General features: G+C 41.4%; 1 long non-coding RNA gene across 1 annotated transcript; it reads left to right on the top strand.

Moving 5' to 3' along the window:
* Positions 1-36,168: 36,168 nt before the first annotated feature.
* On the top strand, positions 36,169-42,986 carry LOC145722460 (uncharacterized). The gene is made up of 3 exons (XR_014146764.1): positions 36,169-36,992; positions 38,064-38,307; positions 42,895-42,986. It is a non-coding gene; the product is annotated as an uncharacterized LOC145722460 (long non-coding RNA).
* The last annotated feature ends 27,789 nt before the right edge of the window (positions 42,987-70,775 follow it).

The raw sequence follows: 70,775 nt of genomic DNA on the forward strand, positions 1-70,775 counted from the left end.
TCTTAGGTATGTGGTTGATCCATCTCTCCCCCTTAATATCCTTTTTTATTCTTAGGTTCTATTGCAGGCATATCTTTTCTGCCTTTTTCTTACATTTTAAAGATAGACTTGGCTTTGGAGGCCTGCTGCCCTGATATGCTGTCTACAACCATGTAAGAACAAAGTCTGCGAATTTGGGTCATCAGCAATTTTTGCTTTGTGGTCCTTCCTTCCTTCCTTCCTTCTTTCCTCAGCTTTGCAATCAGTTAAACCATCTATGAAATTGCAACGACCTAATGCAAAATTTAAGCATAACAAATTTTGGCTCAGAAATGATTTCTCAAAACCTCTTTTTGAGTCGTCACTTCAACACATATTCCTGTCAAACACAGTCCTCTTACTGATTCCTAATTTCCTTTGAAGCAGCCAGAGACAGTAGTTCCATCTTCACCAGAAGACATGCCATAAGGGACAATGACCGGGTGAGCATTGCTTGTTTGGTATTCTTGGGTTCAATCACTTCAGCTCATCAGGGAAATAAAACTGTCAGCACAACATCTCTGGGCACAGAGGACACGGGTAGGGGATGTAATTCAAAGGATCGCCTAAGGCTAAAGCCACTGTGTAAGCTTTAATTAACCGGGACAGCCAGGGGCAGGTGCTGTAGAAAAGAACATGATCATTATAAATGTTAATTTTTTTATGTGAATATTGAGAAACTCCTGGATGCATTGTTTCAGAATTAATTTTCTTATAAGTTATGAATGTCCTAGGACATCCCCTAAAGGAGAGCTGGAGAGAGCAACTCATTTAATTCAGTTTAGTTTTTAGAGGCTCTTCTTGTAGCCAAATATTTACGACTACAGTTGAGTTTTGCTTTCTTGTGTGGCTTTCTAGAGCCTAGCATAGCTTTGCTTTAAAGTGGAAATGGTTAATGATTACTACTAGGCTTTTTCAGAATAGTTTAAGTTCCTTGGGTGCATTTTTAGGCTGCAGGCTGGAGCAAGATGAACGGAACTTGCGATTGGGTTGGAGTTTCAATCAGTTATTGCAGGAAACACACAGGTATTTGTCAATCAAATAAATGTTTGCTTTTTTTTTTTTTTTTTTTTAAGTTGAGGTTATCCTGATCATTGGTTTTGGTTAAGTCAAAGTATTTTGCCTTATGCAAAATATTATATATATTCTAATATTTTATTTTCTTAAAAGTTGAATTTGTTTGCCTTCCTATTGTTAACACAGATATTTTTATTGTTCCTTACCACAAATCTTTAAATGGAAACAGGTAGGGCAAGCTACTTGTGTTTGCCCCATGGCTTAGAAACCTGGCTGATAAGACCATTTTTAGTTGAACCAGATTTTCAGGTAGGACAGAACTGCTAGAATTCAACAGAAGCCCTGGGCAAGGTTGAGGCCAACCCTGGGGGTGAATGGGATGGGGGAGAGCTCAGTGGTGCAGAGAGGCAAGTTTTCTTTAGAGCCACATGACTCCTTTTGCAAAATGAAGACAGTTAAAGAGATAGAGGATACCATAGGATATTAAGAGGATTAAATGGTATGATATGCAAATAGCAGCACGAAGAGTAAGTACTTGGCGGATAGTAAACCCTTAGTAGAAGTTGGCTTTTATTTTTTATGTCTCTCTTCCCTATTCCTTCTTGCACAAATAAATAAATAAATAATCAAGCAACAGGTGTACATTGCTGTCTTGCCTTCAGTGGTAAGACATGCTGGGGCCCACAAAGAAACATCAAAGTCTTCTCTGAAAGGATTCAAAGCCATTGGCAAGATGAATCATAAGCGATGACTTAGAAAATGCAGGACAGAAAGAAATTCTCGTCGGTTCTCAAATAAATATCGTACAGAATGTGCCGCAGAGAAATCCAGGAGGGGGAAAAGTGACTCTGGAGTCAAGTGGTCTGGAAGGAACCAATCATTTGGATGGGTCCAAAACGTGCTGGTGGAGGTGAAGGCGGGGAGAAGTGTTGGAGCACTGGGTACGGAGGGGCAATAAGACTCAAAGCACAGAGACAAAGTGTGTTTGAGGAACAGTAAATAACTTATTTTGTTGGCAGGAAAGTACTCTACTGGTGAGTATTTAGTGACAAAAAGGTGTGTTAGAGTCCTTTTAGGATGGATACTTGCGGGCATAAGTACATTTTTGTTAGAACTACTTTGTAAGTGAGATTGAAAGATATGACCACTAACATTTTAGTAGGGAGTGCATATTTGATGTTTCACTATGGTCAGAATATGGTCATTAATATAATCTACTCATAAATATAATCAAGACACTATAAATCCACAGGCATATGGTAAACTCTCCAGAGAACCCCTTTACACCTTCTGTCACTGGTTTTTAAATAGCATTCCAAGCTAATCAGATATTATACAGTATTTATCTGATATCATATAATAGTTATCCATCGTGATAGATTGCTCATTCTTGGCACTGGCCATTTTTGGCCCATGGGATGTACTTATTGACCTGGCAATAGAAAATATTCAGGGGCGCCTGGGTGGCTCAGTTGGTTAGGCGACTGCTTCGGCTCAGGTCATGATCCTGGAGTCCCTGGATCGAGTCCCACATCGGGCTCCCTGCTCGGCAGGGAGTCTGCTTCTCCCTCTGACCCTCCCCCCTCTCATGTGCTCTCTCTCTCATTCTCTCTCTCTCAAATAAATAAATAAAATCTTTAAAAAAAAAAGAAAATATTCAGTCTTGGATCAATATATAAGTACTTACATCATATTAAATTTAATTATCTATCAAAATGTATCTACTATTGCCATAGCTTATCACTTTTTGGGGGCTGCTGATGCTAAAATAGTATTGAACAACTTGAATAATTCATATATTCTTTACTTTGCCACTTTATTGAACTCCTCAAAGTACTTCAAATAATTTTCACCCGTAGTGTGGAATTATTTTATGTAGTTTGATGGTTATAAAAAGCATCTCGAGCAGCATATATAGTCCTAGTGGCAAAGTTGATGCTTTTGTAAGGTTAAAATATTTTCTTCATCAAGTAACCAACTAAGGTTACATCTAAGAGACATGTGCTTGATGACAAATGCTTTTTCTTTTTAGGTTTTGTGTGTGTGTGTGTGTGTGTGTGTGTGTGTGTGACCATGATCAAGAATTAGAGTAATAAAGGAAGGAAGGAGGAATATAATCCAGTGAAACTGTATTTAGGTGGTTCAGATATCCTGATGTGTAGGATTTTTTTTTTTTATTTTGTCAACATTTTATTATGAAAAGTTTTAAACATATAGTAAATTTGAAATAATTTTTTAAAAGATTTATTTATTTATTTATTTATTTATTTATTTATTTATTTGACAGAGAGAGAGAGAGAGAGAGCACAAGCAGGGGGAGCGGCAGGTAGAGGGAGAAAGAGAAGCAGGCTCCCCGCTGAGCAGAGAGCCTGAGGCAGAGCTCCCTCCCAGGACCCTGGGATCAGGACCTCAGCTGAAGGCAGACACTTAACCAACTGAGCCACCCAGGCACCCCACTTTGAACTAATTTTAAGTAACCGTCTGTACACCCACCACCTAGATTGTACCATTAACATTCTACTGTGTTTATTTTATCAGATATTTATCCATCCCTCTACCCTGCACATGTACAGAATTTAATTCTAATTCTGTAAGCGATGACCAAATCAACTCAGAGCTCCAGTTGTTTAGATTTGTGCTTGATGTGTTCCCGTTTCTATACCATGTACCATTACTTCCAAGCAAGACCAATGGGACAGATTAGAAGAGTCAGTTCATTTTATCAAAAAATCCTTCTTGGGCGCCTGGGTGGCTCAGTTGGTTGAGCGACTGCCTTCGGCTCGGGTCATGATCCCGGAGTCCCTGGATCGAGTCCCGCATCGGGCTCCCTGCTCGGCGGGGAGTCTGCTTCTCCCTCTGACCCTCCCGACCCTCCCCCCTCTCATGCTGTCTCTCTCGGTCTCTCTCTCAAATAAATAAATAAAATCTTTAAAAAAAAAAAAAAATCCTTCTTGAGCATGTTCCCAGCATGATTCTGTGGAGCTGTGCAGGCTCAGCTATGTAACAATCATCTGGGGAACTTGTTAATTTGATTTTCTCCTAGACTTCATTCCCCAAAATTCTTAATCAGTAAATCCAACATGAGCACTTGAAATCTGCATTTCTTTTGAGAAGCCTTTCGAAAGGCATCAAAAGTGATTTTGACATGTCGTTGGATTTGGAAACCATTGACCAAAGAACTATGTCTTACAGTCTTTGGAGAAGGCAAGACATTTTGGGAGAAAAGCCAGTAATACAATATGTAACCAAACATTAAATTCTGTGGTTTACATTCTAAATACTAGAGACTTTCAGGGAATGGAAAGACCAGTGAGGGCTAGGAAATTGGTCAAAGTTTCATGGATGACAAGAGGCCTAAGAGAATGAGAGGGAAGTACTGAGGAGATATGGAGTTAGTAGGTTTTGGAGGGTGTCAGATGCTAGACAGGTGGAAAATGTAAGTAAATTCCTGAAGAACTTTCAAAGAACAGTCTTGAAAGTCTGTAGTCCCTGTCTTACCAGCAAAGACACACTGATCATAACACACACTAGGGTATTTAGAACCCTTCTCATGGCAAATTATAGACATTGAATTCATCCATACTTTAGGACAAAGAGGGAGTTTTCTGGAAGGCTTGTATAGCTATAGGAAGGCAGGGATGTGGACACCAATGGATGCAAGGCACAAATCCCACCGGGGCTAGCTCTTCTCATTTCTCATTTCAGTTACTCTCTGTATTGGTGTCATTCATTCAGACTGGCTTCTTCCACATGGTGACCAATCAGCTTCCATCCGTTCCTTTGTCCAACCCTTGTCATCCACCCTTAGGCATTGGCACGGGGGCGGACACAGGGGTGGGTGCTGAAATTACAAAAACAAAAATAAAAAGCAGATTCCCTGCTAAAGACATGGCAGGGGGCAGAAGAGTTAAGGAGCTCTTTGTTAGGCTTGAGACAGTGCATCTGTAGATGTGGGCTGTAAGCAGTTCTGTGCCGAAGGAGAGGGCAGTGAGGGCAGGGGTAAGCTTTTAGCCTGTGTGAGGCGGGCTATGCATCATTTCTGTGCTATTTCAAAATTCTGTTCCCTTTCTATCCCTTTGTTTGGTGGAGTCTACTCAGTTCTGTCTAGGCTGCCTCTTTAGGATGCTGGTTCCTCGCCTCAGGAGCTCTTCCTAGGCTGTGTTCTGTCTGAGTAGCACCCGGCTTGCTAAAAGGCACTGGATCTCAAACAAGTCCTAACAGTTTCTGACAGGATCTTTCTTTTGAAGGAAAATATGAGAAAGCAAGGGGGATAAAAATGTCTTTGTTTTCACCAAAGCATAGTCAGGATGAATAATTAAGAAATTGATACCGAATTCAGCAGCATTATCTGTGCTGTTAGTCAAAAGAAGGTGGATGAGGGTGTGGGTGTGTTTGTGTTTCCAGACGACAGGTGGAAGTTCCCGAGTCTGTTTCTGTTCATGGTTCCATCCAACTGGATGATGAGGGCAAAACTCTCTTCTGGTTGAATAAGAGCTGTCTTTCCAAAATGACACACTTAGAACAGGTAAATGGCTACCCAATCGTATGATTTTAGAAAGAGATAGGGTTCTAAGTCCAAGATAACACCCTTAACCCTGTGTTTGATATCAAAATGCTTTTGTCAGAAAGCCAAAATATTTTCTTCCACCTCTATAAAAATACAGACACAAATATTTCTGGAAGAGTTAGGACACTGATACAAATTCATATCAAAATGTTAATAAATCATATCAAGTGCTTTCCTGATTCTTCTTGTTGGATGAGGCGTGTGCACATGGGTTGCACGTACGTGTTTGCGTTTGTGTGTGTAAATTAGGTGAGGGACCTCGAATTCTGCCTAATACACAATTTTGCCTAGAGCTGATTATGATATTAAGTTTTCATTCTACTCCATACCAGATGCAACTCATGTTTTTGAATGGGAATTCTGTCTGAAAAATAGTAACATAGAGTCAGACATTGGAGGCTCTCAGAATATTTATGGCTTTGACTGTTTTAACAGTTTGTTTGGATATTAGCATTCTATGAGGTTAGTTCTCTCAAACTTAATTCTTTTTAACCAGCACATATGACTTAACTTTTTTCTCTCAAATTTCTTGTTAAATAGCAGAGAAAAGTTCAACATTCCTTTCCCAATGTGGTATTTTTCACTAGAGTGTTATCTCCTTCAAATGACAACGTTTGGATGCAATTCAAATCAGATAAGGCCTGTTATTTATTTAAGGCCCTTTAAGAACATGGCCAGTTAGACACTTGAATAATAGGCACATCACTGAGGTTTCCTAGAAAGGGCTCAGTAATGGGGTTTTAGAGCTCCCATTACAAAGCATGGTGGGTTGCCTGTTTTTAAAAGAATGTTTATTTTTGGAAATCTGTGATTCTCTTGTTAGCTTCACACTCTTTTGCTTGTAGGTGTTTCAAAGAAATTTGAGCTCTTAGGCTATTTCTATAAAGCCACCTACTTTTTTTTTCCTCATAGATTGCTTGCAAGAAAGAATTATAATTAAAAATAGGTTTAATGAAACTGTACTCTGCATGATTCAACTAACTTCAAATCAAGAGTTCACCAAATTTCTATTAATGAATTACTTTGTTAATTTATTCGGTGAATATGCTTACTATGAGTCGAATACTACCGTCAATGCGATAGGTTAAGTTCTCTACTCTTATTTAACGATACACAAACAGGCAACACACACAAATGAACATCATAAAGCAGGCAAATGCCGGCTGAGAATTACCTCAAGGTGAAGGGCTGAGTAGTGACCACGTCAGCATCTTCCTTCAAGGTGCTAGAGATGGTCACTTTTGAGAGGGGCCACTTACTCGAGGTCTGTATGACTAGAAGGAGTTAGGCTCATGAAGACCCAGGGAAGAACATTCGAGGCAGAGAGAATGGACTCAAAGGCCCCAAGATGGGCGGGGGTTGGCATGTTGGAGAAAGAGAAACCAGGTCTATATGGCAAAAGCTTACACAGAGAGCTTCAGAGAAGTGGGCGGGGTCCAGAGAAGTGGGCGGGGTCCAGATCATGGACAGTTATGTAGGTCAGGGGAAGAAATTTAGGTTCTAAGTGCAATGAAAAGCCATTGGAGAGTTTTAAGCAAAGGAGTGGCATGATCTAGTTTAATTTTTCTTTAGAAAATGGATTATAGGAAACAAGAATGGAACTCAGGACATCAGTTATGAGGGAAGCATAGTAATCTAGGCTAGAGGCTTCAATGCAGAGTGCACATAGCCCAGACGGGTACAGGGTAATCTCAGGCTGGAGGAAGAAAATACTAGATGTGTGTGTGTGTGTGTACATATATATGCACATACACATGTATGTATATGTGTATATGTGTGCATTATATATGTGCATATATTACAGTTTTTTCTTTAAAACCTTCTATTTCTATATTATATAATGCATAATATATAAAGGCCACCATACATATATTATTCAGAAATAAATCAACATGCAGAATGGGTGTGTCTGTGTTCAAAAATATTTTCTTGGTACAGGTATGATCCAAAAGTTTTGAAGTCACTGGTCTAGGTGTCAGGTGATGATGACTTGGATTTGGTGGTATAGTGGAAATGGAGAGCAATAGATGATTTTGGGATAAGGTTTGAAGGGAAAAGTAACAAGACTTGGGTTGCCTGGTGGCTCAGTTGGTTGAGCATCTGGCTCTTGATTTCGGCTCAGGTCATGATCTCAGGGTTCTAAAACTGAGTCCTACGTCAGGCTCCATGCTCAGCACAGAGTCTGCTTGAGATTCTCTCTCTCCCTCTTCCCCCCCGCCCCATCCCCCGTCCCCTGCTCATGCGCTCTCTATCTCTAAAAAAAAAAAAAAAAAAAAACCAACCAACCAATCAACCAAACAAAAAACAAAATAAAAGAAACAAAAACCCCAAAACAAACCACACAAGATCTGTTAAATTGGGTTGTGCAGCAGAGTGGGGCCAGTTATGGCTCAAGACCCAGCCCAGCCCTCAGGGAGCCTTGTAGCACTGTGTTTGTTTTCTTGACTGGGGCCTGGGCATGTAATAATTTTCATGTTTTTGTTTATGTGCCACTTTCACACACAACATGGCTCCCATTTCCTCAAGACAAAATAAAAATCTCTTCATTTCATGGCCACCTCTGCACAACATTGGAGGCCACCGTTAGCTTTATAAGCTCTGGAGCTGTGTTTTATGCAGTTGTGCTCCAGGACAAAGAGTTCAGAAGTATACGTTGAAAAAGATGCTGTGTGTGTGTGTGTGTGTGTGTGTGTGTGTGGGCGTGCGCGCATGTGAGTGCGCACGGATCTTTAAGTGTCTTTTCTCATAGAGTGACTTTGTTTAGGTTTGTTCTCCTGCCCACCTCCCAGATGCGGGTCTTTACTTGAGACTATAGAACCAAAGGAATATTTTGAGATTAATCAACTGCTTTATGGCTGAAAGCTCAGGTGTCACGGATGAGAAGAAGACTTCCAGTGGGATCTGGAGCCCAGAACTGAGGTTCTCATTGGTTTTTACTGATGATGGTTATAAAAGAGTGTGACCCTCGGGTGTGGGGATTTCCACATGTCATCTGTTTTTGCCTTTTGTCAGGCTTGATGGAACATACAATACCTGTTCTCCTCTGAGTCCCACTCCCCAAATAACCCACCCATGTGAAAGGCATTTGTGAACTATATTAATCTTACTGAAAAATTTGTCCCCAGAAGATATTTGTCCTGTCCTGCGTCCACTCAGCATTTGAAGAAACTTTCCCTCACACAGCCCTGAACCTGGCTTTACCTCGCTCAGCCTTCTTTATCACACAAACTGTTTCCTTCTTTTTTTTTTTTTTTAAAGATTTTATTTTTATTTGCTAGAGAGAGAGAGTGCGCACATGTGGGAGAGTGAGCGGGAGCACAAGCAGGGGGAGGGGCAGGCAGAGGGAGAAGCTGGGCAGGGAGCCTGACCCGGGGCTCGATCCCAGGACTCTGGGCTCATGACCCGAGCCAAAGGCAGCTGCTTAACTGACTGAGCCACGCAGGCGTCCCCAAACTGTTCCCTTCTTTACCACACATCATGCTAATTAGTGTTCTTCAAATTATCTTCTGGGCAAACCAGATCCCTCACTGAGATGGAATCTGAGCACCAACTTCTCCAAAGATAAAACTCTCTCTGTGTTGTTATAAGGAGTTTGTGATAATTGTTACATGTTACCACTCATGTTGTTACTACGATAAAATGAATTCCAAATGACTGACCAACAAATGAACTGTTGGAATATAATCTGTATTTACATTAGAGGCTGTCTTTTTCCTTTAATGCAGGAATGTAGTCTTCAGTGAGTTGCTGAAAGCACAACGTACTCTATTTATCCTGGGATGAAGAACACAAAATTTTTCCCAAGAAACAGGAAAATTATCTTTTACAATATTATTCTAGTTTCTCATGGAAAACAAAGCACTAGGTGAGCTGTTAAAATCGGTTTTGTTATTCCAAAAAGGAGACTTACATTACAATAGGCTAGAACCATTTTTAATAGAGGCACAAAGCCATGCATTATTTTTTCACAAAAAGCACAAGAAAAACTACTCCACCATTTCTTTGCTGTTGTTTGCCTTGGGAGGAAACTGAGGCTCGGATTCTGTTCTTGGTCTTGAATATTGGGAAAGCAGTAGAGAAAAAACCTCTGCCCTCCAGCAACTGAAAAATCAACCTAAGAAAATTGAATATATATGCACAAAATGACTCAAGATGCTTGATGGTTAGAAGCCAAGCAGAACAACTCATCATTTCACCTGACAAACCCTGTTTGTGGGTAGCCAGATTATAAGAACCACAGCCGTATGCCAGGATTGGAGTTTGAGTAAAAAGATGAAATCATAGGTTGAAAATGTAAAATCTTCAGATAGCTGGGGGGCACTTCTCAGGCCTTCTACCTGCCTCATGCATTCTGCATACTCTTTTACCTGAAGAATTCCCCACCTATATTAGTTTTCTATTGCTGCTATTAAAAAATTACCACAAGGGCGCCTGGGCAGCTTAGTTGGTTAAGTGTCCAACTCTTGATTTTAGCTCAGGTCATGCTCTCGGGGTTGTGAGATCGAGCCCTGGGATGGGCTCTGTGCACAGTGTGGAGTCTGCTTAAGATTCTCTCCCTCTGCAACCCCCCACCCACTCATGAGCACACTCTCTCAAAAATAAAATAAAATAAAATGAAATAACCACAAACTCAGTGGCTTAAAATGCACAAATCTATTAGCTTATACTTCTGGAGATGGGAAATCCAAGTTTAGTCTGTCTGGAGTGAAATCAAGGTGACAGCAAGGCTGCATTCCTTCTGGAGTCTCTAGAATCTGTTTCCTTGCCTTTTTAACTTCTAGAAGCCGCCTGTGTTCTTAGCTCGAGGCATCATTCTCTAACTTGAAAGCCTGCGGCATAGAATCTCCAAATCTTTCTCTCTGTCCTCTGCTTCTTTCATCACATCTCCTTCTTTCATTCTCTGACCCTCAAGCCTTCCTCCCATGTAGGTTCTTCTGATTAGATAAGGCCCACCCAGATAGTCGGGGATAATTTTCCCATCTCAAGATCTTAGTCACATCGGCAAAGTCCCTTCTGCCACGTCAGGGGACACATTCTTGGGTTCTGGGGGTTAGAGTATGGACATCTTTGAGACCCATCACTCTTTGTACCGCATCAGCTTTCAGTTCAGAAACTGGACTTTTATCCAAAAGGTCACTTTCTAGGGTGAGAAGAGTGGGGCACTCACCTCAGTGGACAGATTTAAGGGAGCACCAAAAAAAAAAAAAAAAAATCAGTAACCAAAATAATATTGTAATGAAATATTTAAAAAAAATTAAAATTTCAAAAATCAATACCAAAGTTTTAAATAAAGACGTGGTTGGTGTTACAGACTTTTACGTTTTCCTTTGGCTCCAAAATGGCCCCACGTGACAGTATCCTTTGCTTACTTACCAAAAGGAGGCGATCCAGGCTACACAAATGAGATGAGCTGGTGCTGGTCTTGGATTTCGAAAGAATAACCGAAGGAAGATGGGGTCTGGCAGGCGGTTTTCCTGCTGGCGACCGAGGGAGCAGGGGCGGAAAGTGTGCCTAGCCTCAGAGGAGGGAACTGCTAGGCCGGGGCCCTGGCTTTGGGAAAATGCTAGTGGCCTTTGGGCCACTGGATGGTGTAACTTAGATTATGTGCCTGGTTACATAGCCAACCTATTAACCTATTCTCTGACTCAGCTGAAGATGCTGGGAGCTACCTATTATCCTTGGCTAAATAAATCCCTTTTTGACTGAAATAGCCAATTTGCTATTGTTAGCAACTAACAAGCTGAATAATATAATTGATCACAATAAGGACTATCTAATTTGGTTGGGGTAGCCAAATCAGGGTCACAGGCACGCACCAATGTTTGAAGAGCAGCATGGTAGTGCCTTCACCAAGGAAGTAAAGCATGGACACCTCATCTAAAAACCTGATTCTAATATTCTCCAGAATCTAAAAATAAAATCGTTACTTCTCAGTTCCCTACCTGGATACTTCCCTGGTTCCAAATTAGTAGCTTATTCAGGATTTTATTAGTAATAAAATCATATTGACTTTTTCTTTGCTCACTGAATAACAGATCAATTCCTGTTGGAATCATATGTAAGGGGCTAGAGGTCCTTTCTGATATGAGCCTTCTCTCCCTCTCTTTCTGCATTTTATACAGAGATAGAATTATGATTCCAGATTTCTAGGCCTTATCTTCGACTTCCTAACTTAGCTGATCTTTCTTTGGCAGGTCAAAGATGGTACTGTGACAGTTTACTTCAAATTTTCAGAGGGTACCTGGCTTGTGTAGCTACATTTTGTTCTTTCTAGATTCTTTCTTTGCTAAAAGATTTCTTTCTTTTTTTTTTTTTTAAAGATTTTATTTATTTGACAGGGAGAGACACAGTGAGAGAGGGAACACAAGCAGGGGGAGTGGGAGAGGGAGAAGCAGGCTTCCCACTGAGCGGGGAGCCGATGCGGGGCTCGATCCCAGGACTCTGGGACCATGACCTGAGCCGAAGGCAGACCCTTAACGACTGAGCCACCCAGGCGCCCCTGTTAAAAGATTTCTTATCCTTTTGTCCAAATCTGTTTAGTTGAATTGACCATATATTAGAATCAACTGTACATTCAGAAAATAATTCCTTTAATCTGGTAAGAGACTGAAGTGTTCTGGTTTAAGATGGCTGAGTAGAAGAATCCAGAACTCACCTCCTCCCACAGACACACTGAATCTATTGCTACATACAGAATCATTTCCTCTGAGGGGACAAACATGGGAAGAGACTCATTACTGATATCACCTCATAACTCTGTGTCTCGGGGAAAATAACATAAAAAAATAAGCAAATGTGGAGATTACTAATCAAGGTAATTGAGGTGAAGTAAGCTGTCAGCTACTTTTCTGAAAGTTTGGATAGCATGCTGTGACGTTTTGGCAAGTTTTAGAACGTGAAAACTAGCTGAGAAGAGCTGTCAGGCTCTGGCTGTTAGTAGGCCCGTCACTAGGACAGTGAAATCAAGTTTTCACAGGCAAAACCAAGGGTCATCTAGCACTCCTTCCAGGCTGACTTTTTCATTCCTTTATTTCTCCCCAACCCTTGAACCCTGAAATCACCATGGTTTAAGGTGGTTTATGACGGTTTGACAAATAGGACAATATAAGCCATGACCGTGCCCATTTGTGGAAAATACCCTTTCTTTGATCTCTTTTTTTTTTTTTTTAAAGATTTTATTTATTTATTTGACAGAGAGAGACACAGCGAGAGAGGGAACACAAGCAGGGAGTGGGAGAGGGAGAAGCAGGCTTCCCACCGAGCAGGGAGCCCGATGCGGGACTCGATCCCAGGACCCTGAGATCATGACCTGAGCCGAAGGCAGACGCTTAACGGCTGAGCCACCCAGGCGCCCCTCTTTGATCTCTTTTGAGGGAAACTCATCCATATTTGTTTACAGGGTACTGACAAAATGCCCAATATTTCCATAGGTATTTACCAGAGAGAAAAGAAAAAAAAACTGTAAAGCTTGCCTTCCAGGAACTTAAATTTTAATTGGAAAGTGGAAGTTTTTATTTAAGAAAAAATATGGAGTAAGATATGAGAATGTATGGAATCGAGTGCAAAACGATGGGGTACAAACTGAGCCTTACCTAATTTAAAGTTTTGGACATTTATTTAGATAAGTGGCGGCCAGAGGGACCCATTTGAGAGGGATTTCTTGCGAATGATTATGGTGTAGACTTCTTTCCCCTTTCCACAGAAGAAACTTTAAAATTTAGAATGAGAATTAAAGAATATGATATGAATTAAATTCATACTTAATTGAGATTATGAGTTAAAGAAGGCTGGAACTGTTAGCATAAGAGGTAGGAGGTTATCAGCTTGGACTGAGCCGAGAAAATAAAAACCACTTCAGATAGTTCCAGCACACAGGTATTTGATATGGGGAACTAGATTGTCAAATCGTTGGAAGGGCTGGAGGAGCCTAAACGGGGAGGGTGTTTTCGGAGATAAAGGGCTCTAGGGGGCTGCTGTCCACCCCAAGGCCCAAGCCCATCGGCCCCAAGGTGCCTGCAGGCGGTCTGTTGCTTTCACCTGGCCCAGGGGTCCTGCGGGGACCGCAGGCGTTGGTAGCTGCTCTCCCCAGAGGGGGAAAGGTTCCTGCTCTTCTTCTTCCTCCCTCTAATCTCACTTGAAACCTCCTTTGGCAGGACCTCCACTGGGACCCTGCTGGCAGAGGAATCTGTGCAATGTAGTTCCAGGCTTCTAGCTCCTGCTAGGAACCACCAGACACTATCTGGCTGACGAATGGCGTGACGCCAGTGCTGTTTTCGAGAGATTTCTCCAGGGCTGGCTGAAGTCCCATGTTCCCGACAATGCTTTTTCTTTTTTCTTTTTTTCTCTTCTCACTCACACGGTCTCCCTTTGGGTTTGGTTTTCCCTTGTCATTGGCATTTTCTGTCATATTAACATTATTTGCATGTTTTATAGGACTTAGTTTTCTCTCCCTAACTGAATTTTTAAAGATTGGGAGCACAACTTTATTTATTAACAACGAATTTGCTGTGGAGGGAACAAAATTCTCTTCGCGGTGTTGGTGACAGAGCAGTGAATAAGACATTTATACTCTGTTCTTAAGGAGCTGATAGTCCAGCAGGGGAGGCTGAGAATAAAGAAATAAACGCATATTTACTATTACTTGGTGACAAATGCTGTGAAGAAAAATAAAGTAGGGTACAGTGATAGAGACAGTGCGGATGGGAGGAGGCTTTTTTTTTTTTTTAAGATTTTATTTATTTATTTGAGAGAGAGTGAGAGAGAGAAGAGTGTGTGTGTGAGCACGAGTGGGCTGAGGGGCAGAGGGAGAAACAGGCTTCCCGCCGAGCAGGGAGCCCAACGTGGGGCTCGATCCCAGGACTCTGGGATCATGACCTGAGCCGAAGGCAGATGCTTAACCGACTGAGCCACCCAGGCACCCCATAGGGGAGGCTATTTTTACATGGTGGACAGGGACAGATTTTCTGATAAGGGGACCTGTGAGATATGAGAGAGGGAGCCAGGAACACATCCAGGGAGGGAGCTTTCCAGGCAGGAAACAGCAAACAGAGAACTGAGACAGGAACTAGCATGACAGGTTAGAGGAATGGCAAGGAGTCCAGGGAACTGGGGAAGAGAGAGTGCCACGAGGTGGCAAGAAACGTGATCAGCGTGGGGAAGGGAAAGGGAAAAAGATTGCATAAGACATATATCTTTTGTATTCCTCCCAGAGTTTGTTTCCTTCTGACAAGATAACATGTTTAACTCCGGTCTTCAAACCCAACACCCACCTCCTCAAACATGAGCTTTTTCCCTTTTGTCATTTCTTTCTCTTTTTTTCTCTCTGGATGTGAGCCTGTAGCAACATTTATTTTCCCTTTATTAAATTGCAAGGACCACTTTCCAGAATGAGGTAGATAGATCGGCTATTCCTGCAGGCAGGTTGCCTTAGCAACAGGGCAAATCTTACCCATTTCAGCAAAACCTTATCAATAAAGCAGTCTCATACGAGACTAATGTGCACATCATTAAATGCTGGCTATGCTTTTCCTCCGTTCCTTAAGCAGGGCACTTCTCAGATTGCTAATGAGGTGCATGCAGATTCACTAAATTTCTTCACAGGAGCAGACACTAGGAGAGCCTAATAATAGAATGATCCTTAGCAGTCACCGTGGATGACCCCAAGTCACCATATTGCTTTGACTTCCTCGTTCTACCACAGCGCATTCTGATCCCCCACAGACATAGGTGTGTAGGTACCAAGTTGAATAGCTGGCATCTATTTGGACTTACCAGTATCCATCACCTAGAAGCCTCACGCAATAACAAGGCAGTGTCTAGCAGGAAGAGAGTGTATCCAGTCTTGCCAACTGCTGTTTATGAATGAACACGTTTGTGGGTCCCTGAAGGGGCAAAAGAAAGTAAAAAAACAACCCATATACCTCAAACCTTTCAGGTTAAAACTTAAGACATCTAATGCCACTGAGGTACATTATACTATTTATGGTAAGAAGCAAGTATATAAACTAAGACCTTTTTGTTACAATAAATTGTATTTTTTGTTTTAAATATTTGTGAGAAATCTAAGAAGGAAGCTTTGTATTAGTTCAGAGAAACAATATATATATACATATACATACATACACACATGTGTACCTGAATCAATCAATCTATGTATCATCTATATCTGTTATCGTCTATATCTGTCTATTGATTGATTGGTTGATTCACTGATGGGAATAGGCTCACATGACCGTGGACCCTGGCAGTACCAAAATTGGTAGGGTAGATTTGTAGGCTGGAAATTCCGGTAAGAGTTGATGTTTTAGTCTTGAGTCTGAATTCTGCAGAGCATCAGGCCAGAAGCAGGCAAGCTCTCTATGTTACAGATTTAGGAGAATTCTTTCTTCTGATGAAATCTTGGTCTTTGCTCTTAAGGCCTCCAAGTGATTGGATGTGGCCTATCACTTTATGGAGAGTAAACTGCTTTGCTCAGAGTGTATTGATTTAAATGTTAATCACATCCATAAATACCTTCACAGCAACACGAGACTGGTGTTTGACCAAACAACAGGGCCCTGGAACCTACCCACATTGACACATAAGATTAACCGTCACAGGGCTCAAAACAAGAGATTTGATTTTGATAGCGCTGTTTTCTAAGGGTAATTTCATTTTTTAAAATGTGAGGGAGTAAAAAGGAAGTGAAACTAGGGTGTAGAAGAAATATGGGAGCTAAAATAAAAGTGATTCTAATAATTCTAGCAACTTCCTTATCCTTTTTTTTTTTTTTTTAAAGATTTTATTTATTTGAGACAGAGAGAATGAGAGAGAGAGAGCACATGAGAGGGGGGAGGGTCAGAGGGAGAAGCAGGCTCCTTGCTGAGCAGGGAGCCCGATGCAGAACTCGATCCAGGGACTCCAGGATCATGACCTGAGCTGAAGGCAGTCGCTTAACCAACTGAGCCACCCAGGCACCCCGCTTATCCTTTTTTTTAAATTTCCTTAATTATAGAATGTTTATATGGCAAAACCATAGGGATGCATATTCAGTAAGCTGATGAATCAGAATTTGCTTTATAATTATTTTATATGGTAGTATCAAGTTAAAAAATAATCTTGTACTTTGACAACAGAAAACTACACATCCTGGATAAAATTAAAATCTGTGTAATTTGAGGCTTTTTCAGCTAAGATAATTAATGCCTTTCATTAATGTGGTATGGTTTGATTAAAACAAGTAATAATTGGCTTGGACAATAAAAGTATAGAAAGGACTAATATCAATGAATTAACTCGTGCTGGGGTTCGTCACATAGGGATGTCTCTCTCCATGGCTGTGTGGTTAGAGCTCACGTGTATTTATGCAATCTTTTATGATGGTCAGTTTCTATCATTAGATAATCTTCTCTTGCAAAGCAGGACCCATGGCTTCCATGTCTTGGTGATGTGATCCCCCATCTGATATAGTCTGTGCTGATACTGTACCTATAATGATATTGTGAACCCATAAACTATTGCCACATTGAGACAGTTAGTTTTATGTCCAGGCTAGGGGACCCACTTCTTTAATTGAATACTGCTGTGAAAGTATTTTGTAGATGTGGTTGATATCTACAATCAATTGACTTTAAGGGGATGGCCGTTGATAATAGGGATGGATCTCATCCAATTAGTTGAAGGCCTTAAGAGCAAAAACTGAGTTTTCTTAGATGAAGAAGAAATTATGCCTTAAGACTGTAACATAAAAATCCTGTCTGAGTTTCCAGCCTGCCACCTGCCCTATGGATTTCAGACTTGCCAGTCTCTACAATTGTTTAAGCCAATTCCTTGAAATAAATCTCTCAAAAACCTTATATATACTGAATACATACATACATACATACCCACCCACCCACACACGTGCATATATACCCTACTGGTTCAGTTTCTCTGGAGAACCCTGAATAATACCCACACTAATATGGCTTTTGTTTGATTCATTCATGTGCATTGTTGAACTTGGAATGTACCTGGTAAAAAATTAGTGTCTATATGACATTGCTTAGTCTAACAGAAATAAGTCATTTAGGCCATGATGTTGTGGACCTATTTGTAGAGATCAAACAGCTATTTTCCTGGGGATGGCTAGTGACTTGTAAAACCTTTCACAAGTTGGCTTGAATGTAGGGTTTATTAAACTGGACAGTATCATCTTATAAACCTAATTTGTTGGGCTGTGGGACTCAACATTGAAAGTATTAATTGCCAAATATTCCTTTAAGTTGGGTATCTAGTAAAATAAATAGACTAATATAATGGCAATGCCTAAAATCATGACCAATTGCAAGTTACATGGATCCCTCTGCAAATGGAGACATCCATGAACAGGAGGATTGAGGACGTTTGTCGTGTCAGATGGATGACAAAACATGTGGTAAGGATCCCTGCATGAAATTTCAGTGCCTTACAAAAGAATGCCAGAATCTGAGCTTGGTTTAAAAACAAATATCAGGCAAGGGGTGTGGCTTTGTTTTCTGCAAAAAGACGCTAAGATAGAGAACAGCAGGAATGCTCAGGGTATGGACTAATAAGGAACCTTCTCCAAGTTGCCATCAACAGATCTGTTGGAGAAGGTGCTGGGTGTAGATGTATTCTTGGTACGATTCTAGAAATGCAGACACAAATACACGGTCTTCAGAAACTCAGCCTGAAGCCATGTTGTGACAGAGGGCAGAAAACTGGCAAGGGTTTCTTTTTCTTTTTTTTTTTTTTTTAAGATTTTATTTTTATTTATTAGAGAGAGAGAGAACATGAGCAGAGGGAGGGGCAGAGGGAGAAACAGACTCCCCGCTAAGCAGGGAGCCCAACTTAGGGCTCAATCCCAGGACCCTGGGATCATGACCTGAGCCAAAAGCAGATGCTTAACTGACTGAGCCACCCAGGCTCCCCACTGGCAAGCATTTCTTAAAATAGAGAATTTTCTGCACGTGTGTTAAAACATGTGGTTTTACAAATTATCATGAGTGCTACCAAACCCACAGTTTTATTACTCATAAAATGTTCTTCTGCTTTCTCAAGTTAACCAATGAGATCTGGGAAGTCTGACATAGAATTATCTCTTAGAAGTTGGGCAAGCCAGGTCAAGCAAGTCCAGGCTCAGAGGCGATGGTTTTGGGTGATTGGAATCAAGCATAGCATGATTACATACTGAATACATACATACATACATACCCACCCTCTCTGCTCTTTTGTCAAGTCCAGCGACTTTTCATCTGCCCTCCTTCTCCAGCGCTCCTGCTGAAGTTACCTCTCAAATACCTTGCTTCCTGACTTACCACCCCCTGACCAGTTTTTCTTCCTCTATTCTGCTGATTCTCCTTTTTCTCCCCCTCTAGCTTGCTCAAATGCTTTCTTCTTTAAAGAATGCCATTTAAGAGGCCGCTAAATGTCTCAGCACCGAAATTAAGTCATTTCAGGGGATAATTTTTTCATCACTGGGAAAAAAATATCCTAGTCCTGACTTTTTGTATTTTCCCCTCTCTTTCCAGCTTGCCCTTTGTGAAGAAGACGGTTAATAAAAAAAAAAAAAAAAGATTTATTGATTTATTTGAGAGAGAGAGAGAGAAAGCAAGAGAGCGTGCACATGTGAGCAGGGAAAGGGGCAGAGGGAGAGAATATTCAAGCAGACTCCCACTGAGCATGGAGCCCTTTGCGGGGCTCTTTCCCATGGCCCATGATATCAGAACATGGGCTGAAACCGAGAGTCGGATGGCTCAACCAACTGAGCCACCCAGGCGTCCCAAGAAGAGGCTATATCTAAATCATAACAAAGCATGGAATTATGTTAAGAATTCTCCAAAATTAGCCAAAGGAAAGGTTTTTTGGTTGTGTCATGGCCCCCTCGCTCAGAAGAGTCTGGAAGACCTCTGTCTACTCCTGTGAGAGATAGATGGCAAACCCCACTCAGAAGAGCTTCCTCTAGGATGGAGCCAGGGACGTGGACCCCTGAGCCCAGACTGGCAACACATGTGGGGATCCACTGGGCCTTGTGAGATCAGAAGAGTAGGAAGAGTGGGGGAGACTTGGGCCCCCCGTGCAGAGACTGAAGGTGTCTTTGAGAAAAGAACAGAAATGCTTTTGCACCTCCTTCAAGTTCACATGTTTGAGAACAGCCAGTTTTTGTCTTGGGAGAGGACTGAGCCACCCTACTCTTCTCACCCTTGGGATTGTGTATCTGTTCTGTGTGATGTGCTTGAGATGTAGTAGTGGTTGTTACCATCTCTCTTCTGTCATTTTACCAAAAATGTCTCCCTTCATATTTCTCGCTGCCTTCCAGAGGTATAACTCTGATACCTGCATGTCTGAAGAATCCAACCTGCCCCAAACCCTGCGTGCCCTTCCCACATGTGTCTCATGCTCCTGATTCTCGAAGACATCATGAGTCTCCCAGTCAGGAGGCTTGGCACTTTGGAGTTCTCCTTGGCTCTTCTTCATGTCTGGTAACTCATAGGTGGTAGGCTTCATGTTCTGTAACTTGTTGGCCTGTGGTTTGCATCATGTAGCTATCCTCCTTTCTCCATGGATTCTATGAATGCTCTATCCCCAAGGCTTATTTACCTTGTGGGACAGCCTTTGAATTGGCTTCTTCCTCTTTCCTCTCTATTCCAAGCTGAATATTTCAGCTAGACTTGTTTTCTTTTTTTTTTTTAAAAAATCCTCTTATCTTGCCATTGCTGTTCAAAAACTCCGAGGTTATATCCCTTCACTTGGTCTCCAGAGCCCTTAGGTCATTCTTCAAGCATTCTTATTTCTCCAGAAGAATGTCTTCACTCACATTAGAATGGTCCTGTGGCCACAGGGACAAAGCCTGCTTCTTCTTACCTGGCTGACTTTCTCTTCATCTTTATCTACGCCTGTTAGCAAGGATGGTTTCAGTTCTCATGGTCCTCTCTCAGTACTTGGAAGCCCAGCAAGCATCACTTCCTTTGCATTGTTTGGCTCCTGTCACTTCTTGGCTGCTGGCACACCCTTCATGTTTCCCCTCTAGTGCTCGCTATCGACTATGGATGCTGGGCGTCATGGTAGGCACTGGGCACATGGCAGTCGAAGAACACAATCTACCTCCTCATGAAAGCAAGGGTCCAAAAGGCCATCTCTGATGACTACACAAACCTGGAAGCAGGGCACCACTTTTCCTTGTAGCCACCAAAGAAAGCCCTTCACAAAGCATTAGTGAGCAATGTAGATGTTACCAAAGATTCCCAGGGAGACAGCAGGAGAGGGTGTCAACGACACAGCCAGTGATCCCAATACATTTTGGTAAAAGGACTGAAGCTAATATCATTTCCTGTCTCTGTTAAGCAATCCTGGGACCAAGCACATTTTCCCGTCCTTGTCTTATTTGGAGTTAGGTAAACTTTCCTGTCTGTATGTAGAACAACACTGATGACAATTCAACAAAAACAAAACAAGCGAAACAAAACAAAACAAAGCAAAACACAATGACAGAAATCTTCACTACTCATTCCAGAGAACACTTGTTCCTGGAAGACAAGACTGCGAGTCACCAAGTAGCCCACTCTCTGGGGCTCTCTTTGAAATCCCCACCTCACTGTCCCCATCAAGCCACAGCTCATATGTTACAAGCTCTGGCCTATCCCCACCAGTTTCCCACCTTGCAAGACCTGTCTGAAGATGACCTGGGTCTCAGAACACCATATATATGTTTTCCCAATTTCCCCATTTTGAGACACTGCTAAGCTCTGTCCAGTGTTGTTCTGTCAAGTACTGTTATTCTAGAAAGTTAATAAATTAAACTTTGCTTGAACAACAGGTTTTTCTGGTGGCTTTCTGGGAAATCCATGAGGTATTTTTCTGCCTCTCTCTCTCAGAGTCTGCCATCTTCCAGGCTTCTGATCCCTCATCATGTGGCTTCTCACTGAACCTCTAGCCCAACTTCCTCCTTCATAGGCAAGGAAATTTAGGTCAGCCTGACTGACAGACCCATAGGCCTTTGGAGGGCCAACCATCAGGTAGACCAACCGAAGCATTTACCTGACCAGGTGGGTTTCTATCTGCAGAAATTAAATGATTATCTCCATGACAGTAAATAGCGTAACTCTACCTCGAGTTTGGATGGTGTGGAAACCTCTGTGGATTTTTATTAGTTTTTTTTTTTTTTTCATTTCTTTCCTTTCAACCTATCTCAGGAGGCTGAAACAGCTGCCCAGCAGCTGCTCAAGAAATAGTTTGAAAGTACAGAATCAGCACATGGCAGGAAGAAACATTCACAACTCTGACTCTGCCATACGTCCTCTCTTCTAAGGACAGGAGAGTTTGGTTTTCGTGTGGATATAGATTTACATGAGGATTACTTTCCTCTCCAACTAACTTCTCCCAACACCATGGTGTGTCAACATCTCTGATTTCAAAAAGAAAAAAAAAAAAGAAAGAAAGAATATGAGGAAATCCAGAAATTCTTTGGGATTAACCAGTGTTTCTGTGAACCTTTTGGAAGCATGGTGGAATTTTTTTAGAGCACAAGTGTGCTTTTAAAAGTTCCCTATAAATATAATTTTTAACGACTGTATAACATTCCATTATGGTCACATTCAGTAATTTTCTTTACTGCTTCCTTATGATGGACATTTAGGTTGTTTACAATGTTTTAAGATTTTGAACATTCTTAAGAACAAATCCTTGTCTGCATTCCATATTGTTTCCTTTCAGGGTAAATTTCTGGTTGTGGAATGACTGGATCAAAAACTATGGCTCTTTCAGTGTCTTTAACTAGACATTGTACATGGGTCTCCCTTTGGAAATGTGAGATGTATGTCCCTTGTGAGAAGTTTTAATGCATGGCAGAGAAAAAATATGCTGAGTTAGTCGTGGGCACTAACCGAACTTTTGAATATCAGTACCCGCCTCCGCCTTTGCTTTTAAACAAGTAGACCCAGTGGACGGCAGTCAGGGTCTGTCTGTTTAGGGAGAAACCTTTATCATTTCAAATGCAAGATTCAGGAAATGCCACACTTCCCATTTCCTGCCAGAGCTGCAGGGACTCTGGACTTCCTGGAGAACATGGAGGCCAAGGTGCTGAGCCCCTTCCTGGTCTCAGATGAGGCGTTCGTTCTCACTTGGAAGCATCATCCTCCCTCGGAATTACTTTCTGTGTGTTCTTTTTACTAGAACACATTGTACTTTTGAAAAACCAGTCCCTCTTTTGTGTTCTTCCCTTATGCTGTGTTGAGAGTGGTGCATTTTGCTAAATTGTCTAACCAAGCAGAGCAATTATGCCCAAGGAGACAGGAGGCTGACTGCCTTGCCAAATGAATGGTTTTCATGGGAACAGCGGTGAACACACTGGACTCAGAAAGGAAACTTGCCAGTGACCTTGTTTGGTGCTGGCCCTCCTGTCTGGTTTTCTAGAACTTGTTTATATTGCTGATGCTCTAATAAACAGCCCTTTTCATGGGGTAAATCCTTGAAATAGTTTTATTCCCAACATGGATCCCTATGCCAGTCAGATGCTGGCTGAGTGATTGCTGTTCTCTGGGAAATTAGCTCAGAAATCAGCAAGCCCCTGGTCTTTTACCTCCTATGTGAGGTTTACTTCCAACCACTCAGTCTTTAGATATTCATCAATTGGCCAAGTGAGTCAGATCTTGTTTTGGGGCCTGGGGATAGAGTGATGGATGAGACAGACAAGGTCCCATTTCTCATGGAGCTTATATTCTAGCGGGTAGAGTCAGACAACAAACAGATAAATAAATACAAAATGTGTCAGATGCTGATAAGGAACGCAGAGAATTAGAATAGCCTGCTGCGATGGTGAATTTCTCTTCCTGTTTGGATGATCCAGGAAGGCATACCTGAGCTCAATTCTGAATAATAGCTCAGATTGGCCTGTTTAGGAGAAGGTCGGAACATGTCAGGCTGAGGAAGAAATAAGTATAAATCCCCAAGGCAAGCAAAAGATTGGTGGATTTAACAAACAAAACCAGAAGGAAGGCCACATGGGAAGGACTTAATGAGTAAGGGGGGTGTGGTATGCGATAAGGTTTGATAATTTGTCAGGGACCAATCACAGGGGGCTTTGAAAGCCAGAATGAGGTGACAGGGTTTTTTTTTTTTTTTATTCTAAGTGTGATAGGAAGCCAATCGAGAATTTTAAGCAAGGAGTGACATATTGTGATTTACATTCTTAAAAACCCTCTGTGCTGGGTGAGTGTTAACTGTCATGTAGGAACAACAGAGGAGGCCACAAGGCTACTTAGGAACCCATTGCACAGGGGATCCAGGAGGGACATGAGAATGGATTGAGCTAGAAAGGCAGCAGTGAAGATGGAGAGCAGTGGCGGAATTGGGACGCGCACTTGCACATTTTTCCTAACAACAGCCAATTCTCCAATACCAAATGGGTGTCCAAAAATTCAGTTCAAATCTACCCAGGGTTAGCACAGACCCTACAGGTTAGAGACTCAGTTCCACAAGACTGCCCTACTTCAGACACCAGCAGCTTGTGGGGTCTCTAGGTGCCCTCACTTTTGTCTGGCTGACTACAACCTTGGGGGTACCCATGGCATATCCTCTGTTTTGATAATTTGCTAGAAGGACTCAGGGAAGTACTATACTTACTATCAGAGCTATCATAAAGGATACAACGGACAGCGAGGTGGAGAGGTACATAATGTGAGGTCTAGAAGAGTCTGAAGTATGGGAGCTTCTGACCCCATGGAGTCAAGATGCACCACCTTCCTGGCATATGTTCACCAACGCAGAAGCTTCTTTAGCCTCATTGTTGCAGAGTTTTTATTTATCCAAGTTTCATTGCATAGGAATGATTGATTAAATAATTGACTGTTGGTGATTGAACTCAATCTCCAGCCCTGCTCCTTTCCCTGGAGGTGGTGAAAGTTCTTATCCTCTGATCAATGCTTGGTTCCTTTGGGGACCAGTCTCCATCTTGAACTACTATCTAGGGGCCCTGCCAATAGTCCTCTCAACAGCATAAACCCAGGTATAGTTGAAAGGGGCTCATTATGAATAACAAAAGACACTCCTATTCCTCAGGAGATTCCTCAGGAGGTTTTAGGAACTCTACCAGGAAAGGGGACAAAGATCAAATATATATTTTTTATTATACCCCAGAACTGGAGGCAGATTTTATAGACTTGGATGGAGGGAATGGAGAAAAGAAAGCCTGGGTGTATTAGCTAGGGTACTCTAGAGAAGCAGAACTAATAATTATCTATCTATCTATCTATCTATTTATCTATCAATCATCTATCTATTTATCTATCTATCATCTATCTATTTATCTATTATCTATCTATCTATCATCTATCTATTATCTATTTATCATCTATCTATCTATTTATCTATTATCTATTTATCTATTTATCTATCTATTATCTATCTATTTATCTATTATCTATCTATTTATCTATTATCTATCTATCTATTTATCTATTATCTACCTATCTATCTATCATCTATCTATTTATCTATTATCTATCTATCATCTATCTATCTATTTATCTATCTATTATCTATCTATCTATCATCTATCTATCTATCTATCATCTATCACCTATCTACAAAGAAATGGCTCATGCAATTATGGAGGCTGGGAAGTCAAAAATCTACACTATGGGTTGGAGGCTCAGGACCCAGTGGCTCCAATATCGCAGTGCCAGTACAAAGACAGTCTACTGTCTTTTTCTCTTGTTTGGAGAGACCACTCTTTTTTCCATTCAGGCCTTCAACTGATTGGATGAGGCCCACCTATGTTATAGAGGTCAATCTACTTTACCCAAAGTTCATCAGTGTAAATGTTAATCTCATCCAAAGACACTCTGCAAGTTGACCCATAAAATTAACCATCACAGTGGGTAACGCCTAGTTTTCTTGCTTATGTATCACCAAATTGTACTGGTGTCTTGGCTTTTTCAATAAAGATGCAGACATGTGACATAATTTGAATTTTATGATTTCCAAAGCTAGTTTGGATCACTCCACAAGATTTCATTTGCTCTTCATTTGCTTATTTTGGGTGGCAGTGGGGACTTAGTGGGAAGAGGAGGAGAGTTAGAATGACTAGTTGATACATTTTGAAATTTCAAATTGACTAGTAATCTCTGGCCCACTGTGTAAGAGAAAGAATGAAGACCATATGTGCATGCGCTGTGTGGGCAAACACCTGTCGCGCTATGAACCTGTCACAGTTCTAGGGGTCATGGAGCAGCTTCCATTCAGCAGCTTCCTTACCAATATGTGATTTCAGGTTAACAGACACAATGTGGGCAAAATTTTGCAGCAAGATGGAGTAGCCCCCCTGCTGGGTCCAGCACAGGTGAACTGGCTACTGATGAGAGGAGGTCTTCACAGGTTGAGGGTGGGAAGGATAGCAGCATTGTCCTAGGGTACAGACCATGCTCTCCAAGTGAGGACTGTAGGGTCTGCAGAAGGTGGGTCACTCAGCTCCCGTAAGACCTCTAGGACTCAGACAAAGCCTCTTGTATCCTTTCCTCCTGCTCATGTGGTCCCTCACGTCCCACCCTTTCATTAGAGATCCCCAAATCATTTCTTTTCTTTAGGTTCCCCCATTTCCCTAGCCTAGAGTTGTATTCTGGTCTTTGGAAAGAAATCCTTTCTTTTTCAGGCACGTACATGCTGGGATTTCCTTCTTTCCTCTTGCACTGCCCTTAGCATAAATTTTGAAGTGCCTTGGCTTCAGTTTTGAAATCAGGTTTTGGGAAACCAAAAGTTCTGAGCTTTTGAACTCATGCAGACAGAACTGTTTGAAATGGAGTGGGGTGCAGGAAGGTGTCAAGAGTTTTGGAAAGGAAGGGAAAAAACACTGGAGGAAAAGGAAAAAATCATTTAATATCTCAAAAGTGTTAGCCTGACCAATAAGGATCAGGATCTCCAGCCAATAGTGTTCTTTTAGGTAATCCACAAAAGTCTGCTTTCCCATCAGTTTCCAAAAAGATAGCTCTTTTACTCTTTCAGTCAATTTTTGGTAAGTAATATTTTTTTTCATAGAGAGTTGAAAGGCTAGCCAGACATCTGAGAAGGCTGAAAAATGACTGAAGTAATTTATAGACACAGAGAAGCTGTTAAAAAGAAGTATAAACCATAACCTCCATTTAAAAATTTTCCTCTACTATTGGCCACCCTGTCCTCTTTATAGACTTCTCTTGGAGGCTTCATCTCATTTTTCTGTTGTTCTCTGTCCTTGCCTGGAAGTGGATAGTCTCCAAAGTGGAATGTATACACGGGGCTGGGTGCAGAGAAGCTAGCTGATCTATTTGGGTGTAGAAAGAAAATATGAGGATTTATACTTTAAAAAAATCTTGTGTTTTACATTATTCTATTTTTTTGATGTTATGATAGCACCCTGCTGACTTATATATAATATAGAAATAATCACAGTTGCATAATAAAAATATTTAGAACTGTTGTGCTAGAAATCTTGCAGGTCCTCATTTTCTTTTCTAAGCCTGATTTTTCTAAATTATTGGTCTTCAAAGCTGAGGTTCCTTGTAAAAAGTGCTGATTCCTGTTTGTCCTCCACCCCCAGTTATGTTTCAGTTGGTCTTGAGTGGGGCCCAAGAATCTAAATTTTAAGGGAAGTTTCCCAAATGGTGCTTGAACAGATGTTTGGAAAAGACCTTAAAGTTTTAATTTCCAATTGCTCATGGCATCTCTTGGTAAAACATGAGACAGCACGAGTTACCTGCAGATTTTGACTGAGGCAATTTGTTGCAGACTGTGACTCTTCATATACGTCTTCTAAATTGCAGCAATGGCTGACTGTGTGTTCTTGACCCTTGTCCTAGATTCCAGGAGAGGAAAAGGACTGTTGAAGATATTTTACTGTCATCTTTCCAATTCTTGCCTTTACGTGTCCTTCCATTGCTCCCTGTGTTGTGAGTGAGCAGTCGTATCTCTACATTTGTCCCCTCTAATTTTAAACAATGTGACAATGTCCTCCAATAATGCTTCTAATGGTCTGCTTTTCCTCCCCCAAGGAGTGGTCTTCCATGAGTGGCAGACGCCTTTGACATGAACACCTTAGTACTAACATGGAGATATGCTTTCCGCAACCCTGGCCAGGGACATGCCCACGAATGAACTAAAGATGTGACCTTTTAAATATCACTTCTCTTAAGGTCTCACATTGTGGAACGAATGCTGGGAAAATGTCATGTCAACTGGTAAACAGCCTCGCCAGTACAATTTACTCTATTTGCAACACTGGGGGGAAAAACGTTTGTTTTAGCTATAAATTATTTCCTCTTTCCACAGAGCCTAGCAAAGGAAACACAAGAAGAAGAGGTGAAGGAGGGTCAGTTGTGCCATGGATAAGTAATAATTTTACCTAGTGATAGTCAAACCGGGCATGCATACCTCGTACGGCAGAAGCTGACTTTCCAAGGGTAGAGTAGAATCCTGGAGGGTTTTTGAATGTATTCAGATTCTGGATCCTCAACTTCCATATTTATCTTTCTTGGAAAGTAATCAGCTTCAGAGCACGCCCTTGAAGGTGCTCAATGACTCGTCTTCCCACTTCTCCTCTCACATCTCATTTCTGCTGCTTATAAAGAACAGCGTGGCCCTCTCCTATGATAGCTCTTATTATGCAAGCTTGTTCGCGGTGAAAACACCTTGGGAAGGCCAAACAGACTGGACAACTCAAAATGCCATATTGGTGTCAGAGAAGTCCCTTTTAATCCAGACTCCAAAACCTCGTCTAGCCCTCTTACTAAAAAAAATGTATTTCCAAAAAATTTTACTTTTTATTGCTTATTAATGACCAAAACTTACACGTGCTATGTTGTCTTGATCTTGTGTAGGCTAATAAATAATATTATTGGTTCCTGAAACCTCTGCCCCCCCCAATTTTAACCTAAGTGACTTATACTACATAAATTTAAACTTATCTACCTATGTTTGACCACTTATGATTGAGTGATCAATAACATTCAAATAAAAAATATATCACCTAATGGTAAATTATGTGGGCAAATAAAATGAAAATATGGTTTCAAAGAGAAAAGAAGTCATGTATAATTTGTGATTTTTACAAAAGAGTTTATTCGTGGGGCACCTGGGTGGCTCAGTTGGTTAGGTGTCTGCCTTTGGCTCAGGTCATGATCCTGGGGTCGAGCCCCGTGTCTGGTTCCCTGCTCAGTGGGGGGCCTGCTTCTCCCTCTCCCTCTGCAGCTCACCCTGATTGTGCTCTCTCTCTCTCTGTCAAATGGGTGAATAAAATCTTAAAAAAAAAGCTTATTAATGTATTTTAAAAATGGATAACGGTTTAGAGCACCTTGCTCTGTTATTTAACAGTTTAGTTTCAAAATCTCAAAATTTAAATAGGATGCCAGAAATTCTATCCTTTGCAAGCATTTAAGCCAGCAATAAAAAAAAAAATGGGGGATGTCAACTTAAAATGTGTTACATAATCAAAAGTTTGAGGGTCTAACCCCTCTCTGACAACTTTTATAGCTGCTGTTGGGGGTGTTGTATAATAGGCCTATTTTTCCTTCCAATTATTTCTCTGGTTTTAGTTTATTGGTATGTTTAAAATTGTCCTCATGAAATTTTTCATTCTACAGGATGGGGGAACTTGAACTCTTAAATGCTGATGGAAAAGAGCTAGGAAAGAGGAAGGGTTGGAAGATACAGATGAGAGGAGGAACCAGTGAGGAACCAAGGCCCTGGGGCAGGGAGGCGTGGGAGGAATCGGATACACAGGTACATTACATGAGAAGAGGTGTGCCCCTTTCTTTGCCTCTTATGGGAAGGAAGGGAGAATAACTATGGAGATAGCTAAGTTTGATGGTGATGGTGATGGGGCAGGGGGCGGGGGTGGTGGAGTACTGTTTAGCTGATAAAGGCCAGTTGCCTCAATTTTCTTGCTGAAGGAAGAAGTACTTATTTTGAGGGTGAAGAAGGCAAATGTGTAGTTGGCATGTGACATGGTAAGGCAAACGTTGGGCATGTGACACGGTAAGCTGTGGATGGAACAGCCTCTACCCAGAGCATCAGGTTGCACCCTTACTACGGCAAATTTTTATGTGAATCAAGAAGTGGACTTACTCTTTTACAAATAATTTTTTAAATTAAATTTTGCTTGTAGGAAAGACCCCTGCTGATTTGTAGTTCTCCCCAAGCTGCTGATCTGTAACCATTCTCATAGCCATAACCACTCTCAACCATAGTTGATTGTCTCAGGATTTAGAGAACTTCACTGTTTTTACCTTCTTCTTTCTGTTCCAATGAGCAGAAGAAAACCTACAGAGTGTCAGGCATGTCCGGTGTATATTCTTCACTGTGAATCAACCCAAAACCTTGTCAGGAGCTTTCTGGATCCCAGGACCCTCAGGGCTGTCTTGGTGTCAATCGGTCTGAATTGTAGAACACGAGGGACCTTGGGGGTAACTGAATGGGAATTAGTGTGAGGACGCAGCAGGACAGGCACGGGGCTGAAGAACCCATAGGCCGGGCCCAGGTCCACACTTTTTGTCTCAGAGAAAGAGAGCTAGCTGGTGCAGCCAGCCCCAGACATTTGCTCCTGCCTGCCCGCCTCTTACACATGACCCTTTTCCTTTCTTACTTCTTTTATATTTTCTAGACTTGGGGATGGATCTGATCAACTTTTTTTTTTTTTTTTTTTAAACATTAGACCACATGGATGCAAATCAAAAGCCAGAGATTCCTGAATTCAGGAAATGTAACTTAATTTATTTTTCTGTAATAGAATTTAATTCTTATTACAAGCCTTCATTCCATCAGGCAGCCAAACCTTAAGTTTATTTGGGATAACCCCCTTTAGCCACTTCCCACGTTCTGTATGGGGTCCAGCCTCATTTCCAAGGGGCTTTTAGAACATGTTTCTTCCCAGTGGGAGTGAGAGGGGGTCTGGCTGTCCTCATCATCAACCCACACCACCCTCTGCTGGGGATACTCATTCCTGCCTGCGTTTTGGTCATTGGTTCGTTCAGATTATACTTGTTCTGGGTCCTCTGGCTCTCACTCTGCATCCCTGCCAAACATGGTGGAAAAATCGATGCCTTCCTCCAGCAGGCTGCCTGGACCTACCTCCTGTCTGTGTAACCCCTATTTTTCTGACCCTCCCTCACCGTGGTGACCCACCAGTCAGACAAATCTGGGGTCCCCTGCTTTCCCAGGACCCATGTGCACACTTCCAGGAAGCGGGTCTAGCCCCAGCTTGTGTGCTCAGTTCTGGGATAGGAAAGACAACAGGGCAAGACTTCCCACTCCTTCTGAGGCACCCACCAACTTCACGCTCTCCTGCTCCTTCTGAGTCTTTCTTCTTCTTGCCTGAGCAAATTTCATCCTAGGGACAGAAAAAAAAGTCTTTCTGCCTGAGTACTGCTTTAAAAACTGAGGCTATCCTATCAGCCTGCTTCTGTCCTTCTGTCCTTTATCCTGTTATCCAGTTTTATTTTTCTCAGTGTTTCCCTCTGCTGGTCCTTTAGAAAACGTTTGTTTGTTTTTTGACTTTTCCCCACTAGAATATAAAGGGCCACGAAAGTAAAGACTATTTTCAGCACATAGGACAGTGGCACGCAGATGGTGCTCAATAAAAATTTATTGGAAAAATACTGGATAAATAAATGAATGAAGTTGACCCTTGTGTCCTTTTGAGATACTCCTTTCTTGCAGCAGTGAAAGTAGAGTTCCATTGCCTGAGCTGGGGGTGTGGCAGGGTGGGGAAGGGGAAGGAGGGCTATCAGGCCACAGATCCCAGGGGAAAAAAAACCAAAAACCCAAACTTGGATAATATCTCTAAACGTTGTTTCATTATATATATATATACATACAAGATGATAGCCCTACTGCTTAGGTTATTATGAGGATGGAGTTGGTGTTTTCCTCAAGGTGGAAGAGTCTCCCTGGTTCCTTTCGGGTAGGTAGATTTCATTTCCTGATGTGCTTGACAGGAAGTACTTGGCAGAGATTTAGAATGTAGCACAGCCATTCATCTTGGGATAGCTCAGTAGAGATTTTTGCTCCCAGTCGTATTCATGTGTTCTAGCCTGAGTTACTGTTTACATTCCTTTTGGAAACTCTTGACATAGCGGGTTGCAAAATCACTGCGGAATGCAATAAAATATAAAAATGAAGACTCGAGTGGGAAATGGATTTGAAGTTCATGGAGTTGTTCTTTTTTCCCAGCAAATATATTATTAAGGAAAACACATGCATAGATAGATTTATTTTTCCAGAAATAATACTTGTTCTAAGCAACTTTATTCTAAATAGAACGGTAGCTCCTTTATTTTTTTTCTTCTGCTAACTCTGCATTGAGTATTAAAGAACATAAATATTTTGAAAAGATTTACTGATTCATTCAAGTATCTTCAGTTGAGATAAAAAGACATCAAAGGCATACATTGGGGGAAACCAGCGAGAATCCCTAAAGTCATAAGTCTTAGTGAAAATTCTCCCGGGTTAGAGAGGAGAAGGATTTGGTGTTCTCTTTGAGAGTAAGCTTTCTCGTAGATCAGAAGCACCACCAAGATTAAGATTTTAAGTCATATGTTTATTCTTAACACTAAATGATTACTTTTCACATCACAAATTTCTGTCTTTGCAGTCATTTAAAAAGATAGGCAATAGTGGACCCATGAGTCACAAGTTAGATATTGGGGGTTGAAAATGTAGCTTGTCTTTTGCAGATTCTGGGGGTGTTTGAAGAAATATTTCTAAGAAAAACTATGTGCTTTCCACATAATTCAAGTTTTAATCAAGTCTCTCCTTTCTGGTAACTCCTGGTTCAGATGTTTCTCATTTTATGCCGTACTGTTCCCTGAAGAAGTAACTAAACTAGATCATCTTTTAAATGTACTGAAAGCACCAGCTGCAATAAATCACGAAAGGTGATCTCTTCTCCACACTGAATCACAACCTCTAATGTAGCTGACTTTTAAATTTGAATTCCCTGAGGCATGACTTAAAGCTTGGCCCTCAGCCAGACTGCCATTAGGCGATTTGTGCAGGTGATTCCAGTACACTCAGTGTAATTGGCCCCAGGCTTGCATCTGGTCCCAGCGAAAGGACAAGACATATTTTTATGTCATTTTATGGACCAAAAAGACATACTATGGACATTTTATTGTAATATCCCCTTTACCTGTTATTGCTTATGTGCACATAAGAAAAATAATAATACAGGTTTAATTAAATTGGAGAGGAGAACACATTTCTACCCTTTTTTGTATTTTTCCCATTATAGGGAAATCTCAAATAAGGGATCATTTGGTCACGTGTCCACACGAATCATGCCACTTCGACTATACCTTAGATGCCTGGAGATCATATTGTTGCCTCCTTTCCATGTTTGCTGCCAAATGGGGCCATTTGTCAATGAGATGTTCTAGGAGCTTGTAGAAGGGAGACGTTGTAGGGGCTCTGTGCTTTGATTTTTGTTTTATGATTCTGTGGCTCATAAAAGAATGCAGACTCGCCCAAAAGTTCAGCTCACCATAGGAGCTGAGTAGGCAGTACCACTATTAGTACCTGATGACTCCTGTTTTCTGTTCTCCTGGAATTTGAGAGGAAAGATTTCCCAACAAGAGTTAACCTTTGTGGGGCGCCTGGGTGGCTCAGTCGGTTAAGCGTCTGCCTTCGGCTCAGGTCATGATCCTGGGGTCCTGGGATCGAGCCCCGCATCGGGCTCCCTGCTCCACGGGGAGCCTGCTTCTCCCTCTGCCTCTGCCTCTCTCTCTCTCTATCTCTCATGAATAAATAAATAAAATCTTAAAAAAAAAAAAAAAGAGTTAACCTTTGAAATCAGTTGAGTGGCATTCAAATCCTATTATACAAAGAATTCTTTACAAAGACAAGATAGCGCTTAGGATCCTCTAATCTAGTGAAAGCAGTCTTTCAGTGGAGAGGTTGAGCCCATTGGAAGCTTGGGTAGAAGGAGAGTCACGAGCAGACAGGGTGTTTCCCATCCAAGCACTACCTAGGGAAAGCGAGTTTTAGCCAAGAAACCTCAAGGGCTAAGGACCCCAAGTGATGCCACTGCCCCCATTCTAGAGGCAGTAGCCCAAATAACATTACCTTTCCTATTAACCTTTATTCCCTGTGTTCTGAGTCCAAATTCACTAGGGTCACTTGCTGAAGACTGTTCTTTCTCTTATATGTTTGTCTGCCCGGCATTTCTCAGCGTAGGCAGCCAGTGGACGTCGACATGTATCAACAGAATGTTGCTCCTCTTGCATAGTCGGTTGCTTGTGGATATGCCCCTGAAAGACAACAGGTCTCATATCCAGCTTTCTTATTCTTTCAGTCAACCGGTATTCATCGCACACCCACTACGGACTAATGCCAGGTGCAAGTCCTCTTGGGACAGAGCAGGGGATGCCTCGGTGGCTCAATGCCAGTTTTTGCACGGAACCATCTGCAAGCCCTTGCCTTGCTCCCTTCCACGTTAGACTCTTTCTCAGAGTTCGACGTGGCACTCTTGCTGCCAGATGCTCATTCAAGCTTTGAAAGGATTTGGTAATTTTCGTTTGTTTCCTGGGTGGCAAGATGAGGGGCAAAATTGAGCTTTGCTTTGCAGGTGAAGCTTTTGAAAACCTCGAGTTGCAAATCGTTCTCTATTGTCACTTTCAGGGCTGTACCTTCTGGGATGGGTGGCTCCTGGGTTTCCAGAAAGGCTTTTTAGCGCACAGCAGATTTTGACGAATGGTTATATAAGATCTTGGGGCCATTTTGGAGCTGGAAGGAGCCTGAGAGATTATCTGGTATAGCAGCACTTCTGTTTACCAAAGAGCATAAGTCACTTGGCCCAAAACTTGGCTCCGATTCTGCAAAAACAATTTTATTTGCCTTCTGTGACTTGGGGCAATTTTTTCACAGTTTCTAAGAGTGTGCTCTCTTGATCTGGGTGCTTCTAACACTGATTGTGATACTCCTCAAATTATTAAGATGCAGACCAGGCAAACTCAACTTTGCTCAAATTATACTAGAAAGTTCATAATATAATTTTAAAGAAGCAGAGAATGTTTTAGGATGCCATTGGTCTAGTTCTGACGAATACTACAAATCAATGGGGCAGCCGCCTCTAGCAGGAAGGCCTGCCTCTGTTGTTTCTTTGCCCCTGTGTCTCTGGTTGTTTGATAGCATCAGGTTGCTATTCCCTGTTACTTGTGTTACTCACCTTTGTTGCAGTCTAGTCATGACTGAGAGCCTCCGAGAGATAGTGGTGGTAGGCAGGCTCCTCAGATGGCCCGCAAGGGATCACCACCTCCTAGTCTCATGGTCTTGTGTTATTCTCTCACCTCGAGCCTGGGCTGTGCCTCGTGATCTGCTTCTAACCAACAGACACGGCAAAAGTGAGAAGATGCTCCTTCTAAGGTTATGTCACCAAGGATTGTGACTTCCATGTTGCTAGAAACTCTCTTTATTGCCTTCTTGGCTTGAACGCATTGATGAAGTAAGCTGCCATGATGGGAAGGCCAGCATGACAAGGAAGTGAGGATGGCCTCCAATGAATAGCGCCAAGGAACTGAGATCCTACCTTCAACTGCCCGTAAGGAACCAAATCCTGGAAACAATCACAGGGGCTTGGAAGCAGATGTGTTTTTTTCCATTCGAGCCATAAGATGGCCAAAGCTCAGTGTATGCCTTGATAGCAGCCCATGAGAGACCCTGAAATGAAGGGACGCAGTGAAGCCATGCCTGGATCCCTGGCTCACAGAGGCTGTGAGGCGATAACTGTGTGTTGTTTTAAGTTGCTATGTTTTGGGGGTAATTTTTTTACAGCAACGGATAACTGATACAATAGCAAAAGGGGGTAAGACAAACTCCTAAACATACATTTATTTTAAAAGCATTGCTGGCCATGCGAATTTTTGCATTATGCATGACCTTATCTTAGCAATTGCAACATGAGGAGCGTTTTGAATGAAAATGCATTCAGGCACGAACGTGCAAAACTCCTCTGCTCCTTTTAAATCCACCGGGACAAGGAAGGTGCATTTGTGACTTAATGTAAAATTTGAATTACACCAGACTTTTCAGATTCAGGCAATTGTGAAATGCGGAGAGAAGAGGAAATAACACATGCCATCATGGTATTCATAATTACATAATTACAGAAATCATAATAGCAACTATTTACTTGTTACCTAGCCCTTGACATGTGCTAGGTAATGTGTTAAGTGATTGTGAACCTCATTCATGGAATTCTCTTACCAGGTTATCCCAATTTTTCAGTTGAGGAAAAGGATGTTCTGATGTTTTTCCAATGAGTAACTCACAGCAGCAATGACATTGGATGGAACCCATTGTGTCTTGCTGGAAAGCCTGTGTTCGTTCATAGTTTTCAAGCTTAAAAAATTATCTAAAGTGACACCCATTCCTCTCCTCTGCTTTGTTCAACCAGTGGTAGCAGGTCATTAGCAATGCTACTTTGTTTTGTAAAACACAAAAACTAAAACAGAAAACAGAAAACCCCCCAAAAAACAAAACCCAAACTTCCTGACTCTAAAAGCCACTATTTTCCCAAGAGTATGTTTGCAACAAATCATATTCTGCCTTGTGATGTTTTTTATGCTTGTCCTGTCATCTTAATTTTATTATTGTTTGACATTTTTATCCCCCAAATATTTGTTCTAGTCACAGATAAGTTCCTTGAGGACAGGAATACTCCTTTATGCTTCGATGTCCCCAGCCATGTCTGGTACTGGACTGTGCAAATAATAAAAGTCCAGTAAATCTCCGTTGATGGATTTGAGTTACTCTGAACTACATACAGTGATCACCTGAGAGACGATTTCTCTCTAGGACAGACTGTCAGCTTTGCAGAAGGGGCCAAAGTTGTCAGGAAAGAGTCTTGGCTTGAGTTGTGCTGAGAATCAGAAGTTACCACAAGATCAGCTGGACGAATCACCTCAGGGGCAGCCTTGCCCTGGGCCCCTCCTGAGAGGGTTGGCAGGTAAATTGGGGTAACCAACCATCCTGGTTTCCCCAGGACTGAGGGGTTTCCCAGCACTGTCAGTGCTAAGACCAGGAAAATCCTAGACAAACTGGGAAGAGTTGGTCATTACAACAGGAATGTTGTTCTGGTGAGAATATTTGTGTACCACGGACCCCCCATTCATCTGTTAAAGCCTTAATCCCCAGTGTGACTAGATTTGGAATAAGGAATTAGTTCAGGTTAAATGAGGTCTTAAGAGCTCACACACCAGGCTATTTAATGTGTTGGCCTGATCCAATAGGATAGCATTCTTATAAGAGGAGATACCAGAGCTCGCTTACTTTCTCTCTCTCTCTCTGCCATGTGAGGACACAATGAAAAGGAAGCCGTTTGTAAACCAGGAAGAGGGCTCTCACCAGAACACCACCATGCTAACACTCTGAGCCAGGACTTCCAGCTTCCAGAACTGTGAGAAATATATCTCTGTTGTTTAAGCTCCCCAGTCCATGGCATTCTGTTATGGCAGCCCAGGCAGACTAACACACATGTACATTTGGTGGCAAGGGGTGCTATTTTCACTACAGTTACTTTTCTATGAATTTAAATCCAACCAACCAACCAGTCAACCAAATTCTATGTATCTTAGAAGTATACAGGAGCCTATTATTTCATAAATAATATGTTTCTTACCAGAAACGTTAGTTAGATTTACATAGTCAGTGTAAGGATGAAAGATCTACCAGTATTTTGAAAGCCATTATCATCATTATTTATCTGTGATGTGCAGACAGAGCCCCTGGGTCTTTTCCATGTTACAGATCTTCTTGGAAGTCCTGGAGAGTTTTGCCCACGGAGCAGCTAGATGGGGTGCAGAGAATAAAACCAGGGAATTAGCATGATCTACAGGTTCAGGAGAACTGTATCAAAAGCTCACACACCAGGCTATTTAATTTGTTGGCCTGATGGTTAGAAAGATACCTGCCGGGAGAGGGTGGTTTTGAAGAATCAAATGGAGAGAAATACAAATGTGTATAATTCACACTATTATTTCTTGGCTGCATTCACACATGGGTGGAAAGTTTTTCCTACCTCAAAGCTGGCATCTATCTTTTGCCACTTTTTCTGAGCTAGTACCCTGGCAGCTGAAAGTTGGTGGAGAAAATCACACAATTGAGAGCTTGACTAGTTTTTTACTTTCAAGTTATTTTAAACTTCCAGTTGGCATTGCCTGGTAGTTCTACTGTGTTGCTTTAGGAGGTGATCTTTCCTATTCACAGAGGTTCATCTTTCCTACCTTCCTCTCGATCTCAAGCCATGCCCGCTCCTCCTTCAGCAGATGACCTTGCCTCATTCTTCAAAGAGATTTAAAAAAAGGTGCCATTGGACCTAATCCAGGAACAAGTCACCGCCAATGATAACAATCCACTTTGACCTGCACCATCTCTTCCTCTCCTGCTCAGCTACGATGAAAGAAATGTTCCTCTTCCTCCAGAACCAATCAGTTCACCTGAGCTCAATATGCTTCTTTGTTTTCTGCAGGCAGCTCCTGAATTGGCCTCCAAGGATTCCCATCTCTGGGTATTCACACCCTTGTGCAGTCTCCTCACTGGGTTTAGCAACTTGCCTCTACTGAGCAGAATATGGCAAAAGTGATGGGTTGTCTCTTCCAAGATTACAAGATTACAAGAAAGGCTGTGACTTCTATCTTGGCCCCATTTCCTTTCACTTGTTGTCATTGGGACCCTGTCTCTCCATGTCTGGACCCCATTGGCGTTATTCTTAGGTGAGTTCTTTACTGTGATGTTGACCAGCACCTCCCAATTTCCATTGTCTTTGTAGACAGAGTAACAGACAATATAGTTTGCAGAATGTGAAGACATATTTGGTCTCTGAATTAAAATCTTTCATCGCATTTGAAAAACACAAAGTTAGAAATCTTAGTATGCTTTTTTTCTATACCCAGCTATTAGTTATATATGACCTTCTCCTCCATACTTTGTTCTCAGTTTGGGTTTTTCAACTTTACTCCAGTTCAATACGCCAACCTGATTGACATAGATGAGAAATTGATTAGACACAACCCATTTCTTTGGGAGAGAGAAAGATACTATTATTTTAGAAGAAGATACATCATTTTCTTGATGACCTAACATAGTATAGACCCGACAGAAGAACAGGAGGAAAGAATTGGTGCTCCACGAAGCTGTCCACACTCTAATCACTTTTGGCTTGACTAGACTTTGTGGGCAGCCTGACTCTGGGCGAACATGGCATTGTGCAGCCCAAAGCTGAAGTAGTTTAAAATTTTGCCCATTAAGAAGGAAAGAGCTTCCTAAAGAAATCAGAGGTGTTTCTCAGGTGCTAGGTCCACAAATGTGTTTCTGATCTGTGGGGGGCACGGGCCCATAACAGGTGCTATGGGCTCCATCACAAAACATCGTGTGAGTATTGGTTTATGTGAGGTCCTGAATGCAAATGGAGAGATCAGAGGATGGTAGAGAGTCAGCTCTATCTAGGCAGGAAACGCCTGTGGTGTTATCCGCCCTGGATCTCTAGCAGGTACATGGCATATAAGAAGCACTTAATATATATGTATTAACTGACTTGAGTAACTAGGTTGTATGTAGCACATCTAGACATTGTGGTAAAAGTTAAAAAAAGAAAAGCTACCTGAATAACTAGCTGCTTGTTGAATTTAATCCTTGTACCCTGAAAAGACTCAGTAAGTGTTCTTTTGTATAATCAACTGATATTCAATTAACTTGTAATAACTGCCTTAATAATTCTAGAGCGGTAATTTGAATCTCCTGAAAAATCGTCCAGCATTTTTCTTTGTAGTCTGTTCTGGGGGAATGAGTCACAAGTATTAATTAGTAAGTGGGGATTCATTTTTTCTTTCTTTTTTTTAATGCAATGGTAAACATGTTGCACTAATATTAAATAATTACTGAGTTTTTGATAATTTAGAAGTTATTAATAATTGTTGGGCCAAGTGAAGATTTTATTCAGCTGTGCAAGCACATGGCAAAAGAAAACTTGCTTAAGTTGTTGAATCTCTGCTTCTACTGGAAAGCTGTTTAAAAATGAAACTGGAGAACGTGTAATTACCCCAATGGAATGATTACGGGACATCGAAAAACTGGTTGCCCTAGGTGGTTAACTGCATGATTAAGGAACAATAATGGCATGGAGAACGTGAACCTTGTCCAGTAGTGATCTCAATTTGCATTTTGGTTCAGCAAAACACAGTAGGTTAACTGAATACCAAAGAGCAGTGAACTGCCTAAGATTTGCATCTTTACATGGTGATTGAGAATTCAAGAAATTAGAATATAATATTTATAACACTATATGGACAAAATATCCCCTCAACTTCCTATACTTGAGAGGGTAGAAAGACAGAAAGGGCCATATTCTTCACTTATGCAACTGATAACTATTAATTTCCTAAGAATTTTCCAGTGATTGTTTGCTTTAAAATGTAAAATGGTGCCAGAAGCTTCAGCATGTGTTAGTCACACTGTAATTTTGGTTTATTTCTTTTCTTTTTTTTTTTTTTAAGATTTTATTTATTTATTTGACAGAGAGAGACAGAGCGAGAGAGGGAACACAAGCAGGGGGAATGGGAGTGGGAGAAGCAGGCTTCCCGCAGAGCAGGGAGCCTGATGCGGGGCTCGATCCCAGGACTCTGGGATCATGACCCGAGCCGAAGGCAGACGCTCAACGACTGAGCCACCCAGGCGCCCCTGGTTTATTTCTTTCTAGACTTTTTTCCAATGCATATTTTTTAGAATAGTTATAATCATGTTGTTCCTGAAATTTACCCTCACTTTTTAAAACCTAGTTGTTACAAATGTTACTGATGTCCATAATAGCAAGAAATCTGGAAACAAAGTAAATATTCATCATAATTGATGGACACATGGGACTCTTAAATGTATTAGTTATGAAAATGATAGCATTCAGTTAACAATCCCCAGATAATAGTCTACCTGGACTCTTCCCATTTTTAAAATTTTCGCTGTTACAAATGAGACAAATGTTGTAATGCATTTTTTTTTTCAGGATTTTGACCATTTTCTTAGGAAAAAATTCTACAGGGAAATTACTGGGTGAAAATTTATAAACCTTGGGGTGCCTGGGTGGCTCAGTTGGTTAAGCATCTGTCTGTCTTCCATCTCAGATCATGATCTCAGGGTTCTAGGATCAAGACCCATGTAGGGCTCCCTGCTCAGCGGCGAGTCTTCTTCTCCCTCTCCCTCTGTGATCTCTCTCGCTCTCTCTCTCAAATAAATAAATAAAATCTTAAAAAAAAAGAAAATTTATAAACCTCTAATAGCTTTGAAAACAAATATTATTTGGAACCTATTTGTTTTCAAGTGTCACTAATTAGTTTAGAAATAAAAGGGGGATTTATTAGATGCAAACTATTGCATATATAGAACAACAGGAAGGAAAGAGAAGTGCTTCTGGATGGCTAGAACCAGGGACTTACATGCCCTTGGGGTTTTCTCTGACTCTGGGGTTCAGCTGTCAGCCTCATTTCTTGCATTCAGAGGTTTGCTTTTATTTTTCCTCTAGGGGTAACACAGCCTCCTCAAACTTCTGTATTTCCACCAGTAAGAAGGGACAGGATTGAATTCCAATAGGAAGGTTCTGGGGAACTGCCTTCATCCCAGCCTGGCTTGGGCAGGGGGCTGCTACTGAGCCGTCCACACAGGCGCAGTGGGCAAGATCCCGCAACACAGACAAAGTTTCAGAGTCCCAGGTTTTTTGTTTTTTTTTGTTTTTTTAATTAGGTCCGTTCACAGAGAATGCAGAACTTAGGTGAGCCAGGTATCTTTGTTATTTACACCCATATATATGATAAAATTGCTTTATCAGTTGGCAGTCCCATAAACACTATATAAAGGTACCAGTTTGACAACACCTTCACCAGGATGGGCTATTGGCATCGTCATTATTATTATTATTTTAAAATATTTTCATTCTGGTTCAAGAAGGTGGACCTAATGTACATGTATGTAAGTCCTTGTTCTCCCCAGTTTCACTGGAATAACATTAAATAAATACAATAGCAGTAAATCCATAAGAACTCTGCAGGGGATAAAGAGCCCTAAGTTGGTCGGTGACTTTGATAGATTTTTGGAAGACACAAAGATCATTTTGATGGATGAGAGAGAGCAGAGGATGGTACAGTCCACAATATATCCAGAGAAGGCCACAGTGGAGGTAAAAATTGTTCTTACTGATACGGCCTCACAGAAGCTTCGTGCCTAGAGTCTATAAATATGAAGAGGAAAGGGGAAAGCAAAGCTATTGCAGAGACGTTGTAGTGAAGGACGTGATGCCAGGGGCCTTCAACCACCCTTGCTCAGGGCAATTCCACCCCTAAGCGTGTAGCTTGACTGCACAGAAGCAGCAGGTGGTGCCCAGATAAAGCCAGCAGATAGTTCTCCCAAAAAACTAGTGGAGGATGTTCAGTGGGCACTCCTCCTAGTGGAGAGTTGACATGCAAGACTGAAGCTTTTCTCATTTAGATGTGTCTCATTCAGATAATCATGATCTATGAATAACAAAGAACCTAAGAACTTAGTGGCTTAAAACAACATTTTATTTTTTCTCAGGAATATGTGGGTTGGAGGGCTCTGCTGGGTGGTTTCCTCCTTGATGTGGTATTGTCTGGGTTACTCATTTAATTACATTTTGTTGGGAGTGAAGCATCCAAGATGGATTCCCTTATATATCTGGTGCTTCAAATTGAGTGTTTGCAATGTCTGTGGGCTCACTGGGACTCTCTCTTTATTATACAGTCTCTCATCATTCTGTAGCCTAACCCAAGATTCTTTATGAGGGCAGCTATGATGGATTCTATCATGGTAGCTGGACAGGAGATGTGAGGTCCCTTAAATCACACAGCATCCCTTTGACCCTATTCCATTAGTCAAAACAAGTCACAAGGCTAGGCCAGGTTGAAGGAGAGGAAAAAAGAGACCATTTGATGGGAAGAATGGCAAGATCCTGTGTGATTGTTAATTTTATGTGTCAACTTGATTGGACCAAGGGGTACCAGACATTTGGCCAAACATTACTCTAGGTATATCTGTGAGGATGTTTCTGATTAAGATTAACATTTGAATTGGTCAATTGAGTAAAACAGGTTGCTCTCCTTAATGTAGGTGGGTCTCATCTAATCAGTTGAAGGCCTCAATAGACTAAAAAGGATGAATAAAAGGAAACTCCTCCTTCCTGACTATTGAGCTGGATTGGTCTTTTCTGGCCTTTGGGTTCAGACTGAAATATCAGCTCGTCCTGAGTCTTGAGCCTGCTGGATTTTCGATTCGAACCCATAGCTTTTGCTCTTCTGCAGCTCAAGACTTTGGACTTGGACCAGAACTACACATCAGCTCTTCTGGGTCTCTGGCTTGCCAACCGCAGATCTTGAGACTTCACAACCTTCAAATTGTGTGAGCCAATTTCTTATAATAAATTTCTCTCTCTCTCTCTCTCTCTCTCACACACACACACACACACACACACACTATTGGTTCTATTGGTTCTGTTTCTGTGCAGAACTCTGACTAATTCAGCATTCATGGACATAGAAAATAGAGATTGTTGGTGTTTTTGTGGCCATTCTATCACAAAGATGGTGGGTGGTCATGCTTGCACTCTAAAGAGTGTTTTTCCATTGCTACTTCTTGGCCATCTGCATAGACCGTAGATTCAGCACTGCCCATCAGGGGAGAAGACTGACGGGGAAACAGAACTACATAGTCTCATATTGTCAGGCTATATTTCTATGTATAAACAGGAAACAAAGAATCTGAGACATTTAAGGAAAATTACCAGCATGAAAGAAAAGAGTCAAGATGAAAATACAGTGATCAATTTTGGAGGAAAAAGAGATAATTCAGTGAATGAAATAGAACTTTATAAAGATTACAATTAGTGTCTATCAGTTTTCTAACACTTCTATAGCAAATTATCACAAACTTAGTGGCTTACAATGACACAAATTAATTACCATGCAGCTCTGGAATTCGTAAGTCTGGAATGGTTCTCATTGGGCTAAAATCAAGGTGTTGGCAGGGTTCATTCTTTTCTGAAAGTTCTGGGGGAGAATCTGTTTCCTTGCTTTTCCAGCTTCTGGAAGCTGTCCATATCTCTTGGTTCATGGCCCCTTCCTCTACCTTCAAAGCCAGTAATAGCCAGTTGAGCCTTTATCATATTGCAATCTGTTTTTGACCTTCCCACCTCCCTCTTCCCCATTTAAGGACTTTTGTGATGACATTGGGCCCACCTGAATAATTCAGGATGGTCTTCCTAAAGTCAGGTGACTAGTAACATTAATTTCACCTGCAACAGTGATTTCCTCTTGCCAAGTAACCTAAAATATTCACAAATTGTGAGGATTAGGACATGGACATCTTTGGGTGGGTGAGGGGTATTATTCTACTTACCACAGACCTGGAAAATTATGAGAAGAAACATAATTCGATGAAAATAAGAAGTAGACTTTTTTTTTTTAATTTGGTAGCATTTATATGTGGACAGAGTCTCAAACATATTAAGGGCTCAATACACAATTATTTGTTGGATGTTTGGAGGGTGGCGATAGAAGACAGTTATACTGGACCCTGTGAAGTTTTCAGGTCTTGGTAACATGGATACATATTTTAAAGTATGTGTAGAAGTATTTTTGGAGCCATGATGTGAGTAGGGAAAGGCTATGGAGCAAGACCTTGCTTTCAAATATTTGCTTACAAAATGATATTTTATAAGGAGAAATGCAGAAGATACCCCAGGAAATTGAAGTATGTGAGTGATACTGATTAGGAAGGTGGTAGAACATCTAGAACCATAACTTGCCTTACTTGTGGTCTGGGTCAGAAGTGCCTTATTCAGTTACCTACATTAACTAGTGATGGTGAGTGCAGAGAGGAGGGTTCTCCTTCTACTTTGTTAATAGGTGTGGATGAAGAGCTGGGTTGAAGGAAGCAGGTTCAAGGTCCCAAATAGGCAACTGGACTGTAAGGTTAGCAAAGGCTAGAATGCTCATGGAAATTATCATAAAAGGTTTTTCTAAGTATGTTGCACGGTACAGACAATAGGGTGGACTATCTGCAGAAGGGTTTTTTTTTTTTTTTTTCCTCTATATTGCTTCAACATAAAAACTATTTTTCCCTCTGGTCTAAGCGGGATGCTATGTTAATTGTTGACACAGTGACTTTACAGAGGATGTCTGCTTTATTTCTTTTAAAAAATTCCATGAACTTGGAGATAAATTATTTTTATTTAGTGTTCTTTATATATGTGTAAACAAAATGTTCTACTGAATCTAAACAACTAGAGCTTTAAATTTTGAATAACTGTGAGAAAATTGACTACCAGAGATTCAAGGGAAAATCCGTGCAAACTGTAATCTGGATTCCTTCTCCCAAAGCTGATAAGTCATTCGATGGAGATTCTCTCAGGATCTGGGGCAGAAAACCACACTTAGAAACCCAGTAGAAGGGTTTTTGTTTGGTTCAGAATGAATAATGTTGACGTGCGATAGCAGATCCCTTTTTGAAATATATCTCAAGAAAAAGAGCTTCAGTTTCATGAGCAGGAAGTTGCAGTATATTTTGTGTCATGAAAAATCCTATATGACAGGGTCCAGGGCCCTCTAACATTCTAGGACACAAGAAAACTTTTTAAGTCTTAATAAGGTAAACAAATAACAGCATTCTGTTACTTTCTGTTCAAGTTTGAAGGATCACATTTCAGGCCGTGTATTATATACAGCGTTTTAAGTATGGTTTTATATTAGGCTTCATGAATATTGGAGGAAATAAGGCTTGACGTTCTGCTTCATATTCATGCATATCAATACATATATATTTTTGTAGTCAACTTTTTATTTTGGAATAGTTTGGGGTTTACAGAGAAGTTACAAAGACAGTATAGTCTTTTTTTTTTTTTTTAAAGATTTTATTTATTTGACAGAGAGAGACACAGCAAGAGAGGGAACACAAGCAGGGGGAGTGGGAGAGGGAGAAGCAGGCTTTCTGCCGAGCAGGGAGCCCGATGTGGGGCTCGATCCCAGGACCCCGGGATCATGACCTGAGCCGAAGGCAGACGCTTAACCACTGAGCCACCCAGGCGCCCCGACAGTATAGTCTTGTATATCCTCCCCCCAACTTCAACTTCCCCTTCTATTATCTCACACACTATGGCACATTTGTTAAACTAAGTAAGGAGCGTTGCTATGTTCCTATTAACCAAATTCCAACCTATTTTGAGATTCCTCCAGTCTCTGTAATGTCCCCTTTCTGCTCCAGGATCTCGGCCAGGACACCCTGTTGTACTTGGTTGTCATGTCTCCTTTGTCTCCTCTGTTCTGTGATGGGTTTCTCAATCTTTTCTTGTCTTTCATTAGCTTGACAGTTTTGAGAGTGTCGGTCAGTTATTTTAAAGAATGTTCCTCAATTTGGGTTTGTCTGATGTTTTCTCATGATTAGACTAGGTTATAGACTTGGGGGCAGAAAACCACAGTGAGGAAATACCCTTCTCCTCACAAAGTATCAGAGTTACATGGTGCCCACGTGATTTGTCATTGGGGATGTTAACTTGATCATTTGGTTAAGATCATGCTTGCCAGGTTTCTACTCTGTAAAGTTACTATTTTCTCCTTTCTTTGGAAATGAGTCACTAAGTTCAGCCCATACTCGGCAGAGTGGAGGGATTAAGCTCCACCTCCTGGAGGAGAGTATATTTACATATATTCTTTGGGATTCAAAATCGTATTTTGATAATGTTTTTAATCAAAGGATTTTACCCTCAGTGGACCTGTGTTTTGTATGTGTGAAGAAAGGGAATACTATACACAAACGCTTCCTTATTTGTCTCTGTCCTGAGTGAATAGCGTGTGTCAGATGCTATGTTGACGCTCTCGAATCTTTTGTCTAAGATGTCCAACCATATTGACCTATGCAGGATTAGGGCGGAAGCGAGTAGAGGGAGATTTGCACATTCTTTTGAGTGTGTTTTCCTCTTTAGATGAAATGAAGCTGAATTCTAAATATGGAATATAATAAACTCATTGATTTTAGATCAAAGTTTGCATATGGCACAGTCCACATGGCTGCACATAAGTCTCAGTTCCAACTGTGTCTCCACACACTCAGTGGCTGGCTGACAAATAGGTTTCTAGCAGGATTTACATCACTGCCTCCTGTCTTGGACCTTAGCATCTATCCCTAAAGCAGACGTTAGGGATTGATTTCTATCCTTCCAAAATTCATCTGTTGAAACCCTAACCCCCAGAACTTCAGCATGGGACCTCATTTAGAAACAGTCTTTACAGGTTTGTAATTAGTAAGATGGAGTCATGAGGGTAGGCCCTAATCTTATATGACCGGTGTCCCTGTGAAAAAGCGGGCAATTTGGTCACAGAGACACAAACATAGAGAGAATGCCATGTGAAGGTTAAGGCAGAGATTGGGGCAATGCTTCTACCAGCCAAACAACACCAAAGATGGCCAGCAAATACCAGAAGTGAGGCAAGAGGTATAGAACAGATTCTTTCTCACAGCCTTAGAAGAACCAACCCCACCAACACCTTGACCTTGAAATTTCAGGCTCCAGACCTGTGAAACAATACATTTCCATTGTTTTAAGCCACCCAGTTGGTGGTGCTTTGTTACAGCACCCCTAGCAAAAGAATAGAATAGATCATTGAAGTTGGATTGAACGACCCAGCTTTTGTGGCTCAGAGCCTGGTTGGTTAGAAAGTTTTGTCTTGGTCACAGACTCCAGAAGGAATCTGAAACTTCTCCTTTTTACTATAAGCCCTTCACAATTAGACACTGGTACTAAATGTTCATTTAAGATGGTTTCATGGTGTGGATCATGTTGACATAATTCTGACGATATATAAGGAAGGTATTTCTTCGCCTTCCAAAATCTTCAAGGCCTGCTAGCTTCCCATCTACTGGTCCTGTTGCTATGACAAACCAATGCCAGATTTGGTAGTCAAATTCCTGTGCACTTCATAATGGCTGAACTCGTAGCTGAAGCATTCAGCTCTGCCTTCTGGTCTGGTCATAGCTGAGGTCAGCTGCACTTTTTTTTTTTCTTTTCTTTTCTGGCAAAGCAACATTACCTTTCCAGGTAGTGTGAAATGTGGTTGCTTATTTAGCAATTGAATTGAAAGGGTTTGTGCATTTTGCCTATGAATCAAGCTCCTGCCTTTCCCTGGCTCAGCCTTGTGCTGCATTAACCATGGCTCAGTGGACTACCCACAGCCCCAGAAGGGTGAGGGTGTGGACAATTCCATACAGCTGTGCCTGGCACCTAGCAGGTTATGGCAAATGTTTCTCAACTCATTCAGGGACCAGAATGTTTTCACTTTCCGAGAAAGAATTCCTTATGTGAAGGCCTGAGTGGTGGAGAAAAGAGGTGGTAGGTGGTTATAGTCATTAAAGTTATTTGAAAATTAACTCCTAGAAAGGCATTATCCTCTATTAGTCCTGCTCCAGAATCGTTCAGCTTATTTCTTAGGCATGCTGATGATAATCTAGGGAAACAGAACTATCATTATGTCTATGTAGCTTTTAAAGGAACTGAAATGTGGAAATGAACAAACAGCTCATAGGTGAACCCCACCCCTCCCCACTCTACAGTTTAATTCCAGTGTAATTGAAACTAACATTTCCCTAGGAGGGTATCTGCACATTTGAATAGGCCAGTGAAAACTTGGCACTTTTGTCTGTTTCCAACAAACTGTTGTCAAACACAGTTTTGGTCATTGAGGGTTGTGGAGGGTGAAGCAGGCCCTGGACTGTTCCTCTTTTAAACGAAGACATAGGATGGGGTGGGGCAGGAGAAGATGGCATTCCTTAACCAGGTAGCTGAACACAGTCTGGTCGAAGTGAGAGACCATCAGAGAATGGACTCTGTGTACATCACTGTTTGATCAAGTGTTACCGGTTAGGGGACCAGATGCAACTTTCAGGGTTGTGTCGCCTAGATTTGGAGGAATTCATTTCTTATATTTCATATTAGTTTTTTCATCTTTAGAGCAAAAATTCTAATTCATCCCCACGTGTGCCTATTTCATTTCTTTCTGCAGTTAGTATATTTTTAAGGAAAGAGCCTCCAGCTCCGATTTCTCCAACTGTCAATTCCTTATCTCTTCTTTGGAAATTACTACAGTTTGGATCATCTGGAGGGCAGTTTGGGGGCAACCTTCTATTCTCACAATGGCACCAAACCTTAAATTGGAACGTATCCAGGGAGGAGAGGAAAGCATTTCCAACAGCAAAATGAGCTAGGATAAATTAGAAAAAAGTACCAAGTACCTCAGTGTAGTGAGATTGTCACTTATCTGAGCAGAACCAAACAGCACGTTCTGAGGCCAGGTCAAAAGCTGAAAGAACAGAAGGGCAGGGGAAAAAGCTTAGAGGAGAGAGCAAAAGTAGATTAAAATAAAACAATGCAAAATAACCACAAATAAGGGAGGAATAGCCTGGTGGAGAGGTGCAGGAGTGGCGACCGACCCACAGTGGACATGATCATTTTTGGAGGCCTTCAGTGAGTGGCAGGCCATGATGGTGGCCAAGAGTTGTTGCCAGGTCTGAGTGGAAAGAAACCTGAACCATTTTGCTATGTAGAAACTCACCCACCTACACATCTTGGCCCATTGGGAGCAGATTATATTACAGCATGATAAAACACTTGCTCTTAATTATGATCTTTAGCTATCAGGAAAGTTTGAATTATGCTTACATATTTTACTAAAGAAGAAACAGAATAAATGAAGGGCTTAAAAGTTAAAGTTTTGGTGAAAGTGTTAAATTCAGGGATCTGTGAATGTGTTATATTCAGAGCCATTGATTCCTTGAGATGTTGGAAAATTGATGTGGAAATTACATCGTACCTTACTATTGACATAAAAGGATTGGAAATTAAATTTCAAAGAAAAAAATCATGGCCTTGAAATTATTATCAATGCAGTGGGGGCCAATTTATGAGACAAGCATTATAGAATGAAAGGAACAATAATGAAGATGTCCTGAAACACACACACACACACACACCCACACACACACCCTCATATACATACACGCTCCTACACACACACTTATACACATACTCATACACACCCACACACATACGCACTGTACTCACTTATACATACACACACTCTCATACCCATTCACACCCATTCACACACATTCACACACACACACACACTTCTTCTCCCCCGCCTGCCTTTTTACAGAAAGGACTGTATTTGTTACTCTTCCTGTTTTAGGATTTCGAAGTATGAAATCTACCCAGAAGGTGGAAGAACTAGTAGGAGAAAAGTCAGTTTGTGTCATGTAATGACAACTCTTAGCAGAATGTAGGTTCTGAGAAACCTCTTTTATCTGATAAACCTTGTGACTCATCCCTTCTCCCTCCTCTCCCCCACTTCAAGTCGGCTTAAACCTTTCCAGGGCTTTCTGTGCTCATGTATTAATGACAAGCTGACCCTGCATCCCCACGGGGCAAGGCATGCATCTGCGGTGAGAGGCCACGGTAGCAAGGGGAAGTCAGTGAGTAAGAGCCTCTTATTTCACAATCTCGGCCAGCAGAATGACTGTCCCCCTACCTGTTTACTAACTAAATGGGCACCACCAAAACCTCATTAGAACAGGAAGTCCAGGATCTGGAGTTCAGCATCCTCTCATCTCTGGTCCCATTGGACAGAGAGATTGCTGAGTCCCCGGGGGGTACACATGAAAAACCGTGGTTGAACCATGGCTTATTTTTCTAGTATATATGATATGTAGAGAAATTACATACTGAATAAAGGCCCATAATGACACATGACATTTTCATCTGTCTTTGTCTGTAAAGAAATGAGTGTGCTTAACATTTTTATTCAATTTTTAGTGGTGACAGCCTGGTCCATCACTTTCTTTTTTTTTTTTTTTTAAGATTTTATTTATTTATTTGACAGAGAGAGACACAGCAAGAGAGGGAACACAAGCAGGGGAAGTGGGAGAGGGAGAAGCAGGCTTCCCGTGAAGCAGGGAGCCCGATGCGGGGCTCAAGCCCAGGACCCTGGGATCATGACCTGAGCCGAAGGCAGACACTTAACAACTGAGCCACCCAGGTGCCCTGAGGTCCATCACTTTCTTTAGTTGATTTATCTCTTTCTAGAGATCAAGTTTTAAAGATCTATATGTAGATATTTGGTGGGTATATAACTGAAATCTAAGCATAGCATTATTTATGTACTCAGAGAAACCACAGAGAGTCTCCAGTTAGAGCATATAACTAAAACTGGGAACTATGATTAGTCCCTTAAGAATGTGGCATTAGGACAAATGAGAAGGCCCTCTGAATACATTATAAAACTGGGTTATAAGGGAGCAGAGTAGAGATTTGTATAGATCCTCATTAAGGGCAAAATGACTCCTAAGCTAGTTTAGACTCAATTTTCTGAGTTAATTAACTGTACCAATTTATTTATTTATTTTATTTTTTAAAAGATTTTATTTATTTATTTGTCAGAAAGAGAGAGAGAGCACAAGCAGGGGGAGTGGGAGAGGGAGAAGCAGGCTCCCCACTGAGCAAGGAGCCCGATGTGGGACTCGATCCCAGGACTCTGGGATCATGACCTGAGCTGAAGGCAGATGCTTCACCGACTGAGCCACCTGGGTATCCCTGTACCAATATATTTAAAGAAAGTATGTCCAATGCATGGATTGAGAAACCATAAAAGTAGAAAAAGGAGAGATCCAGAGGAGATCTTTGTGTGGTTCAACCAAGACTTGTCTGAGAGAGATGATGTTCTGAACCACTGTATTTCCAAAGGCAGGCATATTATTGTGGTTTTTATTCTTCATTTTTGACATATATTGGGTGTTTCAGGGTCAGGTGCTACATACCCTTATGTATTCTGTCACCTAATCCTCATAAAAACTCAAGGATGTGGACACCACTATTATCCTTATTTTATAGATGAGGATATTAAGGTTGAAGGGGGTCAAATTGTTTGGGTTCATAGAGCTGGTGAGTGGCAGTGTTAGGAGTTGAATTTCTTCTAGAGAACCTGTATATGTAAACACAATTCGGCAAATTTATGAGGACAAAAGGGAATTCTCTCCTCAGTTCTGCAAAGAGCAATGTGAGGATTAGGAGTTTGTGACTTGTCTCACAGTATGTGTGAGAATTAAAGCAATAGGGCGCCTGGGTGGCTCAGTTGGTTAAGCGACTGCCTTCGGCTCAGGTCATGATCCCAGGGTCATGGGATCGAGTCCCACATCGGGCTCCCTGCTCGGCGGGGAGTCTGCTTCTCCCTCTGACCCTCCCCCCTCTCATGTGCTCTCTCTCATTCTCTCTCTCTCAAATAAATAAATAAAAATCTTTAAAAAAAAACAAAACCAAAACTCCCAACTCTGGGGCACCTGGGTGGCTCAGTTAGTTAAGCGACTGCCTTTGGCTCAGGTCATGATCCCAGAGTCCTGGGATTGAGTCCCGCATCAGGCTCCCTGCTCGGCAGGGAATCTGCTTCTCCCTCTGACCCTCCCCCATCTTGCGCTCTCTCTCTCTCAAATAAATAAATAAAATCTTAAAAAAAAAAAAGAATTAAAGCAATAATTCAAGGTCTCTTGAATCTTGTCTTGGTTTGATGTATTTCCAGCATGGCAGAATGCTTCTTCTCCATGAGGAAATAATGAAAGAACAGACCAGTGAAGACCAGACTGCCTTCAGCACTGGGGCACCACTGGAGGATGGTACTCTTTGGAAAGAAGTAAATATGCCTAGATATATATAAATATATATGTATATATATGTATAGAGTCAATCCTCATTATTTGTGGATTCTATGTTCGGGAATTTGCCTACTTGCTAAAATTTATTTGTAGTCTCCAAATCAATACTCATGGCACTTTTGTGGCCATTTGCAGACATGCACAGAGTAGTAGAACATTGAACCACCTGATCCCCATGTTCCCAGGGAGCTTGACCAATGTGACCCTCTGCCTTCTTTTAGCTTTCATAATGTAAACAAGTAGCCTTTTCTCAACATATTTAATGCCACATTTTTCACACCTCTGTGCTTTTGGTTGGTGATTTTGCTGTTTGAAATGGTCCCCAAAGGCACTGCTAACGTCCTTCCTAAGTGCAAGGAGGCTGTAATGTGCCTTATGGAGAAAATACACATGTTAGATATATTTGTTCCGTCATGAGTTACAGTGCTGTTGGCTGTGAGTTTCATGTTAATGAATCAACAGCATAGATTAAACAAGGTATCTTTACACAGAAACCAGGTTATGTATTGATTAGTTGATGAAAATGTTGTGACCAGATGCTTGCAGAAACCTAATGCTCTATTTCCTCCAGGAGCAGGGGTTCAGTTTTTGCTAATTAATGTTTGTGGTGACTTTATAGAATATAAGAACGATGGATCATGAGAATCGATTGTGTGTGTGTGTGTGTATAAATACATCACAGTGAGATATATAGATAGATAAATGTATATATCTAAATAGGTACACCTAGATATCAATGTGTATCTATCTACACAGATATAAATGTATAAAGATATGAGAAGCTATCAATATAATAAACCTTCAATTAACATGCCAGCTATCATTACCTAGGTATCTGACTAGAATCGCTCTCCAACCCACAATCATTCCTGAGAAAGAAGATGATGAGTTTTCTGGCTCTAAGGAGCACTTCTCCATAGTCTGGAAGAAGCAGTAATAAACAAAGAAAAATCCTTACCCTCATGGAACTTACATTATGATAGAAGTTAAAAGACCTTGGTTTGCCACTGTATGTATAAAATCTAATTTACGGAACCTCGTACCCAGAAAGGACTCAATAGTTTTCCAACTACCTAAAAATCTTAAGGAAAAACTGGAGGTTTGATGAAGAAAGAGCAAAGTTCAAAGTTCAATGACTATGTTAGACTAAATAAAATAGACAAGTAAGCCAATGAGTACTGGGTAGGGGATTTTTGTAATGACTTGTCCTTGTTCTGAAACTTATTATTCTATGAACGGGTGTCTTGAGCTCTACATAAATAATGAGAATCCTATCTAATGTGGGAAATGAACACATGTTCTAGCTTTCAGGTCAATGAGTATGATATTCCTATTTCTTTTCTAGGTTGAGGAAGCAGATCCGTTCTGATGCAGTGCCAACAGAATACATGATCTGATTGTCCCAGTTATCTTGTGCCAAAAAAAGCAGGAACGGGCTTTCCAGTGTTCATTACTGAGTATTGAACATATTTAGTGTGAGAGTGCCTTAGAAACAAGCCACCCTTCAAAAGTTTCTAGGCAATTTGAATCAGGTTGCTGAGCTTTGAAAAAATCCTGCAGCCAAGTTTGGAGGGTCAAAGTGCTTGGAAAACGTATATACTCTAGGCTATTTCAAAAATGCAGCGCTCGAGCCAATATAAGCCGGACGCAGAACAATAATACGGACGGGAATAATACGAGGGTAGATTTTAACTGAAAGGAGGAGAAGGGGAGGGACAGTGTATGAGCATTTGCAAGATGGGGCAAGGATAAGTCCAATTTGCCTCAATAAATTATGCATAGTTAGGGGAAATTCTACGAGGTGGGGTCATTTAAGTGAGACTTGGAATGATCCACTGGAGATCAAAGCCATACATTATTGTGCCAAAATAACTCAAGTTCTGGAATTCCTGTGGGCAGTCTATCTGGACGGTCAAACTATACGACCTAGATATCTGGGGTCTGGGCGAAAGATTTGGAAGAATCAGGACCCTGCTCCAGAATAAAAGGGGCTGAGAGGTATGGGAGAAAGCCTGTTCAAATGAAATCGGATCTCATATATAGACTGACTCAACTATTTCTAAAGCCCCCTTTTATCCCTAAAATACAATAATTGTGTGAAAGAAAGGCAATAGTCTTGTTTCATAACAGGAATCATTTTCTTAGCCACAAAATTAAAAAGTACAATCAGCATGCCTACACCCTATACTGTTCATGCTATGTCCTCCTTGAGATGCAGAATTGCTCCCTTTCGTGTGGGGAAACTTTATTCTAGAGCTAACCGGGGGGCGCTGGGTGGCTCAGTCGTTAAGCGTCTGCCTTCGGCTCAGGTCTTGATCCCAGGGTCCTGGGATCGAGCCCCGCATCGGCTCCCTGCTCAGTCGGAAGCCTGCTTCTCCCTCTCCCACTCCCCCTGCTTGTGTTCCCTCTCTCGCTGGGTCTCTCTCTGTCAAATTAATAAATAAAATCATTATAAAAAAATAGAGCTAATAAATAACAAGGTAGAAGATGCATGTGTGCGGTGCCGTGAGGTGCGCTACTCAGCAATCCCTTGGAGCGAATCTGCTGCAGGAAGGAGGTGGGTGAGCCGGCCTGGCACCAGTCCATTCTTGCAGAAGGTAGGTGGCCTTTGATGGGTAAGCTCTGCTCCAGGGCTCGCTATCAGCCTGGACAAGGTGTCCTCAGAGCTCGCTGCCGGCTGAGGCTCCTCCCACCAAATCCCGCGCCTTTCCTGGGTGGAGAACTGCAGCTCAGCCAGAAGACTCTCCAAATAATCGCCGATCCCTCTCCCCTTCCTTTTATCCTTCAATGGCATCTCCCCCTCCCCCCACCAGACCCTCTCCAAGGGATGATGCCCTCTTTGCGTCCGCTTCTTGGAGCTCATGGACCGAGATACGTGAAAGAAAAGATTTCTGAGTCAGAAAGAACACACAGAGAGGAAGGGAACAATGTGTGTGTTTCGGACACTGGTCACTGGGTGCCTTCTTGGACCGAGGGCCTCGTGGAGCTGATAGATTGAAGTCCGGTAAGAGGTGACAGAGACTGGCCTCCTCTCTTGGACAGTGCCCAGGAGGGGCAGATGACCCACCTCGTGTGGACCGGGGGTCAAGGACCCTGGCTTCACCTTGGAACACTAGCTGATGTGGGGTGAGAGGAAATAGAGGGAGATCCACACAAAACCACCTGCAGCCAGCTCCACGTTTCTCACTGAGAGCCAAGCGAGGAGGCAGTTTTGTGGAGAAAGGCCAAGGTTGTACGCCCAGTGGCAAGCTGAGTTTCCTTCACAGCATTTCCATTCAGGATTCAGAGCCTGCTTCTGGGACCTCTCCTTTCTCTCAGGGCTCCCCTAACTGTTCATTTGTCCAGCAGCCCCCGGGTGGAAACGATAGGGACATTTGCCTGGCTTCACACCTCTCGTGTGAGCGGATCAGAGCTTCAGGCATTTCCATTGGTTCTGTAGCCGGACAAGATTCAATTGTGAGAAGTGAAAGGGGCAGAGAGATCATGGATATTACCGAAATACAAGGCACAGCAACAGTATCAGGTTTATAACCTGTTGCCTTGGAAGTCTAGAAAATAATAATAAAATCATACAGGCTGTTGTGCTCTGGGAACTGGAGACACACTCGGGGGGAAGTCTTCCTTCCGTGCCCCACACCAGCCCACTTTTCTCTTAACAAGGAAAGAGCTACTTACCTAGGTGGGTCAGAGGGAGGTTCTGCAGAGGCAAACATTCAGGAGTTACCTTTCGTCAGGTAACTCAACTATTTTCATAAATATTTCCTTTGAAAGGTCTTGCTTATGTTGAAGACCTGAGAGAGCACCTTTTGTAGACACAGAAGCTTAGTATTCTTTGCTTAATTCCGAGTTTGATTAGTAGGCATGTTTATCTTAAAAAAATATATATATATATATATAACTTAAGTCAAACTTTACATCAAAGCTAGATCACCTATAAAAGAAATAAGTTATCGTAATACACCTCATAATTTTTCCAGGATTTGGTAAACATATTCTTTTTTTTTTTTTTACTTCCTCGAAATGTTAGCTACCAAACAGAACCAAACAGAATATTAGATACATTTTTTAATTAAAAAGTTATTTAGAGAAAAAAATATAAGTTCCAATATTTCATATTTACGTCCTTCCTGAACTCTAAACAACAAACTTTATTAAAAGAAAAATAGGGCATATGAAGAACAAGCAAGGAAGGACAACTACTTGGGAGCCCATAGCAAATATAGCAGGGTCATTGTTCAAGTTAAGGGAGTATGATTGTCTGACAGCTATTTGTAGTTCTCATAAAATACCTTTTTCTCTGTATTCATTGCCGCTAGGATTGAAAGGGAGGTCTAAAATTTTCTGCTTTTAATTTCTTTGTCAACCTTCAGTAGCTGGTGAAAAAAAGAGAAAGGAACAGAATCACTAAGGGTTGGCCTTCATATTACCCCATTATCTATCCGCAAATTGCACTGAAGCCAGACAGATGGACAGCCACCTGCAGCCACACAGGCCCAGGGTCCCAAGGGATCTGTGTGCAAAGCAACCAGCATTGCAGGGCCCCGAAGCCGGCTCCTTCTGCCTCTGAACACCTCCAGCGTGGCTCTCTCTGGGCCAGCATCTCTTGTACCCACCAGCGAGGACCCGACTATTTTGTCTCAAACCAGGAGTGTTAATAGACTCTGACTCTCTGCAGCCAGCTGGGAACCTGTGCACCATTGTTTCCTCTTAACGCATGCCCTGTTGGGCAGCCCCTCTGTGAAGAGGCTGCCTCAGCAGTGGGAGAGGGGAGGGTGCTGCCACGGAAGCTTCCCTACCCTCAAGGGAGGTGAGGTCCTTTACCAAAAGGGCTTGGGAAACTTTATTGTCCTTTCTGGAGGAATACTCCTGTAAGTGAATAAAGAAGATTACCTTTACAAGCAGGTACCAACAACAGGTACCTTGTCTTTATAGCTCAAGACAATTTATTATTCCCATTTTAGAAGTTAAGTGAACACGGAACTATCTTAACTGCTTATTGTACTGGTTCTCAAAGTGGGATCCCAGGACCAGCAGCATCAGTATCACCTGGGAGCTTATTAGAAAGGCAGAATCTCTAGCTGTGCTCAAGACCTACTGAAAAGGAGACTGGAGGCAGGGCCAGAAATCTGTATTTAGCAAGACCTCATGTGAGTTTGCTGCATGCTCAAGTGTGAGGACTGCTATTTTATGCCTTTTGTTCATATTTCTATAATAGTACTAGCATTTTCAAATTCATGTCAAAATTCAAGTTTTCAAATTCATATCTGCAAACTGTTCCCTCCTACAAGTGGTTCATGGAGCTTATATTATCTCTTATTTCATGGGCTTTAAAAACTTCAAAAAGGTAGGCCTCTTTGGTCCTGGAGCCCGCATCTTTGGCTTTAAGTCATACACACATGCCCTAATTTTTGTCTTTATTCACAGAAGTCTTTAGATTCTATCCAGGTTGATCACCTGGTGGAACTTTACATTTCTTCGGCTCATAAGAGCTAGAAATGTATTTTCCTTCTGTTTCTTTTTTTTTTTTTTTTTAAAGATTTTATTTATTCATTTGACAGAGAGAGAGAGAGCATGCGCAGGGGGAGCAGGAGAGGGAGAAGCAAGCTCCCCGCCGAGCAGGGAGCCCAACGTGGGGCTCCTGGAGCTTGATCCCAGGACCCCAGGATCATGACCTGAGTTCGAGGCAGACACTTAACCGACTGAGCCACCCAGGCACCCCTTCCTTCAGTTTCTTAAGATCATTGAACTTGATGGAATCTCAAGATATTAAAAAGTGTATTTTCTTTCTCTCTCTTTTTTTAAAGATTTTATTTATGTATTTATCAGAGAGAGAGAGAACACAAGCGGGGGGAGCAGCAGGCAGAGGGAGAAGCAGGCTTCCCACCGAGCAGGAAGCCTGACACGGGACTCGATCCCAGGACCCTGGGATCATGACCTGAGCTGAAGGCAGACGCTTAACCGACTGAGCCACCGAGGTGTCCCTGAAAGTATGTTTTCGATTAAATTATAAGATCTTTTAAATCTTGATGTGATTCTGCATTCTTTTATAATATTAAAACTTCACAAGTTTGATGGGTATTTGAAATGATATCCAGTTGAATTTTGAACCTCTCACTTGTCTTTGTCTGACTTGCTGTCACAATCTAGGAGGCCATTCCAGCAACACATACACATACACAAGCATTCATGCACAATTAAACATTTTTAAGTTCACATGCTTTAGGAGCCTACTTTCCATTTTGTCTTCCTAAAAAGTCTGACTTTGGGTTGGAGTAGAAAGACAGGAGTTGAAACTTCTTTTATTCCTTTGGGAATTTTCTTAGAGAAGTAAATCAATATGAAGGACTGCAAGTAAGAAAAAGGAAATTCTTAACATTCACAGTGGATTGTATTGGTAAAGGTTTCTAAATTGGAGAATGTTTGAAAACTTATAGAGCTTGAAAAGAAAATTCTAGCTTCCATATCCAAGTAGTCTTTCACTTAACATTCATTAAACACATATTTACTGAGTCCCTACTCTGGGTCAGGCATGGCTCCCGGTGATTGGAAATATATGAGTGAACCAAATGAGTGGAGACAATAATACATTAGTAATATATATAGTATTTCAGAAGTGACTAAATGCTATGGAAAAAGGAAACCGTAGAGTAGGATAGTGGAGGAGAGAAGAAAGCAGTGGTTATGATTTTGAATAGGGTGGTCTGGGTATGCCTCACTGAAACCAGGTAATTTGAGCAAAGAGTTGAAGGAAATGAGGGAGTTAGCTCTGCGGATACATGGAGGGGAGGCTTCCAGATAGAGGGAGAAGCTAGAGCAAGGGTGTGGTTGAGGGCATCCATTGTGCTGGATCACAAGAATGAGGGGAGAACTCTAACTGGGGTCAACTCAAGTAGGTCATGGTGGCCATTTACAAGGGCTTTGGCCGTTCATTGGAGGGGACTAGGGAGCTATTACAGGGTATTAGACAGAGGAGTAACATGATCTGACATGTTTTCAAAGGGTCATGTATTTTGAATACACTTTGAAGGGGGCTATATCAGGTCCATAAAGAGTCTGTATTCCAGGTGAGAGATAATGGCCTGGGCTGGTATTTGTAGCAATGGATGTGGTAAGCAGTGTTTAGGTACTAGATGGTCTTTGAAGGTGGGTTCTAGAGCATTTTTGATGAATTAGATGTGGGATATGGTGTGTTTTATTTATATAAGAAATTTAGTTTGTTGGATTGTTTTTCAACTCTATTGAAGAAATTTCTAGAATTGACTCAGTATGTTCACCCTTTCCAATAAAAAGATTCACATTTCAGGGTGTGTTATTAATTTGTTAGGGTTGCCATAACAAATACCACAAACAGAGTGGCTTAAACAACAGAAAATAATTTTCCCACATTTCTAGATTCTAGAAGCCTGAGATCAGGGTGTTGGCAGGGCAGTTCCTTCTGAGGTCTCTCTCCTTCCTTCCTTCTCTCTGTGTTTCACAAGGTCTTCCCTTCATGCGTGTCTGTGTATTAATCTCCTCTTTTAAGGATCTTAGATTAGATTAGGACCCACCCATATGACCCCATTTCACCTTACTTTAAAAAAAAAAAATTTATTTGAGAGAAAGAGAGTGAGCATGCGCATGCGAGTGGTGAGGGGGAGGGGCAGAAGGAGAGGGAGAGGGAGAATACCAAGCAGACTCCCAGCTGAGTATGGAGCCCAACACGGGGCTTGATCCCAGGATCCCAGGATCATGACCTGAGCCAAATCTAAGAGTCGGACACTCAACCAACTGAGCCACTCAGGTGTCCCCACCTTACTTTTTTAAATGTGCTATGCCCAAATACAATCACATTCTGAGGTACTAGGCATTAGGGCTTCAACCCTATGACTTTTGGGGGACACATGTCAGCCCCTAACAGTGTGCATTGTACATTTTACTCACTCACATATTGTCATTTTAGTCATGGTTGTGCACGGCACACAGCCTTTGTGATATGCAATCTAGAAACACATCTGAAGACCCTGACAAAATCGATTCCTATTTCACAGTGAGATCATTTAAAATAAACTGGAGCTCATTCTTAGCAGTCCTTGGAAGCATCTCAGTTTTGGATTTATCATGATTCAATTTAAGTAGAAGCAAGATACTTTTCATTTGTACCTGCTATTCAAGATAGCACTATCACTAGGAAGAATATTGAGTTAGAGGTAATTTTTAAGCATCTTATTTATTTCTGATAAGAAAGATTACTTGCTTATTGTTTTAAAAGACTCAGTTGCTACAGAAATACCTACTCTGGAAGGGGAGAATCTCCTGTAATCTAGCCCAACAGTTTGTTCAAGGACTTAGATGCTAATAGGGATGAGGCAGCCACTGAAGTGCTCTACCTGCCGACATGTCAGAACCCCCCGAGGTTCAATCATGGGGCTATTGCTGGATTGTTCTGACCACCCACAGACTGTGATCAGTTTGGACTTGGGCCATGATTTGTTGGCCCAGTTGATGATTTCTGAGAGCCCAGCATCGGCGCCTCATCTCCACCTGGGCAGGAGGTGGGGGGTAGTGACACGGGAGCCTCCAAAAGGTTCTATTCTGTCAGGGTGGGGGAGCAAGGCCGTGCAGTGAGGCTTGATTGCTGTTGGCTCTCCTCTGGCCCACAGCCTCCCTGCTCCTGACAGGGAGAATTTGATGCCCTTCAAAAAATAGAGTATATTGATCTGTTTTCTAGGCAACAGATGCCGAAGCCCTGTCAGTTAATGTGACTTCAGAAGGTTAAATATGGTTTTGGAGTGAATTACCAACTGCCCACAAATGTTTTATGGGTGGTTTGAAATGCAGATACAGGGAAGGAAGGAGCTCAGGGTGGGTTTTTGTGTGCACATATACATCTCTCCAGGCATAAGTTATGTCCTTTGTGTTCTATCTGGCTCTGCAGTACTCTGTCTTTATTAGACAATGTCATCCCTAGAAAATTAGTAAAAATAGGAGGAAAACAGAGAATGTCAAAGATAGGGAAAGAGTTCTCTTTACTATTTGAATTATATATGTCTTAATCAGTAAGACTGATTGCTGCCTTACGTAAGACTGTCATTCTCCCATTGTACTTTTCTGAGGGAGGGAGGGAGAGAGAGGAAGAGAGGGAGAGAGAGAGAGAGAAAAAGTATGAAACCTTCAGTAGTAGAATGCCAAATTTAAACTTCTTGGGATAAAAACACCAAGAATTTGGCAATATGTTACTAAGTGACAGATTTAGAAAGTTCTTTGTCATTTGATCTGGCTTTTTCGTCCTCTTGCCTTTTATACAGTGTGGGCAGTAAAAACAGCTTTGTTGGTTTTCATCTTGAATCTGGTTTTGCTCTTTCGTCTCTTATGTGATGGTAAGCTTAGTATTGCTTGAATTTATAGAAAATACCTCAGGGGAACACTTACGGTCTGTCTTTGGAATATTTTCTTGATTTTTGTTTAATAAAATTTGTGTGAATATGGACTGATTTATAGGAAAGTGGAATTCTGCTAAACATTTCAACCTCAGAAAATCTGGGTTTGAATCTTAAAGGTAGTATCTCCTAGCCATGTGAACAATTCTCATGTTCTATCCCCTCTCTCAGCTTACAATTTTTATATGTGGAAAGTGTTGGTGATCACATGGCCTGAATTTTCAGTGTTGTTTGGAGTGTTATGTTGGAGAATAATGTGTGAAATAGTGCTTTGCAAACTCAAAAACTCAGCAAATGTTGGTTAATAATTTCGAAAAATTTCCACATTTATTTGAATACTACCATTTAGAGAATTTTTTTTGAGAAAAAGTTTTCAAATTAAGGTTAGGGCTCTCCTTAACAAAAACAGTGGGCATGGAAATGATGGGATGGTCCATTTTTTTGGATGTAGACTATTAGCCCTGGAGACAAACTAAAAAGGGAGAGGAAATTTTTCCAAAGAAGCATATTGGTAAGTAGCTTCCTAAGAGAAATGTCTTTCGTTTCTCAGGCTGTTGTAATTGATTTATGCCCACTTTACTGCATGGGTGAAGTTTGTGTGCAAATCTGATATTAACACATAATTATATTATAAAAGTCTGAATTATCTAGGTAATTAAAGGTTGGGCCATGGAAAGGTGATGTTGACCCAGAGGTACCATTTTGTAGGATCAGGTTCCATAATGTTTCCCAGAATTAAGTGAGTGCAGCACCCCACCCCTCAGCAGCCCCACTATAAAAGTAGCATGGGGCTACTTGGTTTAGGAAATTTTCTCTTCTGCTGGCTTTCATTGTGGGGTACAAAATTAAAAACTGAAACAGGACATGTGCAGATGGACATACCTAACAGCATATGGTTTGTCACCTGATACAGGTAGGAGAAAGCTCTGCTGATTTTTCTTTGGGGCACTCTGTCTTTTAAGAAGATGGGACAGGAACGGTATTCTTTCATGTTCTGTCCAGTTCTGAGGATATTGTGGATTCTCAACAATTACTAAATTATCCATGATCGTGTGAATAGATTCTGCAAGTTATTTACTTCCTGAATGAACATTCAGCTTTTTCCAGATCCAGGTGTTGGGGAGGAAGAACTTAACTCTGCCTTTCAAGGTCCTTCTAGCTGAACTAAGAATCAAGTGGACATGAGACAGAGTCCACACAGACATGGAAATTCCAAAGGCAGTGAGGCAACACAAGCTTATATGAGCTAAGAAGAGGGTAGAAGTCTGAGGATACAGAGGAGAGAAAGAAGTTTATCAGGAAGGTGAGAGAAGGTGTTTGGAAAACAAACATTGCCCTATTATGCAGATAAGTTTCTCAGTTGGAGAGGAGTCTCTGTTAATAGCTCTCTTCCTGGTACAAGCAGGGAGTTGGGCGAGAGATTAAGAGTTTTTCCTGAATCCACTGGGGTTTGATTGCTTTTAGTTCAAAATAATGTTCATGCCAAGGTGGCCCATTTTGGGGTGGCCTGCCCTTGGCCCTGACAGAGGGGGAACAGAGTACTCTAAAATCAGGAGAGTGAAGAAGTATATTCATTTTGTGGATGAATGACATTAATTGCTGCTGCTGTAAGTAGAACCAAATCAAGAAGTCATTTTTTTTTCCCTCTAGATGATGCTAATTTATTTAGTGTTTTGAAGTGTCCCGGAGTTCAAAAGTGTCTTTGAATACACCGCTTTCTTGTTATAACGTGATTCATCATTTACTAGCGGTGACACTTGGGGAAGTTTGCTTAGTCTCTCTGACCTCACTTTCCTCATCTGCAAAGTGAGAGTAGGAGTGTCATAAAGTTTCCATAAATTACTACATTTAAACACTCACTAAATGGCGGCTATTATTTACAGATTTCAGAAAAATGATTGAAGCAAGGAAATCTCATATACTGAAGCTCATGTAAAGGCAAAATGGCAACACTGTAAGTCAAAATCTTCTGTGTGGCATCTGTGTTATGGCATTTGGCACAGTTATTATTATGTTAATAGAATTGTCAGGACAACAAATATTGTGCTAGGTGAACCCAGGCTTCATTTTCACTATATCACAGACTTCACCTTTATTTAAAGAGGGATGGTGAACTGCAACAGTAGAAAACAGTACTCATTTGTAACAATTAGCCTTGAAATTTTACATATGTGTTGAGCAAGATAGGCAATCCTCCTTAGCGAATTCATTTTCAAGACACAACCTCTGCCTTTGCTTTTTCATTATATACATATAACATAGATATATATGTATATATATATATATATACACACACACATAAAACACCTGGCAGAGGACCATGCCTTGGTGGTCTCTACCTGATAGATGGACCATTCCTGGTGATGCCCCCCCTCCTCCTAACCGGTGCACCTCTTTTTTCTATTTTTGCTTTTCCTCTCTCCCACTGACACTCTCCTTGTAACATGCTCTTTATTTTCTTTAATTTTTTTCTTCTCGCAGTCTGAAGTTTGCCAAAAGAAGTTGCATCATCTGTCAGGTTTTCACTACCAATGTAGTGATAGACAGAAACAGATTAGTAAGCCTTTAGGAGAGTATGCTTTATTAAATAAAGGAAAGATAACATTACTTGGCTTTTCTAAATGTTATGTTCACTGCACATCCCTTTTGTTTGAATTAATTGTGGTTTCCAGTAATGGCTGAGATTAGAGTTCCATTGCGAAGTCAAACTTATTTACTTCTGTAATTTTTCCTGACAGAATAATAATACAGCTAGTGAAGTCTGACCTAGGTGAAGAACTCCAGAAGAAAGTAAGTAGCAGCCGGTTATGTATTGTTGCTCTGGGGTTATGCATTTCTCTCCACCCTTTAAGAAAGTGAGTGGAGATACCAACTGGAATAATTATGACAAAGCAAAGAAGGGAATAACTTGCTTTAAAACAATGAAGCCAACAGTAGAAGAATCCATGTATAGGCTAGCATTTCTAGCCTGTGAGTGAGGAGCAGACATCCTGCATTTGGCTGACTTCGCACACTACAGACCAGTGGACTCAGTGCCCAAGGAATATGTTGTCTGTGTAGGTACAAAAGGGCTGGAGAGAAAAGGAGACAGTTGCTAAAGAACAGGGAACTAGGATTCAATCAGACTCAAAAACAGATTGACTTCTTTTCCAAGTTCTGCTTTAATAATGAATAAAAACATTGCAACTCCCTAGACATTGCCATTTTCATGATGATTGTGCTTCTACTCCTCAGCTTGCAGTAATGTTATACTGTATACTTCATTCTCTAGTTAGATTGGCATCCTATCCTGTATATGCTATTTCTTCAAGTTGTACACCTGCAAAGCCATATTTCCCTTCTTTTTTCTTTGGTCAAAGGGTATTTATGTGGCTTTGTGATTTCACCCTTTTGGTGAAAGGGTGTTGTCCTCAAGCTTCAACTGACATTTCTGCCTCTTATGGAACCTAAGATTTCTGTTTCAAACAAATTCTTCAATTGTAATTTTTCTATTTCCCATGATTCTTAAAAAGAAATGGAAATTGGTCAAACTATCAGAAAAACTCAGAGTCATCATCGTGATGCATCGTGATGTGCATTTTAGGACTGGGACATAATGATTACCTCTACCCCACTTCTGGCTTCAAGGCCACCCATAGAGTGTGTGGGTCCCTGGATAAGTCACTTTTTTTTTGGTGGATTCCTTGTTTATATAATCTTTTTCATTTACAAATACTTTGCTAAAATTCATGAACACATATGAGGAATAGTGATTTATTGTTAAAGATTAAGAATGATATCAAGAAGAGATACCAGTATATTTGCTCGTTGTCCAATTGAAGCACTTGATAGCTCATAGTATCCAGGTATTGTTTCTTTCAGTTTAGATGCAGGAATCATCTCTTCATATTCTTTGTTGTCAAATGTGCTGTTCCCGAGTAATTTCGTATCTCCCACTGTGAGAAAAAGGTAACAATGCTGTTATTATTCAAGTTCTATAGCTTGTCAGAACCTGTCTGGGTTGAAACAATACAGCTCTTCTTGACTCTGAAGTGCCCTAATGCCATTTGTTTCATGCTGGTTACATCATTATTCATGATGCTGCACCATCAATCTTCTGTCTGTGAGTAGCTTCCGATGGCTTTCAACTGTTGTTCCTGTTCTTCTTTGAAGAAGACCACAAATGCACACAGTGTGCAGGAAAACACGAACGATAATTTATTTTATGGGCATGTTAAATTTATCATTTGGAATTTTATGGCATAAATATAGAACAACACATTTTCCAACTATGTCTCCTCTTGAACTCTTTAGGCTATAATCACAGCATTCCTAAAATGTGATCTTTTTCACTGTTGATTGCACCCCTGGTTTCTACCCACCATCACTAGTGGGGAGGGTTCAGGGGGGATCTGTAGGTAGAGCAAGAACAGTGATTCAATTCATGCAAGGAATCCCTGACCCTCGTCTGACTCAGCTTAATCCGGGAGCGCACAAAATCATCACATTAACTGGAGGCAAAAAAGGAAGCAAAAGCAGGGCCCACTGATGCTGCAGAGCGACGGCATAGAGAGCCGTTGGAGGAGACGGGGGGGGCCACTCCTGAGGGCTGTAGTCCATGTGGTGCAGAGCCTGCAGAGGGATGAGGTGCCAGTAGTGGGGGAGGGGGGATGCACAGGGTCAATGACACCTGTTATTTCGGGTGTTGTAGATCAGGGGCGGCATCCCCATGGGAGCCTGATGGGTGACCAAGGATGCAGGATGACCACACATATGGCTCGAACTCAAGGGTCTGCCGTGGGCTGTAGGGAGTCCAGGGTCCTGAACTCTTCCTGTGTCCAAGTGAGTGCGAATCGTCAGTTTCAGAGTGTCAGCACCATTGCAGTAGCCCAGTCTCACACCACCCCATGGAAACAACACTCTGCCTGTCAGCAGAACTGACATCTCGCCAGGCTGCTTTTCTGGAGCTGGAGGCCAGCCCCAGGGCCGCAGAGTGACCCAGCCCAAGGTAGACTTCATAGGCGCAAGTTTGGGAGTTCTTCAGGGCATTGGGTAACCCCACCCCCCACTAACCTCAGCACAAAGGAGAGTGTTGGAGAGAATGCTAAAGGGTACAGATGGAGACTGATTACATGCTGGCCCCCACCCAAGCTCAGGAACCTGTCCAGATAACACTATCAGCTCTAACCAGACCCAGGCACCAGAGATGGGGGGTGGGGAGGAAGTCCTAGAATATTTCATGGAGGGCACAGGGAAGTTTGGGTCACCTGAAGCACAGGGACCCAGGCAAGAGCGGAGTTTACCTGGGTCAGAAAGGAGGGAAAGAATAAAACAGAGGATGGATATAGGAGAGATTAGGTAAAGTGAGAACTGTTCTTTTAAGTCTGAGTCCAGAGAAGGGATGTCATGAGTTTACCAAAGACTTGGATTAATATATAAGAAACAAAAACAACAACAATAAAAAGAGCTCTTACAATGAAGCCACCCTCCCCAACCCCAATTCTGCAGGGGAGAGAGAAAATGCTATAAAGACTGTAATTAGGTCAACCAACCAAATTAGATTATGGTTGGTAGATTATATAAAGTTGTTGTCTCGGTCTAAATTTATGAAGTTGATAGCTATACAATGGTCACATGGGAGAATATTCCTTTACTTAGGAAGTATACTCTGAAGTACTTAGGGGTAGAATCACATCTAGAAAAAAAATTATCTGTCTATCTGTCATCTGTCTGTCCATCTATCTATCTGTCTTAGTTTGGGCTGCTTAAACAAATTACCACAGACTGGGTGGGTGCAACAGCAAAGATTTATTTCTCATAGTTTTGGAGGCTAGAAGTCTGAGATTAGTGTGCCATCATGGATGGGCTCTTGGTGAGTTCTCTCTTCCTGTTTTTAGATGGCCTTCTTCTTGCTTCTTGTTATCCCAATAATATATGCTGGATGGTCAGTTTTCCACTTATATTTTCCACATGGATGGGCTGTGTTAATGTTGTTGGGCTGACACTGAACACGACTTTGCTTTGTTAATTTTGGGTAATGTTGCCACTCTTGTCCATCTAGGAATGGATGTTTTGTCAGTCCAGTGGAGCTCCACACACACAAGTACAACCAAGTTTTACTGGTGGATCTTTTCCAGGTTGCTAGCTTGGTACTTTTCAAAATGCGCTGAGTGGCTGTTTGGAACTTGTCTCTGCTGACTCCACTGGGCTCTGTTTCAAATCTCTCCTAATCCACTAATGAACCTTTATTAAAGTGAGAGGTTGAATCAGTCTTTGGACACATTATTAAAATAAAGTTGGGGCAGTGAAAAGATCAAAAGAGAACACTTGGTCTCTCCTTCCCACCCCCTATTCAGTCGCTTTAAAGCTGACTTTTTTTTTTTGAGAAATGTCAGTATTAGTTGGTTAATTTCAAGTAGTCTTTGATTTTGTTTTGTTTTATTTTTAAAGACAGCTATATGAAGAGTCTCTCGTTCTACAACCCCTCCCCCCCCTTTTTTCTCTTATGTGACTTAAAGTTCAGGTTGAGCAGGTCAGGTCGAATGCCCAAGAGGATTTAAATGATTAAGTAGGCAATGAAATACCAACCCTTTAGAATTTGCTGGATCAAACCGTAATTACGAAGCACCCTGATGGTTATTACTGCCCCCCCTCCGCCTCTGCCACCCACTCTCTGCTCCCTGTGTCTAGAACACCCTGAGTCTGGGTGACTTGTGCTCAAGTGCAATGGAAGCATCATGTACCTTTTCAAAAATGCCCACTCGTCCTTAAAGTCACAAGTTGAGGAAGAGATGGCTTTTTGATATGCAATTCCACTTCTGATACCAGCCAGTCTGTATTCTGAAATTGCCCTGTTTTTCTGCTGCTGTCGTTCACTGTTTCTGCTGGTTACCCATTCGCTCAAACACTGAGCAAACAACTTTCTATGAGACCCAGAGGACGTACTGATGAACGTTTCAAAATTCCTGGTTCCCAAGGAATTGGCATTCCACCAAATAATTTATTTCATAAGGGGAAGCCATAATAATTTTAGCCACTAAATTAAAAATGAGGACCTTAGTTAAGTATAATATTGTGCTTTGTATTTGTTTTTGTCGGTTCCCATTTCTTTATTAACTTCTTAATTGGGGAAACAATGGTCATTACACAGATCTATTCTCAAGTTTTGCCATGGATGTTTGCTTTCTCCTTCTCCTCTTTTCTCTCTCTCTCCATATAGATAGAAACAATACCTAGGTAGACAGATACATGGAGATAGATAGGTACAGACATAGATATGCTATCTGTATTTATCCATATACAGATTTATGTTATTTCTTTTGGATGAGCTGTATTGTTCATTTATGAGAAGTTGCTAATTAAACCAATAAGTTTTCAAATCATAACTTCAAATTCCATAGCATTTAATACTTTTTAGGGTGCTTATTTTAATCTCATGTGATTAATGATTATCTTCAAATGAGAAAATAGTGGCTCAGAATAATTACTTTAAGGTTAGAAAGTTAGTTAGGTAAGATATCAGTTATCTGTCTAGGATCAGAAAGCTGGTTAGTGATGATATGACATATGAAGAAAGTGTTAATTGTCTTTCTGTTTTACTCATTTGTTCTATAAATAGTTGTCAAGTCTTTCTGTAAATTAAGCATTATTTTTGATGTAGGCATTCAGCAGTGAACAAAAGGTGAAAACCTCTTGGCTTTGGATAGAGCTTACATTCTGGTGAGGGAGACAAAGAAATTGTATTCTATAAAATATAAGAAGGTGATAAGGAAGGTGTAGGAAAAAGCAGAGTTGGACGGGAAGGGATAAGGAGTTTGGGGAATCATATTTTCTAAGTTTAGATAAGATGGTCAGAAAGGTCTCACCGGGAAGGTGATATTTGGCCATAGACTTGCAGGAGGTGAGAGAACAAGTCACAGCAACATCTGGGGGAATAGCAGGAAAATGAAAAGTGCAAAGGCACTGAGGCATCAGGGAGCCCATTGTGGTTGGAATAGAGTGAGAAAGGGGTACTGTGGGGGCAAGATCTGAGGTGACCGGTGTTAGGGTGGGAGGGGTCGGGTGAAGGTGTAGGCTCACCAGATGGTGGATGACCCTGGTGGCTACCATAAGGATTTTGACTTTTTCTCTGTGTGATATCTAGATCCAATGGATGGTTTGAGAAGAGAAGTGAAAATGCTTTATTATTCAGCTTATTTTAAAAAAGATTATTGTGGGAAATGTCTTGAGAAAAAACAGTAGGTGAGCATGGATGGGCACAGAGGATCCTAGCTGTAAGAATTTGTGAACTAGGCGTATGTCCAATGGGCAGTGGACTTCTGGTCTCAAGTTCTTATTCTAGTTGGGACTCTTACTTCCACTAACTGTTTGGGGGGATGCTTTGGAGAATCACTTAAGGTTTTACTAGAAAGGGAAATAAAACTGAACAGTTGGTGTGTGTTTGAGCCAATTTCCTTTTATTCCTTACCATTTGTGGACTGCTAAGATGTTCCAGTTTAGTTTTTGTTTCTTTTTCCAATGCCAGAGTGTGTGCCCCTGCTTGCCCCATCTCTGTGCTCATAGTGTTTTTACTGTCAGCTCTGACATCCCTCCCCAACCTTCTTTGGAACATGCAGAAGACAAGAGGCAAGGGACAATGTCCTTGCTAGGTCCTGAGTTATTCTGGAATTCTAGGTTGCAACCCATAGCCTATGTCTTTCTTTAAAGTAGTTGAAACTGAGTGTAGAGGGATTCTAAAAGTTAGTAAAGGCAATTCAAGCAACTTACCTAACCACTGAGCAATTTAACGTTCTAGAATTTCCGGTATGTGGTAGAGGATAGACCACTGTGTGTGCAGTTCTGGGACTGGGGTATATATGCTGTGAGCAAACATGCATCAGCTCTGTTTTGGTTTCACTTCACTTCAGTTGTTTGATTTGGTGTCTTTAAACCCTTGTGCACATTTTTATGAGCCTTAGGACAATTTACTGCCAACTTGCTTGAACTCTAAAATATGCTTCCAGTTTCAGAAAAACCACAAATTATTTACCACATAGGCAAGG

Source organism: Leptonychotes weddellii, chromosome 7 (assembly GCF_054177405.1).
Source record: "Leptonychotes weddellii isolate Sample4059 chromosome 7, ASM5417740v2, whole genome shotgun sequence".
NCBI lineage: Eukaryota > Metazoa > Chordata > Mammalia > Carnivora > Phocidae > Leptonychotes > Leptonychotes weddellii.